The sequence below is a fragment of the Poecilia latipinna genome, unplaced genomic scaffold (genome assembly GCF_001443285.1).
Source record: "Poecilia latipinna isolate Pla-1442-1.1 unplaced genomic scaffold, P_latipinna-1.0 Scaffold117, whole genome shotgun sequence".
Lineage (NCBI taxonomy): Eukaryota > Metazoa > Chordata > Actinopteri > Cyprinodontiformes > Poeciliidae > Poecilia > Poecilia latipinna.
The window spans coordinates 450145-502513 of NW_015112733.1; the positions used below are offsets into that span (position 1 = coordinate 450145).

The 52369-nt window shown below is 40.4% G+C and overlaps 4 protein-coding genes and 1 non-coding gene across 11 annotated transcripts in view; 2 read left to right on the forward strand and 3 right to left on the reverse strand.

Annotated features, from left to right (window-relative positions):
* Positions 1 to 2904, reverse strand: part of LOC106944903 (uncharacterized) — a 42741-nt gene extending 39837 nt beyond the window's left edge. For all 3 annotated transcript variants that reach the window (XM_015028225.1, XM_015028224.1, XM_015028227.1), the window contains exon 1: positions 2698 to 2904. In XM_015028225.1, coding sequence (XP_014883711.1) covers positions 2698 to 2892 — 195 coding nt within the window. In that variant the 5' untranslated portion in view covers positions 2893 to 2904. The remainder of the gene's footprint in view (positions 1 to 2697) is intronic.
* Positions 2905 to 6449: 3545 nt separating this feature from the next.
* LOC106944906 (kinesin heavy chain isoform 5A-like) lies at positions 6450 to 25982 on the reverse strand. Its single transcript, XM_015028232.1, has 29 exons — positions 25214 to 25982; positions 21308 to 21395; positions 21131 to 21204; positions 20526 to 20630; positions 20332 to 20380; positions 20132 to 20187; positions 19943 to 20030; positions 17586 to 17710; positions 17378 to 17482; positions 16609 to 16757; positions 15553 to 15701; positions 15284 to 15462; positions 14845 to 14913; positions 14544 to 14750; positions 13865 to 14011; positions 13351 to 13539; positions 13102 to 13219; positions 12923 to 12984; positions 12568 to 12677; positions 12326 to 12427; positions 12052 to 12112; positions 11579 to 11650; positions 10823 to 10927; positions 10309 to 10525; positions 10039 to 10213; positions 9262 to 9341; positions 9122 to 9161; positions 8856 to 8935; positions 6450 to 7647 (listed from the first exon to the last, which is right to left on the reverse strand). Coding segments are annotated over exons 1-29 (3132 nt in total). The 5' UTR covers positions 25343 to 25982; the 3' UTR covers positions 6450 to 7645.
* trnak-cuu (transfer RNA lysine (anticodon CUU)) lies at positions 14974 to 15046 on the forward strand. Its single transcript has one exon. It is a non-coding gene; the product is annotated as a tRNA-Lys (tRNA).
* A 2667-nt stretch (positions 25983 to 28649) lies between the features above and the next one.
* On the reverse strand, positions 28650 to 43402 carry mbd6 (methyl-CpG binding domain protein 6). Of its 3 annotated transcripts, none has more exons than XM_015028228.1 (13): positions 43177 to 43402; positions 42073 to 42298; positions 40262 to 40401; positions 39154 to 39256; positions 38627 to 38798; positions 35716 to 38097; positions 33471 to 34444; positions 32218 to 32326; positions 31966 to 32105; positions 30690 to 31454; positions 30442 to 30494; positions 30263 to 30329; positions 28650 to 29520 (listed from the first exon to the last, which is right to left on the reverse strand). In XM_015028228.1, the coding sequence occupies exons 3-13, from the start codon at positions 40375 to 40377 to the stop codon at positions 29449 to 29451; spliced, it is 4953 nt and encodes a 1650-aa protein (XP_014883714.1). In that variant the 5' UTR covers positions 40378 to 40401; positions 42073 to 42298; positions 43177 to 43402; the 3' UTR covers positions 28650 to 29448. The 3 variants fall into 3 exon arrangements, with proteins under 3 accessions (XP_014883714.1, XP_014883715.1, XP_014883716.1); XM_015028229.1 differs by having other exon boundaries at positions 42828 to 43402; XM_015028230.1 differs by having other exon boundaries at positions 42824 to 43402.
* Positions 43403 to 44848: 1446 nt separating this feature from the next.
* On the forward strand, positions 44849 to 50150 carry stac3 (SH3 and cysteine rich domain 3). 3 transcript variants are annotated; one of them, XM_015028234.1, is made up of 14 exons: positions 44849 to 45179; positions 45929 to 45969; positions 46612 to 46690; positions 46974 to 47130; positions 47240 to 47337; positions 47460 to 47520; positions 47672 to 47769; positions 47999 to 48068; positions 48235 to 48284; positions 48385 to 48467; positions 48590 to 48641; positions 48723 to 48860; positions 48963 to 49071; positions 49650 to 50150. In XM_015028234.1, the coding sequence occupies exons 2-13, from the start codon at positions 45962 to 45964 to the stop codon at positions 49068 to 49070; spliced, it is 1002 nt and encodes a 333-aa protein (XP_014883720.1). In that variant the 5' UTR covers positions 44849 to 45179; positions 45929 to 45961; the 3' UTR covers position 49071; positions 49650 to 50150. The 3 variants fall into 3 exon arrangements, with proteins under 3 accessions (XP_014883720.1, XP_014883719.1, XP_014883721.1); XM_015028233.1 differs by having other exon boundaries at positions 48963 to 49825; XM_015028235.1 differs by lacking the exons at positions 44849 to 45179; positions 46612 to 46690 and having other exon boundaries at positions 45946 to 45969; positions 48963 to 49825.
* The last annotated feature ends 2219 nt before the right edge of the window (positions 50151 to 52369 follow it).

The following is a 52369-nucleotide window of genomic DNA, read 5'->3' on the forward strand; positions in this document are numbered from 1 at the left end:
AACCAAAGTTTTTTGGTGGTTTTGTTTTTTGTTTTTTTTTAAAAAATTTTCCCCCAAAAATTTTTTTTTTTTTTTTTTTTTTTTTTTTTTTTTTACGTTTAATGTGGAAACTGTCATCCTTCTCCTTTTTTCAGTTTAATGCACAACATCCTCCACCTTCAAAATATCTAAATAAACAACAATAAGGATTTATTAACAAATTTAAAGAAGAATCCTGGATAAAGCCAATCCTACTTCATGGGGCTGAAATGGACAAAAAACTTTAAAACAGCCGGTCGAAACTGAAAAACGTCCCACGCTCACTTCTGTCCAAACTAGGACGCTTTCAGACAAAAACATCACAAGGGTATAATTTTTCCGAAGAAAAACCTCAAAGTATGAGTTACTGAAATTTTCTCTATGCTCAGTTCTTTCAGTTTGTTTTCTCTCAATCTGTTCCAGCTTGCAGCTAAAAAGACCTCTTCCCAAAACTTTCCTCTAGTCATGGTTGTTATTTAGATCCACGGCATCTTAGCAAAGCAAACAGTTTACAGACCTTGAATTTTATGTATTCACACACTGACTTTCTTCATCTGCATCCTAAATCACATTTGTGCTGCATTTATAACTATTTTAATAAAAATAAATAAATGCCAAAGTCTTAATATTTCTCAAATGTTTTCTAAACCTTTAGTCTTAAATCTTCTGCTGCCGTTAGCACTGCTTCTTACAGGATTGCCCTTCATTTAACTCCACCCACGTTCCCATAAACTCTGACCAGCTTCTGTGATAAATTTTCCGTTTTTATCTTGCACATTTTTAAAAGCAATGCATGACTTTTTTTTTTTTTACCTAAGTCTTGTGGTGTGAAGATGCGACAAAAAAAATAAATGTTCAATTGGTAAGAACGCTTTTTCGAGGCAGTGCATTTAGACACACAGTGCTAGAGTACAGGAAACAGGTGACATTGATCCAAAGCAAACAGACAGAAACACTTGTAAAAAAAAAAAAAAAAAAAAAAAAAAAAACAACCCGACAGCAGGCTCCGGCTGAACAGGCTCAAGAACATCATCTAGAGGCCACAGAGCACACCTGCAGTCAGAGGAGGCAAACAACCCTCTCCGGCAGCTGGTTAAACAAAACACACGCGCAAAAAAAACAAATTAAAAAAAAAAAAAGCCTGCAGCCCCTTATTTATAACCTCGCCCACACAGCAGAGGAGGAGACCTGAAGCAGAGGAGACGCTGCCACACAGACCCACACAGACAGACAGACAGACAGTAACAACTGGCTGCAGGAATGAAGAGACGGCGCTCAGGTCACACGGACGGTTCGTCAGAAATCAGCCGTCCAACAGCGCACCGGCTTGCAACATGTTTCAGAATCGTTTTTACATGAGTTTCTTTTCAGATTCAACATTTAACACCAAAATGATCCAATTGATGAGTTTCTTAAAACTGGCTGCCGATGCAAATTGCACAAATTTCAAATCCAAAATCAGTTCTGTGTCCAGTTTCGGTTCAGTAACGTTGCAAAAATAACAACGTTGGAAACATTTTTGTCAATTAGTAAAAAAAAAATAATAAAGAAAAACACCTTCCCATTCTTCAACTATTTGTGATGTGTGTCGTTGTAGTTTTGTTTTTAGCCAAATGAAGGCTTACATAAGTACTGTAAGAGCCCCAGCACAACATCAAACACTCTTAAAACTCTCTGACATGATTAATCACAGTGGTGTCCAAAATAAACAGAAGTCTGCAGACACTTGGATATAACAGAAGTCAGTGCCCATTTCACAAGTCTCACTTCCACTCACAAATATCTCCTTGAAGACCAGAGCAGCAGTGATGAATAGCCGGTATCAGATCTTCAGCTCATTTGGACCCACCAGTGACACCCAACCACAGGGTCCTGTACGTGTGAGGGTGTCTGCGTGTCAACACATCATCAGTCTCGGGTTTATGCAACTGATCGGACTGACCAGAAGAATAAAAGCAGTGAGGATTATCAGCCCTTCCATGGCTTCTGATTAAAAACATCAACCTCATTGCTCCCTCACCCCTTTTTTTTTTTTTTTTTCATTGATTTTGCTGAAGTGAAATCCAATCCTCAGAGTGCTGGTGGGTTTGGCAGGATGACAGTGACTTGCTATTAGCGCAGCAGTATTGGGTGATATGAAGTCAGTGCATGTGTTAAGCAGCATTTCATCAACTGTAGTTATTGACTATAGTAAATAATAAGACAAGATTGCTAAAGAAACCACCTTAATGTACAGATAAATAATTCCTTGCAGCAGCCTAAATGTGCAGACTTTAAGAGATTCACATCCGTAAGTAACTGCATGTAACCAAGCTACAGTCACACTGCATTTCTCTCTAAATGTGGCAAGCTGCTCATCTAGAGCTCTAACTTAGAGCAGCTTAAGTTAGAGCTGCTCCAAGTTAGACATTTTGGGGAAAACAAACAAACAATTAAATGAAACCTTCAAGCCAAATGAGTTAAATATCGGATAACAGAGGTGTCCACAAAATCCTAAATAAACCTAAATAGTAGACCAAGCCTGGCACCGTCATGCGTCCATTTCTATCATTTTACCAACTAAGCAATTCAGCGCCGCAGCTCTCAGTTTAGCAACTCCCTGCCTCTGAAACACAGCAAACGACGATGTTCCAGCTTTACAGAGAAACAACCCTCAGCTCGTTCACTGACAGTCTCTACCTTGTGGCTTGGCTCCTCTGCGGTGCTGCAGTGAACTCCGCGGGCGACAGAAGCCGCTGCTGGCCGAGCTCCGTCCACCGGGATGAGGGTCACGGGGGACTGACCGCCTGCCTGCCTGCCGCGGACTGTCGCCGTCCGTTCAGCCCCGCTGCTGTCGATCGATCCCACAGCGCCGCGGGAGCGCGCAGCGGGCATGCGCACGAACCCCCCCAAATCAATTACTGTCAAAGCTGAACTCTATGCTGTTAATTACCGAGCCGGTCCGAGTCAACTTTACAACTCGGTTGCAACATATGAAGGTGAAATTATAGATTAATCCGTCTTTTGATTTGTTTATTAAATTATTAGATTATGGATCAGATAGTTTGCCTTCATGTTATTGTATTTTGAATTAGCATTAGGTTCACATCTACACATCATCGTTGGTGTAAATTTCGTTACACTGTTCTTTTTTCATCTTGAAATTACATGCAGCCTGTGCGTTGTTCTTTTTTTAATTAGATGCACACATTTGAAATTATTCAAATTAAATGCATATCTGAATTTTAATTCACTTTTATTCAGTCAAGATGTTTGTGACTGATAGGAAGAGAAAAAGACACCTCTCAAAACTTTAATAAAAACAAAACAAAAGAAAATTACAATTTTGTTTAAAATTTACATGTCCAAAAAATATTTACAGATTTCTCAATAATGTCATAAAAATAAGAAATAAAATTAAAATGGAAGAAAATCGACATGAAATGCAAATTTTTCCATCTAATTGTTGCTTTAGATATTCACCGTAGTTGGTTCTTGTACAGTATAAGCATCCATCCATACAGTATGCTATAAACTCAGAATGATATTTAAGTTAAAAAATAGAAAAAGATGAGTAAAAATCTGTCTCATATTCAACTCCAATCATGTGAACAATAGCTGTGCCGAGCAGCTAATCTGCATCCTTCTTATTCACTTAAACCCCACAGTGGCCTGAAGATGCTTCACATGCCACTGCTGTTTACATCACTGCTTCCTTTCTCGTGGGAACCATGAAGCGGAGCTTATTATAAAATAACACAAAGTAAGGAAGTACCTTTGAAGGCAAAGCTTTACTTCATCAGCAGTATTTTGTGAACGCTGACAAAAGCAGAGTCCAGATAACTACACCACCAGTGTACATTTTATATTTTTAGCACCTTTTAAATGTGTGGTTATTGTGTCTTCAGTGCTTGCAGCTTAACTCATTAATTTCTCTGCCGTTGACATTACTTTGATCTCAGCTTTTCTTTGGCAAGTCTCCATTTTTCGATAATTTCACATCAGTTTCCTGTTTAGGTCAGAGGTTGCGATAACACCAGAGAGCAGGAAATGAAGTCACTGAAAGGAGTTGCAAATTTCTGTTTGGGCATTTCAAGAAACACTGTATGACCTGGAAAATATGCAATAACTGCATGTTCCAGATGACAAGGAGTCCCTCTTTTTGTGACGGTATTTTTAACCCTTCGCTACAAACATGGATCATGTTCCACTGCGCTGACGCTGTTTTTAAATGCCAGCTGAGCAGAACAAATGTTTGCTTCCATTTGATTTGTATGCAAAACAATTCATTCAGAAAACTAACCTGCACATGTGAACGCATCGCCGTGGCGAAACGTTGTGGTGGCAGCATCATGCTACGGGTTTGCTTTTCTTCAACAGACACAGGGAAGCTGGTCAGAGTTGATGGGGAATGGATGGAGCAAAACAAAGGGCAATCCTGTTAGAAAACGTTACAGCCAAAAAAAAAAAAAGAGTTGAGTTGCTAAACATCCTGCCAAAATAAGAGCTTAGATCATTCAGTTTGTGAGTCCAGACCTAAAAACTTATCAAAATTTGTGGACCGACATGAAAACTGATGATCACAAGTTGTACTCATCCAACCTCATTGAGCTTAAACTGGAAAGAATCCATTTTTATAGTGCAAAGCTGAATGAGGCTACACATAGTGGCTCTACAAAGTAATTACCCAGAAAGATTGAACACGAATGCAGGAGAAATGACAATTTCTCCTACAATTCATAAAATCTGAAAGTTTTACACCTTAACCATAAGAACCACTAGATGGCACCATTTCCATCTGTTCTTATGCAGCATCACACCAGCATGGCGTGAACAAGAACGACACCAAATCACCTTTTTTACAGTTTTATTGAACATTTTTACTACAACACACAGGTTTACATACAGCATAGTGATGAATCTATATTTACAGATATTCTGCAAGGTGACTCTTCACATAATCATGTCGACACTACAATTAGAAGCATACAGAAACAAATAAAAGGAGCATTTCTCTGAACGAGGTCAGCGTGCATCCTACTATGTCATGATGCGCCTTTTTTCTTACAGCTTTACCAGTATATAGCACATGTATCGTAGATATGTTGAGTTCAGACAGTGTATCAGCAGATGACGACATATTACACAGTCCTTCTAATGCAGATCTATTTAAAAAAAATTAAATATCATATAAGATTGAAGGGTTGAAAGGCTATGAGTTAGAATGGAGGCGGGTTTATTTGGATTTACGTACATATCTCCTCCATTCTCACGAATCACCTCGCTCTTTTGCTTAGACTGAAGGAGGATACACTGATACTTATTGGATTGATTGTTCATCAGCAATCACATAGCTCAGGAGGAAGACAATGGCGGTGATGTATGCCTGCTTTGATTATGCGTGTAATAAGCCCTGAGATGTTATTAATGCCAGCAAGAGCATCAGGCCGAGCGGAAATGTGATGAAAAAGAACGGAGGAATTCACACGGGATAAATGTTTGAGCATTTTTAAATGTTTTTTTTTTGTGTGTGTAATTGGCTAATTAAACTCTAAAGTTCTGTCAAATTTACTGAAGAAGACAGAACATGGTTGGGTGCTTAGCTGCTCATCTTCCCTTTTAACTGTTTCCTTTCCATTTTGAGACAATACCTACTTGTTTCCCACCTGTATGAAATGCTGCTTTCCTCTATCCTGATTGGCTGGTCAGGATTTTGCAGAAGAACGACAACAGGACACACAACTTCCTCAAAAAGTTCCAGACTGGTGGCTGCTCAGTCTGGAATAAAACCTGAAGCGTTAAACGTTTCGGTCCTCAGTAACAGCTTCCATACTGTCTTTTAAGGATCCTTCACTTCTTTCTCCCGCCCCCCAACATCCACTGCTACTTCCTCCATTCTGATTCTGCTTTTCACGATACAAACACCCATGGAAACGGTTCCAGTTTCATTCATTCAGTCGTGCAAAGCCAAACTTAGCACCCAACCACTTTACCCAAAGGAAAACAAGGCGACACAGAATAGCTTGTGCCTAAGCCCATGTGGCCACAATGACCAACAGCAGACACACCCTTCTGTCCCAATGTGAGCAGGACTGGCCACAGGATGGAGGTACCAATTCTCATTTAATTGCACATGTAAGAAAACGATAGAAAACTTGTTGAGAGAACGCGACAAACAGATAAATAGGTTACATATCCTGTACATGGTGTTTGTGCGCCCGTTTTCTAATGCCGTCCTGGGCAACTGCCCATATGTCAAACGTTAAAAAAAAATAAAAAAAAAGCCTCTGCTTTTCTGCACATTTGGGAGTGGATGTAATGTACACAAAAATCTAAAGTCAAATCTTGTGACAAAGAATAACAACAAAGCTTCATGCTGTCGTTTTAAAGCTGAAAAGGCCGTTTTTGCAAACACCATCGCATCGGCCAAGCTCTGAGGAAATAAAAATGCTTTTTTTTAATGAACCGGCATGAGGCGAAAACTACAGCTATGGTTAATACGTCAAAATCTACTTACACGTACTCTTATTCTAAAGTTACAACTGTGTAGAAACTCTAAGATCAGCTCTCTTTTTAATCAGCATCTGAAAAGAAAGGTATTCATAAACAACAAGCTGCTCTAGAGGTAGTAATTACAAATGTACTTTATGCAAATGCCAGCGAGTCCAATTGACTGTGAAGTATCAGTTGATGTTAAGGCTCGGTAAAGGGGACACTGAAGTGTGCGAGCGGTGCAGGGAATGTACAGAGGGCCATCGTACAGCTGCGGCATTATCAAAGCAATCAGTCGAGATCCTCTCAATGCAACTGTGAGTCTGAGCTGGGATTCTCTCTAATATTCGTTGTGACTTTTCCTTTTTTTTTTTATTTACACTGATTTAAATCTGCACTGAGATTTACTTTGAGATAGAAAACATAGAGTACTGACACCAAGATCTGGACTGAGGGAAATCGTCCCGCTCTCGTTTCTTGTTTCTTGCATCCATCACCAGCTCCATATAGGACACATGCAGAGAGATTTGAAAGCTTGGCCAGGAAACTTAAGCAACATGCACAAAAAGACTGAGGTGTCAACCGACTAGCTGGTATACGCTCTTATTTATGACAGAATAAAAGATTCATGGTCGCTCGCATTTGTTGTTTTGTTTGTTGTTTTTTTTAAACCGGCGTGGCGAAGAAAATTTGCACAAAGGGGGCGGAGCGAGTGTGGCAATTTGGACAAACAGTTGTTGGTCAAAAACAAAAAGAAGAAAAAAAAACTACAGGAGTATACAGCACTACTATTTACAAAGTGTGAGCATCGAGCAATCTGGGTCCAGTCCTGGTTCGGTTCAGCCACCTCAGGCAGTGATATCTGCTGGGCCCCGTCGATGAACTCACGGATCAATAATTTAGATTCGTCTGTGATTAGGCTGTCTGAATAAAGCAGAGCCTGAGAGAAGATGCTCAGCACTGGCTGAACCGGAAGGGACTGGAGCCCAAAACGGAGAGCAAGAAAGGTCACCGTGGGAACAGGAGGGGGCTTCATCTTCCACAGGGCTACAGATCTTCATCTTCATCTTCAGTGGTGATGCGGTGGACGGAGGTCACAGAGGCTGCATGCGAACAAAACGGGAGGGTTCTCCGAGGGTTACAGTGTTTGGTTGAGCTCTGCAAAGACAACCAAATAGAGATTAATAACAGGAAGGATCATTAACTAATCAACTCATTTGGGTTGATTTTGGTTTGTACACACCACCAGTTTTATGTTGGACTGTGTTTTGTTTTGCAAGCCGCATTTATAGACGTTTTTTTTTTTTTTGCAGTTTAATTCCTGGCTTTAGATCTCAGAGAAACAGATTTAATTTTGCCTCTTGCTTTACTTGGAGAGAGAAGTAAATGCCCTTCATTAGTCACTATGAGAAATGTCTCATTGTGTCTCAAACTAGCACACAAAATATAGAAAACCCCAAAATGCTTAAGTGCTTGTAACACCTCGCTAAACCACAAACACGGTTTTTTCTAGATGCATTATAGTCTTCGATTACTTTCTCTTGCTTATTGTATGTGAATCTAATGCATAAAGTTATTTTTTTGAAGCTATGAAAGAAAAACTCTTCACCAGTATAATTTATTTTCTTTAGAAAAGTGATATTTTTTTCAATGTAAGCCTGATATTTAAATACACTGCAAAAGAAAAAAAACAAGATTTTTCCCTCAGTGTCTGACATTATATGCAACTAAGCCATTCTTACCCTCATTTAGGATGACAAAAACATTTGTGCTTGCTAAATATCAGAATAAGAAAGAGCTTTTTAGCTAAAGAGAATCCATCCAGATTAATTTTGTTTTACACATATTTCCTTAATATTTGATCAAAGTGCCTTTAGGCTGCATCATTTTGGTGAAATTTTTATTCTTCCACAAGCTTTTCACTATAGTTTGCTGGACTTTTGGCCCATTTGGGCACATAATGTCAATCTGTACCCAAGCTTTAGCATCCTGGCTGATATTTTAGATGTTGCTTCAATATTTCCACATAATGTCATCAATTTTAGTAGAATAATTGTGATGGGAGAAAAAAAAAACCCTACAATTTCAATAAACAAACAACAAGATTTAATTTTAGTGGCAAAAGCCAAACCAAACACAGATTTTTTTTTTTTTACTGGGTTTTTGCATCCACTGCAGTTCTGTTTACTTTAATAGCCGAGGGGGGAAAAGTATTTAGTTGGACAACATCAGGAATTCTGCCCTTTATTATCTATCGCTTTATGCAGAAAGCGAAGTGTGTGCATGCAACAAAATCTAAAATTCAAAGTGAGTCTAGGATCAGGTATGTAGTCGTTAGATTAAAGGTTACATTCGTATAAACTCACAACTTGAAGCAGTCTGCGGCTGCTGCATGCTGTTGTGCCTGTTTGAGTCATCCACCTCGCTGCCACAGTGAACGTCACTTCTGATGAAGCAGAAACATTGTGAGTTTCATCTGGATAGCGCTGCATAAAGGTCAGCTGACTGACTCTTAATAAGGACGTCAACAACCTGATTGCTTAAGATCATTTTTAGTTTATCGAAGAAGAAAAAAAAAAAGGTTAAAAACCTTTGTTGAATAAAACGGTGAATATTTTCTTTCAGATCTCACCTGTTGTCATTTATGTCTCTGGTTTCATTGATGCTGTTTCCTGTTGGAGGAAAAAAAATCAGGAGTTTAAGAAGATGTTGAAACACAATTATTAGAGCTGTTCTCAACAACAGTCGAGGTTTTTATAAATTTATTTTTACCGTTGTCAATGTTGAGTGGGTAGGACTCCAGCACATCTCCATTATACCTCCCTGCTCTGTAGCCCAGAGCTGTGGAAACTCTGCCAAACAGGGAAACATTGAAACTAAATGAAGTAACCTGCGAGATCTCTGCGTTTCGCAGCACAAAATCAGCTCGTTAGATTCTGTGCGCCTTTATGTACAAGGCATTACAAAAGTAGTACCTTGTATCTGTTAGCATTTTGTCACATAATCACCTCTACCTTCAGAGTATTTTGCTGATTCAGCTGTCCTGACAGACCAACACAAGCTACTGGAATATTTCTGAAAGTCTGAACGTTCTAATAAGAAGAGTTTTCAAGTTTTACCATATGTATTCTCTGAGGATTTATGGCTGGACTTTGACTGGGCCATTCTAAAACATGAATAAAGGATTTCATTGTTTCTGTGTCTGCATGTGTTCAGTTGTTTTTCTACTGGAAAGTGAAGCTCTGCCCCAGTCTCTAACATTAGTCTTTTATAAAAACATTCTTACAAACATTGGTGTCACATATTTTATTCCAAATATTAACCGGCAGCACGTTGGTTTAACCTCTTTATTTAAATGTGCTTTACTTTCGTAAACAGTGTTTCTAATATCATGCGTTCTCCTTCTGCTTCACAGTTACCGCCATGCGTTGGTCTGTCACATTCGACGTAGACGACTTTGCAGTTTCTGGTCTAAACATGGAGAAATGTGGAAAAACGTTTAAGCGCTCCGGTCAAAGATGGCGCAGACCGAGGGAGTATTTAACTCACGTGTTGCTCTGCACAGAGTTCAGGTTGCAGTCGATGCTGGAGGAGCTCTTGGGCGTCGTGCTGCTCTGGAAGAGGGCGTTGCTGTAGGCGTTGGCGTGCTCGGTGGCCCGGATGTAGGCGTAGAACGGGTTGGTGGGAGAGCAGACGGGCAGCTGCTTTGGTCTCACTGGTTTTGCTGTTGGAATGACGAGAGCCACGTAAGATTTGTCAGCTGTTCGTAGTCGCACCGTCACGCTCGAGTGTTGCGTAGGACAAGTGAGGGAACTGTACCGATCTGTGCAGCATGGGGGCGCCGCAGCGCGATTTTAGACTTCATGGCCTCCTTGATCCGATCCACCTCCTGCTGGTAGCGGCGGCGGTCCATCATGGCGCCCTCTTTGGCGTCCCTCAGTGCAGTCTCCAGGGCCTTAACTCTCTCAGCAGTAGACCGAAGACGTTTCTCCAGCTTTGGAAGCTCACAACGCAGATCTGCATTGTCACGAACCAGCTGTGGGTGTGAGACAGGAAACAGGACGAAATACAACCGATTTAAAGGCACAGAACCAATATAAACAAACGGTTCGCAGAGATCTTCATTTATTACTTTCAAACTCACAATCTACTTGTGTTGTTTGGAGCAAATGACCCAAAACTGACTGGTGCAAAAAGTGAGTGAAAAATAGCAATAATGCATCATGATAACTCTGCTGTATTAATGTCGTACGTCTTCTCTAAGATCTAATTCCAACCTGCAGGATCACATCGCTTATTATTACAACCCGTCTCACTTCTATGCGCTTCTCACCTGTTTGTGAACCTTTGTAAGTTGGTCCAGGTTATTCTCAAGAAAGGAAATCTTCTGCTTCTGGGTGCTAGACCCCCCGCTATCATCAGGCTCCATTTCGGAACTCTGCAGAGACAGAAACAAAGAAAAAAACAAGAGAAAATCAAAAGGGGAACGCTTCTTAACGGAGGAGCTGATGAATTGTCTGCAACATTTTTTTAATATATTTCTGTAGAAATATTTTAAAAATCAAAAGTAACACAGAGCAGTTTGCTGCGGTACGTTTTTACATTTTGTCACATCAGTAAGTAAGCATAGTTGAAGAGTGGAAGATAAATGATTAATAGTTTGTATCATTTTTTTTCTTTTTTTTTTTTACAAACCCTGTTATCAATGTTTAGTGCCCCAGTTTCAGCCTTTGAAACAGTTTTTTATTCAGGATTGTAATGTGTTTACAGGTAAAACAAGTGGTCAGTTATTTTCTTTTAATATTGCTTTTCTTTTTGCCACTCTTCAGTCTTTTCTCCCACTTGAGCTGCTGCTTTTCATATATGTTTTAAAAATGAAAACGTCCAAACCATGAATCCTCTTCCTTCCACTTTACCATGATACTTTACTTTGTGTTGATCTATCACATCGTTTTCAAGTAAAAAAAAAAACTGCAATCTGTCATCGTAATGTGGCAAAACGTGAAGAATTTCAAGGCGTGTGAATATGTTCGTAAGCCTCTGTGAGGCGCTTGTAGCTCACGGGTTTCTTGAGAGCTGAGCTCCTTACTTTTTTAACCCGCGACGTGAGGTCTTGAACGAACAGCTTGCGCAGGTTGTGGAGGGTCTGGAGTTCGCGGGCCTGGAAGACGGAAAGACGGTTAAAGTCTAGAGAAGCTCCATAAGACAGAACTCCAGTGCAGAGTCTCTGCAAAGTCTTCATAAGTTTCTCCCACTGCAGCATTTCAGCGTGTGAACCACGGCCAATTCAAAACTCAGACCAATCACACGACTGCTGTCTGCACAGATGACAACAACTAAAACCTGTTTAAGTTCTTGTAGTTTTTACAAGATACGCTTGTAAAAACTACAAAACCCAGGGCTGCTACATCAAAAAAAAAAAAAAATTGCACGGTTTTGGTCTTGCAGACCTGCGGTAAAAACAACTACTTTCTCTGTTATGCGAAACTTATACAGTGTCGTCCTTTAGGGAGAAACTCTGGGAGTTGTAAGCAGATGGAGAGTCGTGTCTGTTTTACTCACAACAGTCTCCTCCAGACCCTTCAAGTCCTGCTTGGTCTGCTCATGGCGCTCATGCAGGAATCTAACAAAAAGCAGGAAAAGCATCTGTTCAGTTGTCCTCTTGCTGGACTAAAACTCAGATCAATCACCTCTGTCGTCAAATATGCATAAATACTCATTTACATACTAAACGGCCATGATTTTTTTCCTTTTTTTATTTCCTTTTCTTGAACATCAGGATCATGACTTTAATCCAAATATAGCTTTAGTGAAACTAAAACTCCCAGATACGTACGAAAGCTCCTCCAGGCGCTCGCTCTTGCAGCTGTCCTGACTCTTCAGGCGATCAAAGTCGGCGCGCACCTGAGCCAGCTCCAGCTCCAGCTTGGAGTTGCGACTGAAGTTTTAGGACATAAAAAAAATAAAATAAGTCACAGTTCCTTCAATGGAAAACACAAGTAAAATAGCAAATAACTACTGAAATTAAAAGACTGGATAGAAGACAATCTTTTGGTAAAAGAAAAGATGATGTCAGACTCGGTGAGCTCATCGATGACCCTCTGCTTCTCGTTGATCTCATCCCGCAGGCGGGCGAGCTGCTTGTGATGGAGGCCGCGGTGAGACTCCCCCTGCTGACGAAGCGCTTTCTGGAAGTTGGGAAAACCACGCGCATTAAAAGATGCTGACTGATAATATACCATGGTTTCTCCTGCCAGGCATTAAACACTTAAATCAAATCAAATTAATAAAAAAATCTGGTATTGATTTTTTTAGCAGGTGAAGCTCAGGAGTGTAATTTGAGTCAAACATATTGTGAGGTTTAAAGGAATTACTAAATTTTTACAGGAAAGTACACCAACTTTCTCCTAAACGCACACAGTAAAATCTTTACCTTCGTATTTCCATCCTCGATCTCACCCTTCTCTCCGTCTTTCTCCTCAAGCACAGAGTTATCTGTAAGTTCAGTGGCAAACAAGCAAAAAAAAAAAAAAAAAAAAACCCAATGAAGCGAGAAAGCAGAATTTATTTTGCAAGACAGGCTTTCCTGAGCTTCTCTGTGCTGCCCGTTACCCTGGTCCTGCAGCTTAGCCAGCTCTTCGGTCAGGGAGTCGTGGCTTTCCTCCAGCTGCCTCTTCTTCTGCTCCACGCTCTGCATGTACTCGGTCAGAGAGCGGATCTTAGCCTCATGCTGCACGAACAGAAAGCACAAACAACAGCATGAACCATGAAGACCCTTCCACCCCTTCAACCCATCTGCCCATGATTATTTTAGTTTGTTTATTTTATTTATTCCTCTTTTTTTTTATTCTGCGTTGGCACCTGAGAGATGAGGAGCTGGCAGGAGGAGAGCTCCCGGCCGGTCTCCTCCATCTTGCGGTGGCACTCCAGCTGCATGTTCTCCAGCTGGCGGCATCGCTTCACCATGCTCTTCACCTCCGACTTGATCTTACTGATGTAGAGCCGGGCCACGGTGAACTCCTCCTCGATGGCGCCGCTGATCTCCACCGGCTACACGAACAAACATGAACGAGTTTTCGTCCAATTTTACAGCAGAACAAAGAACAGCCAACCACAACAAACTTTTTTTTTTTTTGCAAATTAGGGCAACAACAACCAAATTCCTGAGGCAAAACTCCAGCACATAAAACAAATTAATGCCACAGAGTATAAAACAAATGGATGAATGTAGATGCATGACTGAAATAAAATCTATTAAGGACAATCTTAGCCTACTGAAGCCTGTACCTGAGATAATTGAGTTTAAGACATTTTAAGGTGATCTGCCTCCATAACCTCCACATGAAACCTCTTCTAGTTCTGCAGTTGTGCTCACCAGCTTTATCTCTCCGTTCCCAACGATGGTGCTGAACTCGCTGAGGTCCCTCATGAGTCCGTTGAGGACGTCGGCGATGCGCTTCCTCTGCTGACCGCTCACCTCCTGCATACGGGACAGCTCTGCCTCCAGCTCCATCAGGCTCGCCTGGGGGAGGGGGGAAAGGAGAAGCACACGAGCCAACCGTAGAGCTGTAATGGACGTCTTTCGAGCCAAGAAATTGTATTTTTATATGTTTTATAGTAGTCAAAGTGAATGACGGGTCTGCAGACTTGATAAAAATGACGGTAATTTCAAGACTGGGCTTTGAACAAGCGACAGACTCAGGATCGCTGATAGAGGCATTATAGTGAAAAGTAACAAAGATTATTACTAGATCATTTTGCAATGACGGTGAAATTCCTTTACGTTTCTTTACAAACATCCATTAAAAAAAAAGCAAACTAACAGAAGTACAAACATAACTTCCACATATCTATAATATAAACAGATTTTTCTAATCCAATATTTAAATTTCATAAGATTCCTGCACTGCTTTCCACTCACTGAAACTGTGTTACTGTAACATTTGCTCGTCTCTTTGTTGCAGCGCGGCCAGAATGGACCTTCTGTTCCCCCTCCTGCCTCTCAGCTCGGTTCTCCTGACTCCCTCCACCAATCGCGTCACGGTGAAACGTACCATTTTCTGGGACAGCTGGTCGGCCAGCAGCTGGTTCTGCAGGCCCTTCTCCTCCACCTCCTGGCTCTTCTGGTCGTAGTTAATGGCCAGCTCCTCCAGAGCCTGAAGGACCTCCTTCACCTCGGCCTTGGCGCAGTCGCTCTCCACCTGCAGCCTGCCGAGCTCAGCCTGGACCTTGTCCCCGTCTCCCCGGGACGAGGCCAGGAGCTGCCGGCGTGAAGACGGTAAAAGATACAACAGAACGTTTTAAGAGCTAAAGGCAGAATCGGATCATTTAGGACATTTGGGAGAGTTTTCTCACCTCGTCCTGGTCCAGCATTTGCTGCTTCAGTTTCTCCACCAGCTGACACTGCAGGTTGATCTCATCGTCCTGCAGCAAACGTGACATAATGAATATTGACCCTTTAAAATGTTGGAAACGCCTGACTGAGCCCGACTAGCTCAGTCGGTAGAGCATGAGACTCTTAATCTCAGGGTCGTGGGTTTGAGCCCCACGTTGGGCGCCAGTTTGTTGACTGTATAATTTAGCAAAATTACAAAAATGTAATCATTTGACTCAAATGTGTATAGCGTCACACAGATCTTGTTGGTCTCTCTGACTGATGCTCCCTAGTTTAGTTGGACGGACATAATCAGCCTTAAATACCAATTTTCAGGGCAGCTTTGCACGTCTACTCAAATATAAAACTAACATAGTTTACATAACAACAAAGGACTGTTTTAAGTTTGTAGCTTTCAACCTTGTCATCCAGCTGCTTGTACAGCTTGCGGATCTCCTCTTCGTACTTCTGCCGCTCCTCTTCGGAGATGCGGACCACAATGGAGGAGGTGTCGTTGTCCAGAACGGGGCGCTCCTCCACGGTCTCGATGCGAGTCACCACGTCTGCCGTGGTCTGCTCAGTCTCGGGTACGTCCTCTCCTGCGAAGCAGGAGACACGACGTTGCATCTCGGGTCTGATCAGAAGTTATGCAGCAAAAACGACGGCCTGATTGGAAGAGATGATCGCACCGTTTCTCCAGCGGTTGAGCTCCGCCTCCAGTTTCTGAATCGTCTCCTTCAGCGTCTTGTTCTTCTCCTTCTCCTTCTCGTATTTCCTCTTCCACTGCTCGGCAGTCAACTCCAGGTTAATGGAGGCCGTGTTCCTTATGGTCTTGGCGCTGAGACCAGAAGAAGGAAAGGGAATAAATACAGGCTGGAATTAAGAATCGCTTTGTTAAGACTGTTTTATCACATAAATAAGAATTTCTATCCAGATTTCGTAACATCACACAGTATGATGCTTTGGACATGCAGAGATATGACTGAAATCCAGGGTGAGGAAAAGGAACAAAAAACAATTAATATTTTATTTCCAGTTCCCATTTATGTGCAGCTTTGTGTTGGTTTACACAAAATAAAACTTAAATATAATCAAAAGGCATTTCTATCTACCGCAAATTATTTGAATTTCAGTTCATGCCCAAAAGACCTCACTGCCCTGATTCATTCCTGTGCAAAACATTTTTTATGGTTTACCGTGATTATATAATAATAAAATGTCTAATATGTCATTAAGGATGAGTCTAACAATGGTCCAAACTTCATTTGAAAATCTTCTCACAAAGATTTTTTGTGCAAACATTTTCTTTAGCAGAAATGCAGAAAATGCATTTTAATCTGAAGAGTGAAGCATGGGTTCTTCACCTCTCTGACTTTCAGAATCAAATAGAAAAAAAAAAAAAACATTAGTAACATCAGAGGGAAGTTTTTTTTAAATCTGTTCAGCTTAGATTGTAAAAACTTACTAAAAGTTAGAAAAATATTAGATGTTTTAAATGCTTCGTAAAATATAAGTAAGTAAGTGGAGAAAAAATATATTGTCTAACAAAAGAAAATCAACATTGAAAACGTTTGCATGAAAATAGCATTAATTTAAAGTATAATTCCCTTAAATGTGTTCCTATTTCTTTAACTTCTCCCACTTATTGTAGCTCAATTTTTAATGCAAGCTTTATTTTTTTTTTTATTTTGTCCGATCTGGACAGAATTAGATATTTGTCAAAGCTGAATCGACTGTGTGTCTACCGCTGTCCGAACATCAGAGTTGATTTAGTCTCCCCTTCGTTGTAGCTGGACGGAGAGCAGCAGATGAACATGGTGGTGCGACAGTTCCCGCCCAGCGAGTCCTGCAGGATGCGGGTCATTTTGCTGTCGCGGTACGGAACGTGACTTTTCTGCAGGAGATGAACGATCGGAGAAGAGAAACGGCTATAGATAAATCAACAACGAAGAACAGGAGAAAAGCGAGATACAAAACAAGAACAGAAACTGATTTATTTTATTTTATTTCATTTTTTTAATGTTAGAAGTACAGAGCCTGAAACAGGAGCTACAGACGGACAGTTCTTTAGCCAACAAATGTGACAACATGCTGGATGGTTCTGGCATTTCATGGAAAAATCTGTGTTGCTGGAAAGGAAAGGAAAGGAAAGGAAAGGAAAGGAAAGGAAAGGAAAGGAAAGGAAAGGAAAGGAAAGGAAAGGAAAGGAAAGGAAAGGAAAAGAAAGGAAAGGAAAGGAAAGAAAAAAATAGAGGGCAGTAAAAACTTCAGCCAACAAGCAGGACATAAAGACTCTTTCCTCTTTGAGTTAAAACACAACTAACTGAACAAATGGAAATGTAAAACTGGTTCATTTTCTTCTGTCCTAAAACACTTTGGAAAAACTGAATCTTTCAGCTTACAGCTTAAAACAACTGAGGAGAAAATCTTTTTGTTGTTGTCTGTCTTTTAATTAAGTAATTAAACAAACAGAAATGGCAAACGGGGAATCAAGAGAGAAACGAATGCTGTTACCGTTCCCTCGGCCAAGGCAGAGATGACATTCCCCAGAGCGGAAAGAGACTTGTTGATGTTTTTAGCCTCGTCCAGGACAGAACCGGCAGCTCCGGTCTTACTGACCTGGAGGGGGGAAAGCGAACACGGAGAAGAATAATCACTGATCTGAATTTGGCGAGAATTCACTGGTGTTGAATATTTGCCGTCTCCTGCATGCGTCTCCTGCCTTCTCGCTGCCAGCCAGATCCACCAAGTAGAGTTTCCCACACAGTTTCTGCTCCGTCTCCACGTGCTCCTGCTTGATGTTGATCAGGAAGATGCTGTGGCTGCGAGAGCTGTGCTCGTTCATGTCTGGACAAAGACAAAAACAAAAAAAAAAACAGAGGAAGTACTTAAGAAAATCACAATGCAATGTATAGTGGCAAGAGGCACCAGCGCCCATACAGGACAACTTTAAAATATGGTGCATTGTGACTAACTTTTTAATAAAGAAAGTGGACGAATGTAGGGCCTGACATATCTTATAATGTGTAGCCACCAGTCTATCTGTTACCCAGCATTCAGCTCTTTGTAAAATTAGTCATAACCTTTTCAACTTTATCACATTCTGTCAGGTTAGAACCACAAACTTCAACTTATTTTATTCGGATTTATTAATTCTTATATTAGCTATTAGTTTTAGTTATTAGCAAATTAGTTATTGCCTTGGGGATTCTGACGTTAATGCTATCCTCTCCTGACCCCCTTCAACCAATTAAAATGGAGAGACTCTCCCGACTTTCTGGAAAAGAATGAAAGGAAAACATAAGGAAAAGTCACGGTTGGAAAACAGAAGCCAGTGATTGAGTTTGAGTTTATGCTAATGTAATTAGAGTTGAATGAAAGGCAACTTAATTATCTTTACTACACTGTAGCCATGTAATCATCTAACTTAAAGACGCAAAGCTCTTCATAATAAAGAGTGTTACGAAGTGCAAACGGTAACCTACTGTTTATTGTTTTTAATAATTAAAAATTTCCCTACAATTAGTTTCAAATCGATCAAAGCAGCCAACATCACAGCGGGAGGATTTCACCGTTTCACAGCGAGCCGCTGATAAATGAGCAGCACTCTCCTAAATGACTCTCCTGATCGAACCGCCTCACAGGCTGAAAGTTCCGGTTTCTCTGCAGATATCTGAGGGCATCAGCTCCGCGTCGGCAGACTGTGGCCCCATTCGGCTGCTATCAGCAACATCACTCTGCAGCACCGTGAGTCAGCAGGCAGCGACAGGAACCGGACAACCCTGCGCCGCACAGGAATGCGGCTTTCAGCAAATCATCTGAGAGCCGCTTCTGCTGGCGTGCTGCTCCCTCCACGTTCGAGGTTGTTGTGAGTTTGAGACTCGCATGTCTTGAATGCACCGGTTCCCAAAGCTCATCTGATGCTTCCCCTTCCTGTTTCAGTCTGCCTTTGGTTTTATCACCATGAGTGGGCAAATAAAACCACAAACATTTTAAGTCTTTTTTTTTATGGTTGTAGGGAGTTTATAATTGGACTAATTGTTTTACTTCAGCATGTTGTTTGTAACCACAGCAGGAAAAAGTCGACTACAAAAGTACAAGAGCATTTATACTAAAAACAGTTGACACCAATACCTGAAATAATTATAGAGTTGAATATAACACAATAATGGTAAATTATCATTTTCAATCATAAGCTTGTGATATTGCACTAACTTATAGACAAAAACAGAACAGGGAAGTGAATTTTCAGGGTTGAAGTGACAAAAGTGCAAAAATAAAGCAAAACACACAATTGTCCCATTTATTGAAACCTTTGCAACCTTTATGGAGGGATGTTCAAGTTTTATTTTCTGCCTCTGTTGGTTTTATTTATTTTTTGGGGTCAACTTTGTTTTTGTTTTGTTTTTTTACTTTTCACAATACTGCGTTTTAAAATTTAGCATCTTTTCACCAAGTTCAAACCCCATCCAGGGATCTTTGTGCATGTTTTCATTTTCATTAAAAAAATATTATTTGTCTTGTCCTTTTTTCCTGTAAGGAGGAGCTTCCATTACAAGGAAGATAAACTTGACCATCATTTACTCCTAACACGTTATTATCAATGACACTGGCAACAGTGGGAGCTGTGAGTGTTTCTCCAAACACAGATCTTCACAACAGTTACATTATGAAAATGATCCACACATCCTGTCACATTACAATCAAAAACCTCAATGTATTTTACTGAGACTATCTGCGGTAGACCAAGACAAAGTACAGCATAATTTTAAAATGTAAGGACAAACTGCAAATGCCGTAAAACACGGTTCCACAAAGTATTCACTCATGGCAGGGAGTTGATTGCAATTTCAGATTTTTAGCCCTAAAAAACAAATATTTTCACAAAACATTGTGAAAATGATGTCTCCTTTTCCCTCCTCTTCACAGTCTCTCATGCTTTGCAGTGGTCTATCAAATAAAAATCCAATATCTATTAAAGTTTGAGGTTGCATTGTAAAAAAAAAAAAAAAAAGAAAAGAAAAGAGTGTGGATCATTGTACGTATAAATGTTTTCTATGGGATTTTACTGATACTCACTGGTCACAGCAACATGGCGGTTCGCTTTGCCTTCATCAATCACATCCATAACCTCATCAGGGCTGGACACAAAGCGCTCAGTGCATCCCTAAGTGGAGGAGAAAATGAGGCAGAGATGTTATCATTGATGTAATAATCCAGCCAGAGGTTCATTTAGAAGGATGAAAATAGAGCATCTCCGTTACCAACCTTAACATATGGAACCCTGTTCTTATCCTCATGGACAGACAGGTTGGTCTTCGTCACTAAAAGAAACGTAACATGAACATAACATCATATCTGTTTGATTTAGACATTTATAGCCAAAAGAAAACAAAATAAATAAAACAAATACTTCTTCACATTAGCAAATTATTCTTTTAATCTCTTTTCAATCTCTGTTCACTGACCATCCAGCAGGTCACGGATTTTGTCCATGTAGATTTCAAAGTAGGAAACCTGATGTAGAAAAAAAAGGAAGGAAAAGGGAACAGCAAATAAAAAATGGAGAGGAGGTTAAAAAAAAAAGTTCACATCTAAATAAGACACTCTTCCTAAACGAGAAATGTTCACGACACAAGATGGAGCAAGTCTAAAATTAGACCTTGATGTGGAATTCCAGGTTTTCGTCCATCGCAAAGATGTGATTGAAAATATCCTCAGCAATGCGAGGAATGATGCCCATCTGGTGAGGGTCGTGCAGCTTTCCCTGAAACAGATGAAAAACAGATGAAAAAACAGCACTGAGAAGGTGTGAGACGGCCATCAGTGTCCAGATCAAAGTGTTGATGAAAGCTCTTTTTACAATAGCACTCTTAAGACACTAAAAATAACAAGATATGATAGAAAAATAGCAATATTTGTGATTAAAAAAAATTGTCTTGTTTTCAGGACAACAAATAATCAGTTATTAAAATAGATATTTTCTGTTAAAACCATTGTCTAGCTTCCATCAACTGTAGCAGAAACAAAACAAACCAGAACCAAAAACAAAGCAGCGGGTAAATAGTGTCATGGAAATGTAAAAACAGTTCAACTAGATTCCCTATAATTGTCTTATTCTGTCCACCATTTTCGCTGAACAAGATACAAAAGAGTAAGAGCAGAAATATTTCATTTTCTCCACTGGACACAGAACACAATATAATATAATATAATATAATATAATATAATATAATATAATATAATATAATATAATATAATGTAGACCTCCATGGTGTGAGTCTTCCCAGAGGACGTTTGTCCATATGCAAAGATGGTGCCATTGTATCCACTGAGCACATCTGCATGTAGAAAGACACAACGACACATAAATGATTGTCAGATTTTTTTCTGTAATGTTGTGAGTAGATTTAGCAGTGGACGTGTTCCTCGGTTTGACCTTACCCTTGACGATCTGCTTGGCACAGGTATTGTAAACTTGCTCCTGGGTGGTGTTGGTTGGAAACACATGATCAAATGCATACGGCTTCCCCTGCAGCAAAGCAAAACAAAACAAAAGCAAACAGTTAGAAATGACATCAGAGATGAAAATGTTTTGGAAAATACATTTTGACTAAACATATTTTTTGTAGTTTTACACTAGATTCTGGACAACTTGTTGATAATCTGGACAACTTGTTGATAATGCCGGTGTCATCTTCATTGACACCGGCATATCAATGAAGATGCCTGATAAAGTGCTTTACTTTGAAGAAACATGGGTTTCTTTCCTAATGGGGGAATGTTACCCGATGTTGTCCCCCATTTTTTTTTTTTTTTTTTTTTTACGTGAATTTTGTTTTGTTGCTCCTACAGGTTTTGAAACACATCTACACCTAAGTGAGTTTTCAGTGCTATTCTTTAATTTGATTTTTCTTTTTTAAAAATGAACCATTTTCAAATTTTTTCCCCATTTTTTTGCCACTTCTGACACGACCATGCTCCACAGAACCTTAGCAAAACCATGTGGATCTGTCTTCAGTAGATTCCAGTTTTTATAGTAAAACTGAAGCTAAGCTGCAGTTTATTAGAAAAAATAAATAAGTTATAAAGACGGGCTGAGAAATCAGATCCGGACCAGAATTTGAGGATTTTCACTTTCATTAGCCCTGACTGGTTAGCTACCACTGTAATTAAAAACACAATCTTTTTCCAAACAACAAACACACAGCATGTAAACTCCGTCAGCTGACATGGACGACACTTAGTATCTTCTTTATGCAGTTACTAAGTGTCTCAGCACATAGTGATGTTGAAAGCATCTGTTTCCACAACATGTCAAGACATGTATACAGTTCATTCGGCCAACAAAAGAGAGCACATTTTTCACCAAATAACAGGAAGGCTAAAGGTATAAAACAGTTTCTCTGTTTTAATCTTCAGATCTTTAGCCTCTGTCTGTTATGGAAATGCTGGATTTGGGAATGTTGGGATCTTTTCAGTGAATCTCAGACATAAGACAAAGATCTACATTCCCTGGAGTACACTTAGAACGACAACTGTTTTAGTGATGCTAGCTGTGCTAATCGATAAATTTACTTACTGAAGCCAGATTAAAATGTCATCTCCAAATCATTTTGTCATTATTTATTTGGTCAGTAAAACTCTACATATGGACAATATCACTTCTACTCTCCATACAAGTAATCAGGAAACATATCTCTCTCTCTCTCTCTATATATATATATATATATATATATATATATATCTTTCCAAACAAGATGCTAATGTCTGAATAAAATACAGACCTTCTAAACAAATACTGACTCCTGAACTGGTGTCATTTTCTTTCATCCATATGCTGGTGCTTAAATCCAGAATGGTATGCTTTTTATTTAATTACATCAAATGTAGGCAGCCTCTGTGAGACACGCTGATAAGTGACTCAGTAACCTCCATCACTTTTCCATCTGAACCTGAGGCCAGCCTTCTATAATAATGTCAGCAGCCAGAAACTGAGCTGTATTAATCATCATTAGCAAATTGACTCATCTGCAGTCCGCCTACACGTCAGAGTGATTTACGAGGGAGAGACAGTCACTCTCTGAAGGAAGCGTCAGGGAAACCAAATTTATAAGCGGAGAGACAATAAAGAAAGCCAAGAGGATGATTAAAAAAAAAATACAAGAAATGAAAAACAAAGAATTATTAGAAGACCCAAGAGGAGACAGATGCTAAAAGCCAGAGACATGAAAAACCAGGTCAGGCGGTAATGCATGCTGTCTCTGAACGATTATTGATCTGCTCTTTGGGCAATTAGACAGATCGGTTTCTGGCTCTAGTGTCCAACCTAATGCCAACAGAGGAAAGGAAGGTCAAGATGAGATCTCTGCATTCATCACTGGAGATAGTTTCACTGTAGTTTGTCCCTCTGCATGTTCAAAGATACGGGAGAATCTAAATCAACATTATCCTCTCATTTTTTGGAACGTGTCCTTAGGCAGGCACACTATTTTATTGGTGTCCTTTTTATGTTTGACATATGCAGAAGCCAAGAGTGAACAATGTAGCATTCAGATTATGCTAAGTTAATTAGTTTATATTGTTAGTACATATGGTATCTAAATTGAGTCTGTTTAAAAACAATTATCAACAAGAAAGTAGAGTAGAGACACTTTCCAGTCTTTACATGCAAAAATGTAAAACATGTTTTTGAAATTACTTATAAACTAAAATATAGAAAAGCTACCAACTACAGTCTGTTTCCAAGCCAGATTCGTTCCATGCTTTTAATCAGAACCTGTTTCTCAAACTATATTATTATGCAGAATTAAGCAGACTACATTACTATTATAAAAAAAAAGATGCCAACCTCTGCTGATAGTTTTCATCAATGTAAACTTTGTAGACAATTTCGTATTGCCAAAACTTGTCCAAATGTAACATTACTTTAGAGAGAAAATCAAAACAGGATTTACAACCTGACAGAGTAGTGAACTTTGTGACTTCCTGGTTGGAGCCCCCTGCTGGCCTGGAGGCCAAAGAGAGCGCTTGAATTATGTCAGTGGATCAGCAGGCTTTCTTCCATTGTTGCTTGTGAACAAAACATTAGACTCTGCTTCTCTGACTCTCATGAGTAAGAAATAATTGCATCCATCAAGACGAATGAATCAAAATCTGGCCACTGCCTTTACTCTAATGCATCTTATCTGCTTCAGAATGTCAAAATATATATAATCAAATCTATCAAAAGTCGCTTTTCCATACTAGTGCTTACTAATGCCACCTAACCTGATTCAAGTGCTGCTCATTTCACCCTTTTTCCCCACTTCATGTTTGTTTTTGGGTACAAAACTGTGTCACCCACCATAAGGTGTTTTGACTTTAAATAATAATATCTGCCACCAGAAGTTTGTTATTTTTGGTAAGAGCTTGGGCCAAAATTAGTCATATTTTATAAAAGTCGACTGGACCACAAAGGATTAGAGAATGAATAAATCAAAATAGAGCATAGCAAAGATTTCTGATTATAATAATGTACAATCTAATAAGATTAGATATTATGCTTGAATGTTTTTGGGACAGTTTATCTCCATAAAAATTGTAAACTGACAAAAAATAAAGTCTTCCTTCATGGCTTAAGTGCACAGTGACTGTCTTCTTCTTCTTCTTCTTCTTCTTCTTCTTCTTCTTCTTCTTTTATATGTCCAAAGCAATATCAAAGAGGAACATGGTCAGTTTTTAAATGTATGTAAATCTGCATGCTTGTAGTTCTTGATGAGGAACTCACTGTTGTGCCTCTTGTGATGTCATCAACACAAATTTAAAAAGGCAGAATTTACATCTTTTCTTTCTTCAGTGCACTTTTAAAAAAAAAAAAACGATGTACAAATAAATTGCACTATAAACACGTTACCAGGCAATGTGTTTACTGTCGGTGTATATTAGGGAGGTGGGGGTGGAGGGGGGACACACCACCCAGGGCCTCTTTAACACTGAGGCAAAGATGAACGAGGCGAGCTTCCGTATTTCTTTTTCGTTAATAAGAATCAACGATTCTCAACGAAACCGCTACAATAATCGCAACATTTAAACAAAAAAATAAACACTAGAACAATCTAAGCACCGCGCAGACCACAGTCAGCTGATGCAACAGGCCAATGTGCGCATTTCAGAAACATCACATGAATGCTAAACTTTTGCGCTTTGTCATGCAATGGACCCCAGAATAAGAGAAAAGAGCGCGGCGTTTTAATTTGCTGCTGCGTCGCGTTGAACACCTGAGCTCCGACCCAAACAGATGGGGTCGCGCCGGCTGGTGATTTATTGATGAAGGGCCTGCAACAAAGCGGCTCCCCCATCCTCACTCACCCCCACGATGACGGTGTCGTCCCCTTGAAATTTGGGCAGGAACTGGTCCCCGCGTACGATCTCCGACTGGTTGAGGGGGCGAAAGCGACACAGCACTTTTATGTTGCACTCCGCTGGTACGTCGGCCATTGCGCAGATTCGAGGATGGCGTTGATGAGAAGGATGATGATGCTGCTTCTGCTGCTGCTGCTGCTGCTGCTGGAAAGATGCTGCTGAGGCTGGAGGGCGAGCAGATGCGGCCTGATCTGACTGCCGAAAAGAGAAAAGAAAAAAACCCAAACAGCGACGGATTCGCGGAAGACGTCGACTGCTTGCGTCCGGGAAGGCAAGACGGGTTGATCGTGACAAGCCGAGGAGAAGGTTGCGGTAGATCTATGCGGGATTTCTGTGTCGCAGTGAAGCGGGCAGGCTAAATTAGATGTCAAACCGCAAAAACAAGCCCTACATTATTAAATCAATTGGCCCTGGTTTTGGACGCTTTCGCCCCGTTTGTTTTTCTCTTCCAGACGCGGCTTGTGCCTCCGGTGGTCTCTGTCAGGGGCGTCGGCGGATGTGCGTGTGGCCGGCTGAAGGTGAGATGCTGCTGGAAGGGCAGTGAGGTAAAAGCTGCTGCTCTTTCGGCCTGCTTGGGATCGAAACCGCGCCCTCTATCGGTGGTTCGCGGAAGGGCGTGGTCAGCATCCGCTTCTTTAAAGCGGTACCCACAGCCTCAGCATCATCATCTTGAGTCGGAGCCGCATCGTTATAGGAAGAGGAAGTCGGAGCCAACATGAGGAGCATCGCATCCGAACTGATTAGGAGGGAAAAAAAGTGTTTAATAATATATGAATCATCATTCAGAATCATTTTCTGGAAGCTTTCTGATCTCATGAAGTCACTTTGAAAAAAATGTATAAATAAATAAAAGTGGGCTCTGGGCGGAGAGAGGCTATTGTTACTGACTGAGCTTCACTTTGAAGATGTATTACAGTGATTGATGGTGAGACAATATGATTCAGCGGAATGTGAAGCCTGAGGACACACTCTGCCCATTAAAATGTTGGACAGACTGCTTTAAGACGGGTTTGGCTCTGCTGCTTGCAGGGTTTATTTAATTCTCAGGCTACATCACAACTTGGAGTGTTGTGGAGGACAGCCATGATAGGAGCAATCCTTTCCAAAAATATTTGTAGCAATTGTAGTGTTTTTTTTTGTTTTGTTTTTTTTTGTCATATTTTAACAAACTATAATAAATTTGACAATGTTACAATGTACTTTGATTCAGATCTTAGCCTGTTTCTCTCAAATTGTGATTTGTTTCACGAACGATTTTTTGGCTAAAGTATATGTTCTGTATGTAAGCATAAATGCTCCAGGTGAATACGATGGAAAAATAAAATGACTTTCTGATATGTTGTGCCTTGAAAAAATATTCACACATCCAGAACATTTCCAAATTCTGTCATTTTGATACCAGAAATGTTTGTTTATTCATGGTTAGTTTATTGTTTATTTGGGACGTGGTCATGGTAAAGGCACACTGTACATGACTTTATTTTGAAGCAGAATAAAAGTACAAAATAACACCTGGTGACTTGATGAATTTATCGTCGGACAAACCTTTGTGCCAGTCGTGACTCAGGGTCATATGAATAATGTAGGACTTGCACTGCCTCAGAAAAGTATTGATACAATTTGAGATTTTGGGGTTTCATGTGACAGACCAACACAAATTTATTCCCAATTGTGAACTGGAAGAAAATATTAATTTTAATTTAAAAACAACAAAAAAAACCCATTAAAATTTGGAAAGTGTGGTGAGCATTAGTCAGGCAATTTTACAACAAACAATATGCCAAACTTTTCCTGGTGCACTGTTTGCTGTAATCCATCATCTGGAAAATAGAGAGTACGAAACAACTGCAAACCAAGAAAGACAATGCAGGCAGAGAGGATCTTAATCAGGGGAGCTAAAAGAGGCACATGGGAACTCTGGAGGAGCTACAGAGAGCCACAGCTCATGTAAGCAAAATCTCCTAGTGTTAGACTCCATAAATTTGTCATTTGTGGAACAAAAGAAAAGCCCTCACAGGTTTAACTGCTCGCCACAAGTCATATAAAAGCAAACGCAAACAATGAGGAAAAAAAATGGAGCAAAATGTAGTGCAACCTCCTAAGTCTGACAAGCCCCCCAAAAATGTTACTCTTGTGAATTCCAATCCAAATTTCAAAGTTTTGTTTACAAAAAAATAAAATAAAATAATAATCTGAAGGAGAAAGCATGTGTTCCTCCATTTCAAGATTGGGCTGGTCTACTAAATAAAAGCCTCAAGAATTTCTTAAGGTTTTTGGAGAAGCATGACAAATGCAAAATTGAAACACAACGGAAATTGAAATCTTCTAAAGTTAATATCAATTTACAGCAAGGCATTTGTCCCAATCGTAACTTCCATAATCTGACTCAAAAGGAAAACGGCTCCCAAATTTATGGCACTCAGTAACAGAAACACACAAAAGCAAAACATTTTTTGTGTAAATAGTTTAATATTAAATAAAAAATGACTCCCATATAAAAAAAGAACGCTACAGTCCACAATTTAATCGTCTTTTTTTTCCTCTTTCTTTCTTTTTTTTTTTTAAACGTAGGTATTGAAAGCAAAAGGGGGTAGAATGAGAAAAATAATTACAATTCCAAGAAAATTCACAATTGTTTTCTCTGGTGTTTCTCTGACAATATAAAATCAAACACATTAACTGTACATATATACAAAATGTCCAAGTATAGAAATTGCATAATCTGCTTTTCTTTTCACTTTTCTTTTTATATATTTTTTTTAAATACAGACAGAGAGATGCCAAAAACTCCTGGGGCGGGGCAGTGAGTGGAGGAGAGCTCAGAGAGTGAAATGAGGAAACACCGGGAGGATAAACGCATCACTCCAAGTCCACAGTAACACACACACACACACACACACACACACACACGGACACACACGGACACCATCACACTCTGTCTCGTTATCCTTGCAAGCCGCTTCTCCAATTTTAAAAAGACATACAGTACTTTCCACAACCTCAAAGTTTGTGCAAATGTTTAGATCCGTAATGCGTGGATGGGAGCGGGCCTTTGAAATACTCTCCATCGCACCGTAGCTACATGTCATTTCAATAATACGTGAAATGTAACTAGAGTCGCTAAAAAAAAGTCACAAAATGCACCTCAAGTATCATGAACTGTTCAAGATTTGTTGTGGATTTGCAAAAAAACCTCACAAATTCAGTCATTTCAGAAGGAAGTTACAGAGACCCGGGCTTACTAACAACAAAAAACAAACAAACAAAAAAAAAAAAACAGAAGAAGATTTAGAATAGTGTACAAAAGAATGTTAAATTGTGTCTCAATTAATTATGAGCAATTCTTAGAAGTAATAAACAGTTCTAGCTAGTGAAAGCTATGTTTTTTTTTTTTTTGGTGGTTGATGTAAACAGCCAAAGAAACCCAAACCAAACCGTTTCCTTAGCAACGTCAAATCTGAGTTCAAGAGGAAAGGGATTCATTTCATTCTCGCCGCTTCTCAGCACTTCCTTCAAACCTTTAGAAAACATTTTCTTTCGAATTCAACCACCCCCTTTAAAAACACAACAGCTATGAGAGACTGGTTCCTCTATACTGATACCAAAACAAATTTTTGACAAACACGATTGGGGCTCAGCAACAGCACACGCTCAAGCACACAAAAAGTCAAAACTCCACACACACACACGCACACACACACACACGCACACACATTGTGGAGACACACTTTCAACACAGAACATCATTCAAGTAGACGGGCTTTATCCTGACTCATAGTAACACACTGATGAGAAGAAAACAGTACTCGTTTGTTTTTCATTGATATAACACCAACCTAGTTGAAACGGTCTCTGATCACAAAGTCCAGATGTTGTTTCATGACTTAAGAGAAAATCTAGTGAAAAAACTATCCACAAAAATCTCCACCTCCCTCCCACACAGTTTTAAAAAATAAATTCATCTGACTATATCTTTCTCCTATGTGTTATTTTAAATAGTGGTTGCCACACTCAAGTTGACCCGACGACAGCATCCTATTAGTGCAGTTGTTTTTTTGTTTTGTTTTGTCTCCCCACCCACTAAAATGCTCGAAGCAGTAGTAACGACAGCAGAGAGATGGATGGGGTGCGTCGGGAGGCGCCTGGCCGCCGTTTTACTGCTGAACGTCTTCTTCCACTAATCACTGCCTCTGAGATCTGGTACCTCGTCTCCGCCTGCCGCGTACAGACCTGTCGGGCTTCAGGAGCGCCGCCTGGAACGGGAGAGAGCCTCAAGTAAGCGCAACGTTCAGCTCTTCCCGTAATAAATTAATTCAGAGTTACAGCACATCTTTGTAGAAAAAAAAAAAGTACAAATATTACAGGAAACTCTGATGTTCTCGTTCCAGACCTGGAAAATAACCTGGCTAAGTAGATTGGACTTAGTCTGGCTAAATCCAATCTAGTTAGCCAGACTGGACCTGCATTCATCTAAACAGCAAACATTTTCCTCAACAACCAAAGTCAATAAGTCTTTTTTTTTTCCCCACAGCATTTACACTTTTTAAAATCAAAGCTCAACTTAATTGTTGTGTTCATGAAACATGATTTCTGGACTGTAACTGGGGGAATATTTAAATTATTTACAGGAGTGTTTACAGAAATTAAATGCACTCCTCGTGGGAAGGAATGTCATTTCCTTTAAGGTTTTAAGGATGAGCAGCTCAAACAACTTGAAGGATATTTAAAAAGAAGAAATTATATTTACTGCAGATTTCCTCAAGTTGCTGCAAAGTCAAGCAATTCAATAAAGTCGTAAACTTTATATTATGCAAACTTTCGTGGGTTCAAATAGACGAGACATTTCAATGAGGAGAAGGTGGAAAAGCAACATGTGGAAGATACTCTACTAAATTATATAAACACCTAATTGGTTAATTCTGCTAGAATAAAAGATATGTAAATAAGACATGTTGGAACAAATCTTATTAAGAATATAAACAGTGTGTGTCTTACTGTAGCCTTGGTTTCCTCTAGTGCTGTAGCATCCATGTCTCTGAAATCTTCTAACACGTTCTGAAGCCTAACAAAGTAAGAAACGCAACAAAATTAAAGCTGACTGAGGGGAAGACTTTTACTCCAAATGTTTAAATTAAAGCAGCAAAGAGTCCAGAGAATCTCCAAGATGAACTTACGTTTGTTTTCTTTTCCTTCCTCGTCTGGCTCCACCTGCAGCCCCTGCTTGATCCTTGAAGCAGAACCGCAGATTAAGATTACAACCTTATTGTGACTTCATATCTTGGTGGCAATTCTAATTAATCACGATACCTTGCCCACCTTTTTTTTTAAAGTCCATATAAAAAATATTTTTAGAGGCACAGAAGTAAATAATTCAGAACCGGAACATAAATTCTGTCTTAAGGCAGAAGACGTAAACTCTTACCATTCCCTGTCCAGTGAGCAGCAACGTCTCCGTTGTCTCTTCGCTGGGCCTCTCGCTGCGTCCGTCTCTGGGACTGAGGTATCCTGCGTGGGGACGTTGTCCCTGCCTGTCCACGCCCATTTCCACGAATGGACAAACTGCTGCTGCCGGACCAGTACAGTCCGTCTTGGCCTCCTCCAAGTATACGGGGTGCAAAGGTGGCTCTAGGTGGGTGTGTCCCTCTATGACTGGCTTCCTCTGTAGGGGGGACGTAGGTCCGTCCTCTGTGGGCTTGGGGGTCCCCTGGGCCGGAGAATGAGCGGCAGCTTCCAGGCTGAGTCGTGATAAGTCCGGGTTGCGGAGCGAGCAAGCTCGCCGTGGGCTCAGGGAGGCGGGGGCGCTCGCCTGGGGCAGAGTGGGGGTGTTGGAGGACGAGCTCTGGGGCTCCAGGGGGAAAGAAACCGGCGGTAAGGCACAGAAGGGTGAAGTAGGGTCTGACGGCCCCAGCTGAGCCCCGTCTTCCTGCTCTTTAGCACTCACTTGAAGAAAAGAGGTATAAATGGTGTCCATGAAAGAGGTGTAAGGGTCAATGACGGACCTGCCCTCCGACCCCCTCTGAGCGGGCGGGGGCGATTCTTGAGCAGGAGGAGGAGCCAGAGCCGAAACAGGACATGGAGATACTTCAGGAGCGATTTCGCTGGCCGGTAAACCTTCGTGTGCGGCTGGTCTTTGGGTTTCCTGCAAAGAGCCAGGTTTCTCCCCGTCTGAGGGAGGCGCAAGGTTCAGCTGGACAGGAAACAAACGCATGGTTAACAGCCGAAGAAGAAGAGAAAGTCGATATGTAGCTTGAGAAGCACTAAAGAGAGACCACTCGGGAACTCAAAAATCTTTTTTTTTTTTTTAAATCAGTAAAGTCAACATACTGAAGGCTACCAAGCCTTCCAGAGAACAACACTCTTCAGTGTGGATGCTGCTAGTTAATTTTTGTGTTATTTAGTATTAATAATAAGAAGAGCGAGACTTTCAGCAGATAACAGCAAGGCAGAACAAAGCGCTGCAAGATTGCCCCGTTTGATCTTTGTGCTTTCAAGCTGAATTTTGGCACTGATGTCAGCCTGTAGGCCAGCTACTTCACTCTTCTCAAACAGTATACACTCAATTTTGTCCTTTTGTGCATGCGTAGCAAGACGTCTGGTTTCAGTGTCGCAAACAAGAGCGATGCTGCAACACAAGCAGCGATACGCTGACGGAACAAAAACACCCAATGTCAGAAGTCTAAATAACAGCAATAACCTACCTGGATGTTGTTGAGTAAGCTGATTCCTCCATCAGGGCTCTGCAGCAAACCCAAAGCAGAAGCTTGAACTGGGGAGAGAAGAATAGAACCCGCTCCGAGGCCGACCATGTTCTGGAGTCCGGCGATGCCGGGAACGTCTCCTAAAGAGACACAAGGGAACTGGGTTGCTCATATGTTACTGGAAAAAAAAAAACTAGCTAAATGCTTAATGTTCTAAACTTAAACATCAAATTATTTTAGAGACAGACTCACCTAACATAGATGGGTTAAGCAAAGTGGGAAGCAATTGCTGGAGGAGAGGATTATCTTTGCCTTGGAGAGAGACTGGGATGAGGGTGTCAACAGCTGCATCAGTGGGTACCTGCAGAACAGAGCATCGTACAGAACAAGATACACTTTCAACATCTTTAGCAAAAAAAAGACTACCATTGAAAGATTGAAAATCCAAAAACAAACAGTTTGATTTTTACTAACACGATTCTATAATAAATTCCAACAACTTCCATCCTAATCGATTATAATTTCCGTTTTTGATCACTGATGATGGCTAACATTATGGAACAGATGTAGCGATTATAAAACGGTCCCAGGAGTTAAACCAGATCTGAAAATGCAATATTTAAATACTTTTTTTTTACTATTTAGACAAAAAGATGGTGCCTGAAGTTACCATATTTCATACAATACTTGATTTCTGTTATACCGGCATTGTTAGTATAAACATCCCACACACGCTTTATGCTGAAAATTAATCTAAAATGTTTTCATTTACATCTTTTGGAATCAGGAAATCGTAACAAAACTCATCTTATTTTTTAAAACTAAAATCTTAAGAAAAAAACAACAAAACAACGAACATTAAGATTTACGATTTTGAACAAACAGTGACAACAACAGAGCAGTAAAGTAAATAAAATCCCAGGAATTTGAAGGTTAAATAGAGTAGGGCTGAAACAATTAGTCGAATTAATCATGATAATTATCAACAAATTTTGTAATCAATTAATTGCTAGCTGGAGTATACAGACTCTAAAACAGGCCAAACGCTAAAAAAACAACATATTCAGAGCAGTAATTAAGCCAAAATATTCATGTGTATATAGTTAGGCTTACTTTTAGCTTCACCCGGTTCAGATTCAGTTACGGCATTTTAGACAATATTTGTTTTTGTATTTTAAAAAGTTTTCTAATATAAAAAAGGCTTAAGTGGTTAAATGAGAGATCTTCAGAACGAGACATTTTTTGATCTGATGAATCAGAATAATCAATAGATTAATCAGTAACTAACTGTATGTATATATATATATATATTTACTTGATTTAATGTTGTAAATATCACCATATTTATCTTGCACATATTTCCTACATTGTTTGTAGTGTTGGAGCAGACTTTAATCTCACTGTACGATGTCAGACAATAAATTCAACTTCTAAAATAAAGGTTAGTTGCAGCCCTAATTGCGAATGAGCAGAGTAGAAACAGGTAGCAGGAGGTCGGAGCCTACCTGAGGCTGGGCATGTTGGGTTTGCTGTGCAGGAGCTAACTGGGTGTTGGGAGGAGAGTGGAGCTCAGCAGAGCTCAGGGCAGCTGTGAGCAGAGCGGGGCTGAGGGGCAGGAAGGCTGCAGGGGGAGGAGGAAGAGCGGCAGGAAGGAGCAGAGACTGCAGAGCTTGGATAGGGTTCTCCGCTCCAGCGGTAAGAGGAAGAAGGCCGTGGGTTATGTCTAAGAGGCCTGAGGTCGGATCGAGGAGGCCAGAGGTCTTATCGAGGCTGAGCCCCTCCAGAGTGGCGGGGATCTGTTGGGAGTGCTGAATCGGAACCTCCAAGCTGATCTGGTTCAGGTGACCCAGCACCGACAGAGGCAACAAGGAGGCGGGCTGCTGCCCGACCAGAACAGAGGCCATGAGCAGGGCTTGAAGACTTGATCTCTCTGTTAGGTCCGGTTCCTGACCTGCAGACGGCGCCGAGGCAGCGAGCGGGTTCAGCAGGCCCAGAAGGTTCAGCGGCAGCTCCCCTTGCCCGCTACTCAACAGGGGCAGTAAAGGAAACAGAGGGTTGTTGTTAACATGCTGCTGCTTCTGCTGCTGCTCTTGGTTTTGTTGCTGCGTTTCCTGCACCAGTAAATGCGGCTGCTCTGGTTGGTGCGGCTCTGCGAGGTTCGGCGGTGGTTGCGGCGTAACGGAGGCGGGAGGTAACTGCGCATGTTGCCCTCCCAACCAGAGCCCCCCTAAGGGCAACGATGCCAGGACTGTGGAATCCAAGAGCGACGGTAAACCTCCTGTGGATGACAGCAGCTGAAGCAGCTGCTCCTGGTTCATGAAGGGAAACGCTTCCGCCAGCGCTAACGGAGCCGCGGTCTCTCCCACGCTGGACGAGCTGGCGGGACTGTGACTCCCCTCGTGGGGCGCAGAGACACTGAAGGTGGGGCTGGTGGAGGCTGGGGGCGTCTTTGGATCTAAATGTTCAGGTTCCACTTGTACTATGGAGAACAAAAAAAACCCAAAAACATAAGTATTAATTTTTATTCAGAGTGAATTAAAAAAAAAAAACTAAAAAAAAAAAAACAAGAAGAAGAATTTAAAGACATCTTTCACTGCAAAAACAACATTTTCACCAAGTAAGAAACTAGACCAAGTAGTTTTTGGTTTAGTTTCTAGTGCAAATATTAACTTACAAATAACTTTTTAGCAAAAAATTATGAGCTTGTTTTAAGTTAGTTTTTTCTTAATATTGATGAAAAAAAGCACTTGTTCCACTGGCAGATTATTTAACTTATCACAAGATATTTTCCCATGTTTTCAGAGAAATAGTTTGTCAGTGGAACTAGAACTTTTTCACCAAAATTAAGGAACTATTGACTTAAAACAATCTCCCATATCTCACTGAGAAGTTACTTATAAGTTAGTTTTATCTTATTTCAAGCGTACCAAGACATTTGCATTAGAAACTGGAGCAAATATACTTGGTAAGATTTTGTGTTTTTGCAGTGTACAGAGAATGAAGCATTTTAAACATCATGACAGCAATAGTATTGACAAAAATGCCACTGAAAACAGTATTCAACTTTAAGCGAACTGATACCGCTGCTAAATAATATAAGGACTGGCTGACATTACGACAAAGGTTCAATATATTGTGCAGGTCTAGAGAGCAATGATCCAAGGCTCAGATAAGGCAAATCTATTGACAATATAACTATTAGTTGTGCATTTTAATCTTGGCTTTCTGGATAAAAGGAATGTACAGTGTCAGATGAGGCAAAGATGAAACTTTCTGATCTGCTGCACATGTAAAATGCTACGTGTGTTGGGAGAACACCACTATCTGTACAGTAAAACATGGCTGTGGTAGCATAATGCTGAGGGGAAACTTTTCTTCATCAGAAACATTTAAGCTGGTTTAAGTTGATGTGGAAATGGATGGACACGTCGCAAAACCTGTTAGAGGCTGCAAAATATTTGCGATTAGGGAGGAGTTTCGTCTCCCAGCAGGACACTCCTAGACAAACAACTACAGGTATAATCAAAGGTTTAGATCAAAGCACAATAAAGTTTTAGAGTGGCCCAGTCAAAGTCCAGACAATATATTACAACATTTATCATTTTGTGTCCACTTTACACTTATGTGCAACGTCGATGATCCGTCCCACAAAATCCTCCAAAATACACAAAATGGAAGATTTCAAGGAACATTAACACTTTAACAATGCGCACTATAAGAAAAACACACAGATTGAATATGTAACGTTACCTGCTGCATGGTTTTCTGTCGAAGACGCGTCGGCATCGGCGGCGTGGTTGGAGGAATCCCCCTCCGCCTGAGTCGCAGTGGAGGGCGCGGAGAAAAGAGCCAAGACGTGATTACTGAGGTCCAGAGGCTTCGGAGAAGAGGGTACTCCTGCAGAAGCATTGCCGTCTGCCTGACTCAGGTTCATCGATGTTGGTGGGCTGCCGCTCCCGGTCTCCACGGCGACGGCTCTCCGAGGAGAGGCCGCGTACGGAGACGCCTGGGAAAGCGAGTCTGACGTGGGAATGTGGTTGTCAAATGGCTGATCCGTGTCGGCGAGAGAGGAAGTGGTTCGCTGAGACGGGTCAGAGTTGCTCTGAAAAACTTCATTTGACTTACAGGGAGAGCCTCTTTGGAGAGGAGTTGATGCAGCCGACTGTGGAGGAGAGTGGGACTGTAATGTGACGGAAAAGGAGGGGGAAGGGGAAGAAAGTGGCTGCTGCACTAGGGGTAGGGGATTAGTGTTATCTGTTTGGCATACGGGTCGACTCTGTTGGGTCCTGGCATTAGCAGAAGGAGAAGGCGGGGACTGCCTCAAGGTCGGTTCGTTAGTGTGCCCACCACCTTCGGCGGCTCTAGACGGAGCTGAGGCTGAGTGTGACGCAGAGGCCTGCGCGTTCTGAACGCTGAGCAGGTGTAACAAAGCGGACAGCGGTTGGGTTGGGGGGTCTATGCTAAGAGGCATTGGTGTGGGGGCTGTAGTGAAACTCCGAGTCTCGTTCGGCCGAGGAGACCTGGACAGATGTCCCGGAGGAGCGGAGAGTCTGGGGAGGCTGGGATGATGGTTTTCCAACGTGACTGTACTCTGATTTTGCACAACTGAGGTAGAGTAGGAGTGTGAGGAAGAGACGGAGGATGAGGAGGAGGAGGGGAAGGATGTGGAAGAAGAGGAAAGGTTGATAACCGTAGCAGATGCGGCCTCGTCGGGTGTCGCCTTTCGGACTCCGTTGGCGAGTGGCGGCGTGTCTCTCAGCGTGCCGGCGACTGTAGGGGATCGCCGCCGCCTCTTCCTGTGCGACGCGCCGCGTTCCGCTGTCGGGGGCGGGTGGGGCGAGGAGGACACGAGGGACTGGGCCAGAGTTTGGGACGGGGGAAAGAGAACAGCAGAAGCCGCTGGGAGGGAAGGATGAGGAAGCCTAGCAGAAGCGATGGAAGAGGAAGCGATGCTGTTATGTAAAGTGCTGTTTGTTACCTTTTGTTGCTGCTGGGCCTCTTTCAACACATCCAGAGAGGAGTGCAAGTTCCCTGCGCTGCTGGACACGTTTGAGCCCTGGGTGATCTGGTTGGCCAGCTGAGCCTTAGCCGCTGCGGAGAGCAGGGTACTGGCAGGGAACGAAACTGGGTGTGGCAGCTTGCCCTGATGGCTATAGTGGTGATTCAGCAGCGGCCCCAGAGGCAAGTTAGAGGGCGCCGGCTGACTCAAACCGAAACCTTTTGGTCCCGCGCTGTCGGCCGGAGTCGCGGTGCCCTTGGTGGGCTTTGAGGAGACGGCATAAGGGTGACTGCTGCTTTGGTTGGTGGGTAAAGAAGGGTTAGCGGGGTTCAGGACGTGGTGGTTGTTAGTGCTGCTGTTGCCTGAGTTCTTAAACTGCTCCAAGATGTCTTCCAGCTTGTACTTGGGGAAGTGGGGGCTGGGAAGAGGGGACCCGCCGGGGACTGGGGAGTGCGGAGAGGAAGAGGCAGACTTCCTCATGTGGGGTAAGTTATTTCCCATCAGTCCTCCTCCTCCTTCTGCCTGCGTGGAGCCTCCTCCATGCTCGGACGCAGAGGAAGGTGAGGCCGACGGGTGGCGGGATCGCTGATGAGAAGGCAAACCCATGGGGTGCACTGAGGGAGAGAAGGAGTTAGATGGAGAAAGGGGAGTTAAAGGGTAATGAGTCTGTCCTCCTCTCACTCCTCCAAGAGTCATAGGGGAAGAGGGAGGAGGCGATGACAGGGGACCTAACCAAGGAGAGCTGGGGGTCTCAGGGGTTTTGGGTGTTATTTGACCTTGATTGGTGTTTTGAGGCGTGGGCGTGTGGGGTGACCTCTGGGCAGGGCTGTGAGGTGGAAACGAAGAGCTAGTGGAAGCAGTGGAGGCTGCTGGGAGAGGAGGATGATGATGATGTCTTCTAAAACCATCTAGGGGGTGATGACAGTTTGTGCCTGTATTCGGTACAGGGGAAGAACCATTGTAAGGGTAGATGAAGTGATGGGAGGATTTTGGGCTGGGGGAAAGGTTCGGGTGAAGGTTGTTGTGCCCCCGAGTTGGTACTGGATTGTGTTTTGAATAAAAAAGTCCACGCTCGTCCTCTTTGCGCTCTGAATGTTCCTTTTTTGGATCCCCGCTGTCCCCTCGAGTTACATCTGACACAAAAACAAAACAAAACACACAGTTTAAGTTTTAAAGTCAAACGTGAACAAGACTTCATTGTTCTCAGTGTGAAAGAGTCTGATCACTAGGAAAGCTGCCTAGCTTGACCCTTGATACGGTCTCATTTCTAAAAGGAAAAGATCATTCAGACAGCGAAGGACCATCGGTCTCTCGTTTCTAAACAGATCAATTCCAAGACAGGAATCTGTTAATTGGTGTCCATAAGCGGTATGTATAATCAAAAGCGCCACATCACTGGAAGAGTCATTCCCTGAATTCACGTTTCAGATATAATGAAATATGGGGGAAGTTTTTATATTTGTACTCCTATAACTTTCCTACAATCCTTCAAAGTTTTTGTTAGCTTTTTAGTTCTATATTGGAAGGAAAACAATTTGTAGTTTGTTTTTTAAAACAGAAACAAAAAAATCTGTCCCTGTGCGTTAAAACTTAGTAGGTTTATCTGTCTCCTTAAAACAGCAGCTTGCCTCATGTGTGACGCTGTAGGGCTTTAAAGTTTACCTGGATGATGAAAGTTGGTGAATGGAAGCTGTGAGGCCTGCATACTCCGACAAAGAGCAGCCATCGCCACCACTTTCCTGCGGTGATTGCACAATTTGGTCATGTCCTGCTCTGCTTTACATGACGGCTGACTGTTCTGTTCCACTTTCACACCCACACTGAAGTTGAAAACCTGCATGACACAAGTTAAAAGGAGGATGAAATGATTAATAAGTTAAAGACAAACATCATGCATGGAATCTAATCACAGCCGAGGGTAGTGTAGCAGGTATTTTTCATCCCTGCTCTGGAAAATTATATTTTTTTGCACTGGTCAGACGAATTACAAGAAAATTAAAAACGGTTACTTGTGGTTCTTTTGCTTTATATGTAGATATAAATGTGTTGGCATTTTAAATACACCCTCAGAATTGAACGCAGAGAATCAAAAATCATTTTGTAACATTCAAAAGGCCAAAAGAACCAGAAAGATGGCCAAACTTTCTTGCATCGGATGCATTAAACAGACTCTAAAATCATAGTTCTACCTTATGAATGATGAGTGGGCACTCCAGACCACATTTGCAGGTACCATCAGTCAGCAGGTAAGCTTTGACCTCATCCAGTGTGGACAGGGTGGTGCCACTGGGACTACAGCGAGGAAGGCAAAGAATGTTAGTAATCAAAGAGATTTCTTTTAGCCCCATTTCAAGTTTAGACTCAACACGATTCCAAAATCAGTGTAAATGAGGTTAAGTTTACTTTCTTGTAAATGCTGCAAAGCAGAAAACGAGGAGGAAATCAGCTTCAAAACAGGCAACATCAAGGAATTTGTTGACTCTTACTGCGTATCCACCACATTTTCCAAAAAAAAACTCTGGTCATATTTATTTTAGTGATAAAATGTATGAAGGAAAAGAAACGTCTTTTGGTAAGTTTAACTAACGATAATTACCTGAAAACAGGAATACGTTTTGCAAGTCAAATTACAAGAGTCACTACAAAAGTGAGGTAAGCTAGCATTAGCCTGCTACGCTAATTTCCTCCTATAAAAATGTCCTCAGAAGAGGACAGAAGAGTTTGTAGATTTTTATTTGAAGTGTTTTAGAGCATTACAGCAGCTTTGTGAAACCTGGAGCGGACAACCCTGTAGGCAGAAATACCAACCACTGTCATAAAACACACAGCAGTGACAGACTGAGCCACATCTGAGCGTCATCGGTGAGTCAGTATGGGACACGGTCATGATAATGTGGAACCTATAATGCCAATAAAATTGAGTGGGAATATTCGGTTTGATCATTAACTTAATGAATGAGAAACAGAAACAGACTTAGGCCTGTTCAAGGATTCAGAAGCACAATCAAAACCGTTATTAATTTAGGAATGTGGGTTAAAAGAAACTGGAGAAAGTAACAGGAACACTGATACATGGTTTCTTTTGTAAAGCTTCAACCATTCAAATTCCACCCAGCTTACAAGAAGAAACAAAAGATCATTTTTCAGAATAACAATGACATTGCAGGCTAACTGCTAAAAGTTCATACAGTACAGATTTCCAGAGTCTATTAGCAGCATAGACAACAAAAATGTTGCAGTCCATCAATAAATAAGCATACTCTCCTGTTCTACATGTCTTCAAATGACCCAACGCACCTGACATAGGTCACCTGCCCTCTCTCCACTCTCCGGAGCCAGCCAATGGGGACATGTATCGCAGCAGCATGGACCGCATCCTTGTCTCTGCTGACGGTCTCACTGCCTCCCATCATTTTGTCGCTGCGTCCTGCCAGCACCTTGTAAAAGCAGCAAAGAGTCACCGCACGCCGTTAGACGAACGGCTGTTTAAACGCATGGAATTTTAAATGTCTAGAAATCAAATTAAACTAAAAACGTCGTTAGGAATTTATAAATTTAAAGCCACCGGAGTTTAAAACATTTTTGACAGATTTGTTCTCTTATTCTTGTATTTCACTTTTACTTCAGAACATTTTAGGCCAGCTCTGAAGTAACTGGCCTTCAGAACCAGTTAAGCAAGAGTGAATTGTTTAATTTAACAATTCGGTTTAAAGAGTCAGTTCAAACTCTTTTTGATGTTTTGCAGCCATTAGAAAGAATGCCACGGCTTAACCATGTTAAATATTGTATAAGTATGGTGTTATGTCATACGTACCGGTAAATACATGTCAGCAACATTCTCAAAATAAACACAGTATGTACAAACTAGAGGTACAGGTTTTTTCACTATTCTCATCTCACACACAACTTTTAAGAGCACAAAATCAAGCCGTCTACTGCGGGATTTCTTGTGTCGACCAAACGTCTATTCATAGCAGCTAAGTGTTGTGCTTCCTGAAACAACAAAAGTCATTTTCTGCTTTCTACAACTTGAAATTTTGTCTTGTGGCTACAATTAGTAATACCTACAAACAGGAAGTCACACAGAGCCATCTTGGTGCATCTCTGGAACTAATTTTTCATGGCTCATAAGAGTCAAATGAAAATCAGAACTAAATTAAATGGAAAGGCTGTAATACAAAGTTTCAAGAATCTACAATGAAGTTATAATGTGAAAATATTAAACTAGCTCCTTGACACGAAAACCCTGGATAAACTGAATTGTAAGCAGGCATAGGTTAAGGTAAACTAAGGTTATAAACTGTTATGATTTCAACACCACTGAAATGTCAAAATGAAGAGATTTTGTCCATCTGGGAGGAGCATGGATCAAACCCAGTGAAGCCCCTCCCCAGCTGTTGCTGTGCACTGCTGGCTGAAAGACGACTTGGCAGATTTCAGGTACGGAAAAGAGAAGGATAACACTTTTAAAACTACAGCTAGTATTCTACAAGCTGCAAGTCTGTTAAGCATTCAACTGCAAGCTGGCTCAGCCAAGCGGCCTAATTAACCAGCAAATTAGTGTAATGTTCAATCCAATAAGCACATTTACAAGAAAACTTTTACATACTGCATATTTCTTCTGTATCCTATGTCATTTTGATAGTCATATCAAAATGCATAGTGACATTTTAGAAGCAGTGTGTTGTTTTTTAAGGAAAGCAGTTGGAATATGTTCTACATTATTTTGATTAAGTGTAACCGTGTTATTTTTGCACAAGGCTAAAGTATCTCGAGAATCTCGTCCCTGACCATGCCCAGTCAGGAGGACTGTAAATACAAACAGCACAAAAGCATGCGCACTTCTGTAGTTTTATATCAGTTTCCACACACCAAAAAAATAAAAAATAAAAAAATAAAAAAAAGCTTCCAACATTTAATTATTTGCTTATTGTTTTCCAAGAAGTAAAGTGTTTCTTAAAAACAGTCTAGAATCCAGTGTGTTTCCTATTTAGTGGGTGTGGCCACACCAAAAGAAAATATTGATTTCACACAAATGACAGTAAACTATCTACTAAAAACTGCAAGACAAATAAATAACTGAATAATAATAATAAGATGCTCAATACCTTGTCATCTTCGGGAAGCCAGGATCTATTTTGGCTAAGGTATCCGTTGTCCAATGTACATGCTGGTGGGTGAGAAGCACTCACTCTGCCCGTAAAACCTGACTTGTCCAAAACAACTGTAATTTCCACCACTGTGAGGCAGATCCTTAACTTTTGGGTCGCTTCCAACAAATCAATCTGTTCAACTCACATGAGAGTTTTTGGGTCTTAGAGGAAGAAGAAGAGCCTGCAAAGAAAGGTGGAGGTGGATTATGTAATCTGGCAGGGGGAGGGGGCAAAGTAAATGGTGCAGTAAATATTTCCTCGTCCAGCCATGGCTGAAAAATTATTACATCTAATTTACTGAACTTGTACAAGTTTAGGGCGAGCTGTAGCTATTTTGAAGTATGAGGGCGTGTTTTGCTAGGCCCTTAGTTTATTGAATGGTTGCCTACAGTGTGAACATTTGCCTTACCAACAACAAACTTAAACGATAAGACAAAACCCGGCACAAAGACTAAACTTTACCTAAATTCGCAGTATTTCTATATATAAATTTGTAATATTGCAGTAAATGCACAGCAGCTAGCGTGTAAGCTAACGGCTAAGCTAACAGGCTAAATCCACTTCTGTTGTCGTGACAGCTGTCAGGAGCACAAAACACTCCCGATGCGTAACTCCAGCGTCTTAGCTACGGATACGTGAACTGACCCGCTTACAAAACTGCCTCACAATAAAAATAAGAATAATTTGGACATTATGTTACACTTACTTACAGGCATATGTCCGCTAACGTCAATATTTGCTGAACAACATTTCTTTGCTTCAAGCTGTGTGTTGGCCAAGTTTTGAAGTCTTCGCTCTTTTTGGGCTCAAATTAAGACTTAGCCAGTTAGCCACAGAACTGGAGAGAGTATGTTTCGAAAACGATTAATACTTTATTAAATAATTGTAAATTTAGATGATTACATAACCCAAACCACGTATTGGCGCGGTGAATCAGCTCTCAGCATTTAGTCAGCCAGTCCGGCTTAAAAAAAAAACAAAGGGCAATAACGGTTCATTTTACTGCGCCTAACGCTCCCTGCTAAGGCTAGCTGGAGGAGCTAACAGAGTGAAATTTACTTGTTTCTGGAGTGTCCCAGCAAGACAGAGGGATATCCCGCTCCCGCTCCACAGCTATAAGATCCTTACTTTGGTCTCTCCTTCTGCTAATTCTCGATGCATTCAAACCTATTTCGACAAAACATAACGACCCATGTAATCCCCAATTCACAGTTACCCACTGTGTTTTTTTTTTTTTTCTTACAAATTCCGAGCAAAAATAATGGAGTTTTCTTTTGAGCATGCGCATTCACTGCTTCAGGAATATTGTACCCAACATGCAACGGGACCTTTGTAGTGTTGCGAACAGTGATGTGAATTGTGGCTCTGTTCTGAGATCCGAATCATTTGGCTCAGTTCATCAAAGTGAACAGGTTCTTTTGGCTCCTAAATAGCCCTTCGCTTTTGATTTTCCACAGAACTTTCATTAATAATAATTATAATAATAATAATAATAATAATAATAATAATAATAATAATAATAATAATAATAATAAGAAGAAGAAGAAGAAGAAGAAGAAGAAGAAGAAGAAGAAGAAGAAGAAGAAGAAGAAGAAGAAGAAGAAGAAGAAGACGCTACCCTTATTTTAAAAAAGTACAGTCGGCATCAAAGAAGAAAAAATAGAAATTAAGTGGACGCATTATAGAAGTATCAAGAATTCACAAAATATACATAGACATTTTTAGATATTGACACATATCAGACCAGAACCTTTTAACATAAGCATTAAGCTATGCCAAAATCAATTATACGTACCCTCTTAAAAGTGTTTAAACAGTGGGTTAAAACTAGTAAGCTGGCCGAGTTAAAATGTTATCTCATCAGGAATTGAATATCTAACAAGGTCAGTTTTTTCTGCATTACACAGAAGTGTAAAGATGGATGAAAAACACTATTTATTTTGTTAGTTCAAATTTATTTGATCAGGTCCAAGACATGGAATATTGCTACATATAAAAGAAACCAAAACCGTTCTGTCTTTGAGGCCAAGTCTCAGGCCTACTCTGCAGTTAGGCTTTTAGAAATAGGTTTTGGATTTCATTGCTGTCAATTAGCACAATAAAATTACTAACTTTGTGGGAATTGCTAAACTCACTGAGACAGGTTTGGTAAAATTCAAGAACAGAAAATGGTCTTTAAATCACTGTGGGACTCCCAACCTATTTGCATTGACTAATGGTTTAATTGTTGAAATGCTGAAATCAAAGAAAATCTCAACCAATAAAGATTTATTTTTGCACTTAGAATTGGGTGAGCACCACAAACAACTGGGTAAAAACATCATTAAATAGACAAATAAGTGTATGAAATAATAATAAAAAAATGAAATTAATAAATATGAAATCCAGAGATGGAGATAGATTAGAAAAGATGGCGCATTACTTTGTTTGGTGAGCCGATAGAGCTGTTTCACAAAAAAATTACTTCTAATTTAACTTCTGACCGAACATTCAAGTCTGCGTGACTTGTAAACATAATTACGTATAAATACCTGAACTTGCCTCTGTGTGTATTTCTGTGGCCTGTGAACGAATGGTACAAGATAAAAGACCTGTGCGTGTGTGTCTGTGCGTGCGTGCGTGCGTGCGTGAGCGCGTGCGTGTGTGTGTTTGTGTGTGTGTGCGTGCGTGCGTGCATATAATGTTGCCACTCGGAGAGAATGTATCTGATTTCCATCGTCACTGGTGCTCAGACTGAGGTCCTCAGCTGTTCCAACCCATCAACCTCACATAGCAGGGCTCAGCCTGCTGTGCATACAATTACGCCCAGAAAATCATGGATACACATCACAAAGACCTTCCCAAATCTACGAGAGTTTGAGTCACAGAGGGAATCAGAGAAAAAATAACATGAAGAAAACATCAGAGGGACTACAGACAGAGACTGAATCCTGAGGCCCTGGGAAGTGAGGAAACATTTTGGTCAGCTTCCTTCTTAGACTCAACCACACCGAACTAATAATACGACAGTTATTACCAGCTGGTGAAGACTTCAGTGTGATCTGTACACGTTTGAACTAAAGGTAGGTGTTTCAGCTTAAATGTTGTATTCTTTTATTAAAACATCTCTCTACTGACCAAAAGAGGCTCTGATCTTTCAGTTTGGTTGCCTTGGTTTCTATGAGAAAGTCCAGTTGACACCTATCGATCATAGAAGCAGTATTTCTCCAGAGCTGGATTTCAAAATGTTATTTTTCTTCTTCTTTTTTGACTGGCAGCAACTTCCAAATTTAGTTGAGATGAGATCAAATTTCACCAACCAAGAATAGTTCAGTTTAAGCAGACCAGTGCCCCCCAAACACTTTGTGTGCTTCAAGTGATTGCCATAAACACTGTAAACAGTATACTGTAGTTTGGTGTTTGTATCTGCATTTGAGTTTCCACTACATCATCCTCTTTAATTAACATTCAACACATTTAAGTTGTAGATAGTAGTGTTTTTTATATGAAGTATGAAGGCAGATTCCCCGGGCAGCATTAGAAATGGCGGTGAACAGGAAGAAAATGAAAATAATAACATCTGTCAGTTGTGTCCTGGTCATATTTTCTATTGCTTTTATGCCTATGGGCAGTCAGTCGACATTTGGTTCTTCCATGCATTGACTATATATATGTCTACGGCTCATGCAACAAATATAATCATTCATAGCTAAACATGAGATGCACAGCATTTAGAGGCTGTGATCAAAACTATGGTTGTTTCATTAATCAAAATGTATCCTGAATGGGACGGCCAGTAGTGCAACAATAAAATCGTTCTGATTTCTTTTAGACTTTGGTGTATTGACAAGTTTAGCCTTGCACCATGGACCAGTGAGTACAGTTCCTGCATGCTTCTCCTCCTGCACGCCGTTTGATATCCGTATTTATCAACTCATTTCGGTTCTCCTAGTATTCTTCTACACAACAACAGATAAAGGAACCCCATGTTAAGATGAAGAGACATATTGTGTAAGATTTTGTTTTGTACAAAGTAACATCCATTGATTTCTTGAATATGGCATTGGACAAACTTTCAACAGTGTTACCGGTGGGTTATGTTCACATGCATGCCTCCTCGGAACCACAAACTTCAATGTATTTTATTGGGAGTGACCATCACAAAGTAGTGCACAGCTATCAAAAGGGATGGAAGATGACACTTTTTTTTCAACAATTTTCCTTTTTTTTTTTTTACAAATAAAAATATCAAAATTGGTTCAGAAATGAAGTAAATAGCCATTAAAATTAAGCCAAGCCAGCAATGGTAACTCTTTGCCTGCATGTATGATAAAATAGCACTTATTTAAGTCATATTTTACGTTAATGTCCTACGTTAGGCAGTTTGACATTTGCATTTGTTGTCTGACAAGCTGAACAAACTTTTATTTTCCCAATAAGAACTATCTGAACTTCTTTTTTTGTTTTCTCCTTTGTGTGTGTGTGTGTGTGTGTGTGTGTGTATCTGTGTGTTAGGGAGGATGACAAAAACTCTGTGGATATTCATGACAATCCTCCAGCTCCTGACAACGTAGTGAGGGAAGATGGAGACACTGTGAGTCGTAGCACCATGCTAACCAGCCAGTGTTAGCAGGGGCATTCCCAGGGTGTTTAAAATAGCCGCAACCTCGAGGCAGGACTACAGTTCAACGGCATTTTTAACATTAAGATTATGAACTCATAGTGTATTTTCTCTCTCTATGATGGAAAAAAAAATCTTCTAATAACCAAACCAGAAATGGGGAGTTTTAAAAATAAAGCCCTCTTTCCAAATGTCACTGAACATCCAAACCCGCCCAAAATAAAACCTTACCTCAGGATTTTATTTGTTTCTCCAGGTCTATTTCATCTATGAGGAGGAGGTGGAGGTAGAGGAGAAGGAACCAGAGCCTCCTCCAGAGCCTGTTATTCGGATCAATGACAAACCCCACAAGTTTAAGGACCATTACTGCAAGAAGCCCAAGTTCTGTGACGTCTGTGCTCGCATGATCGTTTGTATGTATTATGCAGGAGACGAACTCATAATACATTCTGCACCTGAACCGCTGCTACAACCACATGCTGTCAGGTTCTCCTCACTGATATTCCTTTGCACACCACCTAGTGAACAACAAATTCTGTCTGAGGTGTAAGAACTGCAAGACCAACATCCATCATTCGTGTCAGCACTACGTCGAGTTCCAGAAGTGCTTTGGAAAAATTGTGGGTTTTTCTTCACTATCCAGCATGCCTTTTACGGAGCAAGTCATTCAAATGTCTAATTTCTTTGCACCAGTAAAGACAGAGTTGTGCAAAAAAATTTCAAGCGTTGTGTTTTTCTGCAGCCACCAGGCTTCAGACGGGCCTATAGCTCCCCACTGTACAGCAGTGACCAACCAGACCCAAGTGAGTCCTTCAAAGCTTTAGTTGCACTTGTTCTTTACTAAGATTATACATTTTCTAGACTCGGAAAAGCAGCTCTCACACTGGAAGCTGATTGGTGAAATGACTACCGTAAATGATCATAACTTGGTTTAAAATAATGTGCTGATACCAGACAACCCGAACCGGAACGACCCCGTCTTTGATACCTTGAGGGTTGGTGTCATCATGGCCAACAAGGAACGCAAAAAGAATGAAAACGACAAGAAGAATGTGAGTAATTTGGTCATATTTCAATCAAAAAAATCAAAAGCTCAGAAGAAGAAAAAAACAAACAGGAGGCAGAAGTAGTTGGGTTTTTTTTAAGTTTCTGCGTAATTTACAGAACCCTCCACATTCAGTGCACTGTTGAAGATGTCAACGATTTTAAACATAAATTTGAAACATCAATAAATGATCATTTTTGTTTAGCATGTTGACTTTCATGTACTGTGTCATCTAGATGATGATGATGATGGAAGAGGAGGAGGAAGAAAACCAACAACCCAAAGAAAACGAAGAGGGAGGAGAAGGTAAAACTAAAATTATGATGTTACCTGAGATAGAGAATACCACAGATAATTTAAAGGATCTTGTTCAAACAATTAAAAATAGATTACTTTGGTAAAGCGCTGGGTAGATGTCAAAGACGAAAAATCAATGCCTGTTTCTGAGTTACTGTTTCATGTGTTCGTGCAGGGAAGCCTGAAGATAAAAAAGAAAAAGGTGGAGACAAAGCAGATGACAAGGTGAGAGCAAACTTCATGTTCTTCAACCTGCAACTGGAAGTAAATAATTTCACTTTCATTGTTTCTCTCCTGCTGCATTGTCTGTGCTTTCTGTCAACAGGCTAAAGGCACCTTCACCGGGTCCCACTACTACCTGGCTCTCTACCGCTTCAAAGCCATCGAGAAAGACGACCTTGACTTCCAGTATGTTTGAGAGATCTAAATGAGTCTCAGTGTATTCACCTTATAAGTAATGACACATTTTCCTTTGACGGAATTTGACAAATCAACCCTAATCGCTCAAAACTCCGTTTTGACTTGATCAGCCCTGGTGATCGGATCATAGTTCTGGATGATTCCAATGAAGAGTGGTGGAGGGTGGGTTTCATTCCTCCGTTTAGATTTATAACACTCTGCTGCCGTCAAGATGAACTCTGACGCTCTTCCTTATGTAATCAGGGAAAGATGGGGGAGAAGACCGGCTACTTCCCCGCCAACTACCTCATTAAAGTGCGTGCGTCTGAACGGGTTTACAAGGTGACCCGCTCCTTTGTGGGCAACAGAGAAATGGGACAAATTACACTCAAGAAAGATCAGGTAAGTTTCCAGAATTTAGCGGGTGCGTACGTGAACAACGTGACACATCTTTAAAATAAAAAGAAAGAAACAAAATGATAAAAGAAGATAATTGTCTTTTAGATTGTAGTGAAGAAAGGAGATGAGAAAGCTGGCTACCTGAAGGTCAGCACAGGACGCAAGCTGGGCTACTTCTCTGCAGATCTTCTTCAGGAGATCACCTTCACATAAAGTGCAACAATATGCAAGAAAAAAAAAAGATCTGCAAAAAAATTTAAGTTTTCTTTTATTGTGTTTGCTGTGATCTATTTCTGTTGTTGACATGCTGGTTATTTGAAAAACCTTTCATTATTTTTTTCATCAGCATTTTAGACTGTTGTGTTCAGAATAGCACACAGATGCTTTTAAGCATTGCCTGCTTAAAGCTCAGGTTTTAATAACAAGTAGAAAAATGGAACTAGCTTTCTAGAGATGAGGAAGCAAATGCAGATAGCCTGTTGATGACTGTCTATGAGAATAAATAATTATACTTTAGTTTTTTCCCCTTTGTCAGTCAAATCTAAATCATTGAATTAAAAACATGTAGACATATTTCATGTTATGCGCAGGGCTGTGCAGGCAACTTATAGTTGCACATATTGTGTCCTCTCTAACTGACTGATAAAGGTGTTTAATAAGACTTAAAAGAAATTCATTTTTTGTTTGAGTTAACATAATCTCATCTTGAATTATTTTAGGAAAACATTGACTTTATTTTGAATAAATATATGAAGTTTTTTTTTTTTATTCATGACTTTTTCTTTCCTTTGGGTGTCACTATGAAGTGCTACAGTGGGAAATAAAGAGCGTTCTCACTTTTTGCACTTTTGAGTCTAAGTGGGACAGCAATGCATTTAAGACGATGGCAAAGAGCAATATTTGAGGATCACCAAGTCTCTGTTTAAATATTTTTTCATTTCAAGACTTTGGTGCGCCAGTTGTACCGTGGAAAAAAAGCAGGGCACCATTGTAGTTTTCAATATAGGAGGTGAAGGTGTGTGTGGACAACCAGCAGAAGGTTGAAAAAGTAAAAAGTGGTGCTCAAATTTTTTGGAAATCTCATCACTCATTACTGAATATCTAAGAATGCACTTTGCAGACTATAAACATAAAAACACCTGAAAACAAGACAGTTAAATCAATCAGATCCAACAGCTGAGCTTTGGTAGTTATTGAAAAGTTGATGCTGGAAAAATAACTACCTTTTCCCTTAGCTGAAGTTAAAACGCTTTGTGTTTTAAATAAAATACAGAAGAAGTTTTGCAAAGTTTTGTGTCCTGTTTTTCTGATTAATTGTACAGCAGTTAGAAAGCAAATTCACTTCTTGGCTGTTGACTTTCAATTATTTTTTAAATTTCCTAATTTTTTCCATCACTAAACCCTGATATTGGCGGTCACTGTTGATGGGGAGTTATTCTCACGATGTCTTCAATATTTTAGCATTTCAGAGCTGTAGCGTTGTTGCCGCCTGTTGACTTGGATTGTGATGAAAGAGAAGAGATAATGGTCTAAATGTAACATTTTCATGTCTGTAGCTGCCTATTAAAACAGATTCCTCAGCTAATTTATCACAGATTAATTTATCACAGAAGAGCCAGAAAACTTTTGACATCTAGCGGTCACTTAAAGTCATCACAACATATACGGCTTCTTCCTTCTCGTTCATAACTTTATGTACAACTAAAATCAGTATACTCTCAGTAGGCTACTATTAAGAATTATTTTTACAAGATTAGAATGCCCCACTTTCGTAGGGCGTCAAAAAATTGGGATAAACTCTTGTTGTTCCTCTCCACGGAAATCTTTAGTAAAAGGCGAAAGATTTATACGATCTGAAGAGAAACAAGAGTGCATGTCGAGTGCAGCGCCGAAGCCAGAGGACATTCTTTGACACAGCCTTTTCATTGACGGTTTTCCAAAAACAACTTGAGTAAACGTAAACACTGCAAAAATATATACACACACAGTTCCTCAGTTTAGATCGCCACGTTGAAACTAACAAAAATGAATTCAAACAAAGTAAAATAAAATAGAATGATATACATAATCTTACAAGCGCTTTGCATTGTGGGTAAAGAGTGACGTAACGTTAATTCTTTTCGCTCTTATTCACAGCATGATGAAGGGTTGGTTGGGATTTCTTCAAGACACAACGTGGCCTAACTCTTGAACGTCCTGGTGTTCTAGATATAGTAATATCACGTTACTGTCTTCCCTCTTTATGTTACCTACATACACTGGTACGCATGCGCAAGCGATTTTGCAGTAACCAAGTAAGTATTTACGGATATATCTGTAATGTCTTTGCTCTTCATGTGAAATTAGAAAAAGCGTACAAAATACTGACCTTAATCTTTCTAAAAAAGAAAAAAAAACATATTTTATATTTTAGTGAAAATGCGAAAATGTATTATAAAGACTATTTGTAACATACTGGACTGTGGTGTGACACAAACAGGCAACAAAGCCATAATATCACCACACTATTTTTGTTGTGATTTGTTTCGACGGCTGCACGAGACCTAAAGGCCACAAACGAAGTGGAAATAAGATAGTACATAGAGTTTCTGTTCATTTACATATGGAAAAAAGCGACATCTAGTGGCAATATGCTGTGATCTCTTCGTCGCCTTCCGTTTTCATTTTAAAAATCTGTAAACATTTATTAAAATGACTTTCCCAGGAGGGTGTTTTGAAGTATAGCTAGCTTTTTAAGCTCCTATATTAAAGAGTGAAATCAGACATCACTGTCTTACTAAATGTTAGTTATTACACTACAATAACGTTTCTGCTATAAGCACTGTACACTCTCTAAAAACTTAGTTAAAAAGTACATACATTCCAAGTTACTGCATGTTTATTCCTTTTTTACTTTTCATTGTGACAATCTTTAACCCTTACTCTTATATTCTACAGGACAGTCAGACCAATGAGATAACAAGCAATAAGTTTTGCTTTGAAAATAATAAAATGTTTATAATTTCACAGGAAAATAATTCATTACAGAAACTAAATTAATGTGATTTTTTTTTCTTTACAACTTGAGCCAAATGATTACAGCACCACTGCCTACTTTTGCTTAATACAGACTTGAACCTTGAAAATATTTATGAGGTGATTAGATAAATCATTTTCAAATTGCAAGTTGAATCATTTAAAAAAAAAACTTTCATTAAAAATATGTGCGGCATTGGATCATATCTACTTGCAGAAGTATTATTTTCTCTTGAACATTTCCATGTTTTGTAGGTTTTCAACCACAAATTCAATGTATTTGACTGATATTTTAGTTGATAGACCAACACACAGCAGCACAGTGGAAGAAAATGGAAACCAGTAGTTGTTCTTTTGAAGTTCTGGAAATGAAAATTGGAAAAGTGAAGTGTGCATTTGTCCAGTTTACCCCAATGCTCCTGATACTACAGGGCCTGCTGGTCAGATTCGATCAGTGGTGGGAAGTAACGAAGTACAAGTACTTCCTTACTGTACTT

Bases quoted from the DNA above. Each gene is read 5' to 3' on its own strand.
- mbd6 (XM_015028228.1), bottom strand. From the start codon at position 40,377: ATGATGGGAGGCAGTGAGACCGTCAGCAGAGACAAGGATGCGGTCCAT. The intron at 39,257-40,261 runs GTGCGTTGGGTC...TCCTCGCTGTAG, and splicing joins GGGCAGGTGACCTATGTCAG to TCCCAGTGGCACCACCCTGT. The intron at 34,445-35,715 runs GTAACGTTACAT...TGTTCTCCATAG, and splicing joins GACAGAAAACCATGCAGCAG to TACAAGTGGAACCTGAACAT.
- stac3 (XM_015028234.1), top strand. The intron at 47,521-47,671 runs GTGAGTCCTTCA...TGCTGATACCAG, and splicing joins CAGTGACCAACCAGACCCAA to ACAACCCGAACCGGAACGAC. The intron at 48,285-48,384 runs GTGAGAGCAAAC...TTCTGTCAACAG, and splicing joins GAGACAAAGCAGATGACAAG to GCTAAAGGCACCTTCACCGG.
- LOC106944906 (XM_015028232.1), bottom strand. From the start codon at position 25,342: ATGGCCGACGTACCAGCGGAGTGCAACATAAAAGTGCTGTGTCGCTTT. The intron at 21,205-21,307 runs GTAAGGTCAAAC...TTCTACATGCAG, and splicing joins TGCCAAGCAGATCGTCAAGG to ATGTGCTCAGTGGATACAAT. The intron at 11,651-12,051 runs GTGAGTAAAACA...TCCGTCTTCCAG, and splicing joins AGGGTCTGGAGGAGACTGTT to GCCCGCGAACTCCAGACCCT.